We start from the raw sequence: 72,089 nt of genomic DNA, 5'->3' as shown, positions 1-72,089 counted from the left end.
GTTCTTCAGACTTTGAGGGATAGTCGGTTGTATGCTAAGTTTTTGAAGTGCGAGTTCTGGTTGAGTTCAGTTGCATTCCTGGGTCATGTTGTGTCAGCAGAGGGTATTCAAGTCGATCTGAAGAAGATTGATGCAGTCAAGAACTGGCCCAGACCAGCAGCAGCTACAGAGACCCGGAGTTTCTTGGGATTGACAGGATATTATCGTTGGTTTGTGGAGGGGTTTTCATCTTTTGTAGCCCCGATGACCAGATTGACCCAGAAGGGTGCCCAGTTCAGATGGTCAGACGAGTGTGAGGCGAGCTTTCAGAAGCTCAAGAGAGCTCTGACTATGACACCGGTGTTGGTTTTGCCCATAGGTTTAGGGCCTTATACAGTTTATTGTGATGCATCTTGTATTGGTCTATGCTTCACGACAGTTGAAGATTTATGAGAAGAACTATCCGGTTCATGATTTGGAGTTGGCAGCCATTGTTCACGCGTTGAAGATTTGGAGGCATTATCTGTATGGTGTGGCATGTGAGGTGTTCACGGATCACAAGAGTCTACAGTATTTGTTCAAGCAGAAGGAGCTAAATTTGAGGCAGAGAAGGTAGTTGGATCTATTAAAGGACTATGATATCACCATCATATATCATACGGGAAAGGCCAATGTGGTGGCCGATGCTTTGAGTAGGAAGTCAGCCAGTATGGGTAGTCTTGCTTATATTCTGGTCGGTGAGAGACCGCTTACTTTGGATGTTCAGGCTTTGGCCAATCAGTTCGTGAGGTTGGATGTTTCTGAGCCCAACCGTGTGTTAGCTTGCACAATCGCTCATTCTTCTTTATTGGAGTGTATCCGAGATCAGTAGTATGATGATTACTCATTTGTGTGTCCTTAGATACGTAGTGCAGCACAGAGGTGCCAAGCAGGTTACCTTAGGAGATGATGGAGTTTTGAGATTGTAGGGTTGAGTTTGTGTGCCTAATGTGGATGGACTTCGAGAGTTGATTTTAGAGGAGGCCCATAGTTCCCGGTACTCTATTCATCCGGGCGCCACGAAGATGTATCAGGATTTGTAGCAGCATTATTGGTGGAGGAGAATGAAGAAGGATATCGTTGCATATGTGGCTTGGTGTTTGAATTGTCACCAGGTTAAGTACGAGCATCAGAGACTTGGTGGTTTGTTCTAGAAGATTGAGATTCCTGAGTGGAAGTGGGAGCGTATCACTATGGACTTCATTGTTGGACTCCCACAGACTCAGATGAAGTTCGATGCAGTGTGGGTTATTGTTGACAGGCTAACCAAGTCAGCACATTTCATTCTTGTGGCAGTCTCCTACTCTTCCGAGAGGTTAGCTGAGATCTATATCCGGGAGATTGTTTGTCTTTATAGTGTGCCCAAGTGTATCTTTTTGGATCGAGGTACATAGTTTACCTCCCATTTTTGGAGAGCAGTTCAGCGAGAGTTCGACACACGAGTTGAGTTGAGCATAGCATATCATCCTCAGATGGACGGGAAGTCCGAGCGAACTATTCAGATTTTGGAGGATATGCTCCGAGCATGTGTCATTTACTTTGGAGGCTTGTGAGATCAGTTTTTGCCTTTAGTAGAGTTTTCTTATTACAACAACTACCAGTCGAGTATCTAGATGGCTCCGTATGAGGCTTTGTATGGTAGGCGGTGTCGGTCACCGGTTTGATGGTTTGAGCTGGGGGGGCTCGGTTGTTGGGTACGAATTTGGTTCAGGATGCCTTAGACAAGGTCAGGATCATCCACGATAGGCTTGGTACATCTCAGTCCAGGCAAAAAAGTTATGTCGACCGTAAGGTTCGTGATTTGGCATTCATGGTCAGTGAGCAGGTATTGCATCGAGTGTCGCCTATGAAGGGCGTGAAGAGATTTTGGAAGAAGGGCAAGCTTAGCCCTAGGTTCATTGGCCCGTTTGAGATTCTTGATCGAGTGGGAGAGGTGGATTACAGACTTGTGTTGCCGCCGAGCTTATCAGCCGTGCATCCAGTGTTTCATGTGTCCATGCTTCAAAAATATGACGGCGATCCATCCCACGTGTTAGATTTCAGCACTGTCCAGTTGGACAAGGACTTGCCTTATGAGGAGGAACCGGTAGCTATTCTAGACCGGTAGGTTCGTCAGTTGACATCGAAGAGCTTTCCTTCTGTTCGTATTAAGTGGAGAGGTCAGCCCGTTGAGGCATCGGTCTGGGAGTCCATGTCCGATATGCGGAGCCGTTATCCCCATCTTTTCCCCGACTCAGGTACTTCCTTCTTCTGTCTGTTCGAGGACGAACGGTTATTTTAGAGGTAGAGGATGTGATGACCCAAAAGGTCATCACTTGTTTTAAAAGTAAATTCTGTATTTAGAGGCCTTAAAATCCTCTTTCAGCATCACCTCAATTTGCGTGCGCAGTCCGGGCGCTTAGCCAGAGAGCCATTTTGTGAAAATATGTGAAAAATGATGAATTTTGCATTTAAAATGAGTTTGAGTTGATTTTGGTCAACATTTTGGGTAAACGGACCAGGAACCGTGATTTGACGATCCCGGAGGGTCCGTAGGAAAATATGGGACTTCGGCATATGCCTAGAATCGAATTCCAAGGTCCCAAGCCCGAGAAATGAATTTTTAAAGAAAATTATTTTCTGGAATATTTATGAATTTTTGAAAATAAAATGTGTGTAAAACTCGATGGTATCGGGCCCATATTTTGATTCCGGAGCCCAGTACAGGTCTTAAGATAAGTCTGTAAAATTTGGTAAGAAACGGACTTGAAACGACGTGAATCTGATCGTTTTTGAGAAAATTGGAAAAATTTGAAGTTCTTAAGAAATTTTATGCTAAATTCATAGTTATTGATGTTATTTTAGTGATTTGAATGCACGGGCAAGTCCGTATGATGTTTTCAGGTTGGTTTGCATATTTTGTTTGGAGCCCCGAGGGCTCGGGTGAGTTTTGGATAGGCCACATGGTGGATTTTGGACTTGAGGAATTGCAGATTTCAGCTGTTGCATGGTAGACCTACATTCGCAAAGCCTGGCTCGCAAATGCGAAGGCTATGTCGAACATAGCCCAGACCAGCTTGCCTCGCAAATGCGAGGGGTTGATCGCAAATTTGACCCCCCCCCCCGTTTTAGCCAGACGTCGCAAATGCCATACATTGTTCGCAATTCCCATTTCGCAAATGCAAAAACTGCTTCACAAATGTGAACTTAGCAGAATTCTAGGTTCGCAATTGCGACATCTACAAGCTGCAATTTTACAACTTAGCCGAAAATCTTTCATTTTTCACACTCTTTCAAAACCAAAACACTCTTGGGCGATTTTTCAAAGGCAACTCTTCTTCCAAATCAATTGTAAGCCAATTTTAACTCGTTTCCTTCAATCATTAACATCTTTTCACATGATTTCAACTCAAAATTAATGATTTTCATGGAGGAAATTCGGTGTTTTGAGTAGAACCTAGGTTTTTTAAAAATTGGGGATTTGGACCTCGATTTGGGGTCCGATTTCAAAACAAATTATATATTTGAGTTCATGGGGGAATGTGTGATCGGGTTTTGGTTCGAACCTCGGGTTTTGACCATGTGGGCCCGGGAGAGATTTTTGACTTTTTGGGTAAAACTTTAGAAAACTCATTTTCATGCATTAGAATTGATTCATTTAGCATTTATTGATGTAATTAAGTAACTTGTGGCTAGATACGAGCGAATTAGTGGTGGAATCAAGAGTTAAAGCGATAGTAGAGGCTTGAATTGTGTTCGTGGCATCGAGGTAAGTGTTTGGTCTAACTTTATCTTGAGGGATTAGGAGTCGAGTCCTATTTTCTATGTGATAATTGTTGAGTACGACTTATAGGCATTGTGACGTGTATCTATACGTTTGTGCCAAGCATGCCCGTGAGTCTTATATTGTGATTATTATGACTTCGTTGTATTATTCATGCCTTGAGGATGATTTCTATTGTTGGGAAAGTTTGTGATAATAATTGTGATATTTGAACATTGAGGAGCGTTGGCTCAAATTGTACAATGAAATGTGAAAGTATACATGGTAATTAAATCTTCTGATGCATTGGATCAAGTTGTGAAGTGATTTGTGAAGTAAAAGTGAGAAAAATAAGAGATTTATTACGTGGCCTCCCTTGCCGAGATATTGTTGCTTTTGATGTTATCTCCCTTGCCGGGATGTTGATGTTTCTTTTGATGTTGTTCCCTTGCCGGGACTTGATTGTTGAACTATTGTTCCCTTGCTGGGATTCTTATTGTAATTTCATTTATTTCCTTGCCCTATTGTTTGTGATTGTTGTTTGGGCAAGGAAGAGTGTTAAAGCACGAAGGGTGATGCCGTGTATTGTTTTGGTGAGAGAGTGTTAAAGCACGAAAGGTAATGCCGTGTATGATTTGTGAGGAAAGAGTGTAAAGCTCGAAGGGTGATGTTGTACCGCATGATGTACCATTCCGTGCCAATTATATTGATTATATGGTGAGGACGAGAGTAAAAGCACGAAGGGTGATGTCGTGCACATTTTCATTACTTGATTGCTTTGGTGAGGACGAGAGTAAAAGCATGAAGGGTGATGTCGTGCACTGGTTGATTTCTAATTCCTTGTTGATATCTGAGAAATGTTGTTTCTTTCAGTTACCTGTTGTCTTTCTATTCTAAATTGATAGTTCTCCCACAGCATGTTACCCATCCCATACTTAACTGTATATTATTATTCTTCTTTTCCGTTGTATATAGTTAAATTGCACAGGTTTATTTGGTAGTCTGGTCCTAGCCTCGTCACTAATTCACCAAGGTTAGGCTAGGCACTTACCATCACATGGGGTCGGTTGTGCTGATACTACACTCTGTACTATGTGCAGATCCTAGAGCAGCAGCTTTTGGACTGTAGATTGGGAGGCTACCTTCAGGCGTCCGGAGGCCCTGGCTTCTCTCTCTATCCCTTTACTCCTGTTTCATTTACTTAGTTCAGAAACAGTGTATCTTGTATTTTTCAGACTTTGTATGTAGTATTCTTAGATCGTCTGTGAAGCTGTGACTCCAGTTCTGGGTAGTCTTATTTAAATAGTTGTATTGGTTATACTCAGTAATTTTATTATTTTTCTTCCGCTTGATATAAATTCCATTGTCTTTAAGTTATTGCTCATAATTTCTTGTAAAGGATTAAAATGGGAAAAAGGTAATTTGTTCAAATAGTCGGCTTGCCTAGCTCACACTAGTAGGTGCCATCATAACTCCCGAGGGTGGGAAATCCGGGCCGTTACACTTTTTCTCTGGGTGTGGTTATCCTGCCACTGATCCCATACGCTACTTTGCCACACTCCCACTTTGGTCAAACTCACTCCTCTATGCAACAGCTCGGCTCTTGTCGTCCACACTAGGCTTTCTAGGAGTTTAATCACCACAAGACACTTCCCACATGTCTTTCCTCGTCCTCTATCGCCCAGTTGTTCCCTTAAATCAACATTTATCTCGGTAGCACTTGCACGAACATATCACTTCTACTCTAAACCTTTCCGAAGATCATCTTTCTTAAGCCGTCAACATTAGAAATACCGATTAGATCCTGAACCTCCGCACACCGCGATCTTTGACAGCTGTTCCATGACACCATCTCACAATACACGACCTAAAGGCGAATTGAAGAATATCATAGCACTGGCAAACTTAACACATTCAATCAAGGACGACGACACTGTGTCGTAGATGAAAATTCTACCACACTTGATAACACCAAGGCTCGTTATTCTATCAACCCAAACCTGATCAGTTTTAGTCCGATTTCCTTTCCTCCGTTGGAAATAAATACCGAATCTTTGAATCATGCACTGAGTAGACCTCCTTTCAAGTCGTTCCCTGCCCTAACACATAGGCAAGTGTAACGACCCGACCGGTCATTTTGAGCTTCTGAACCTTGCTTGCCAGTTCTCAGGCATTACTAGCCCCGTGTGACGTGTTATGACTTATGTAAATCGTCGGTTTTGGTTTTCAGGGTAATCGGAATGAATTTTGAAGAACAATTCTCATTTTGAAGCTCAAAATTTGAAAGGTTTGACCAAATTTTAACTTGTTAGTATATGATCCTGTATTGGAATTTTTATAATTTTGTTAGTTTTGTTGAGTGAATTGGGACTTAGGAGAGTGATCGTAATGTATTTTAAAGGTTCGGAGTAGATTTAGGCTTGAATTGGCGAAATTGGAATTTTTGGCATTTTTCTTTTGATAGGCGAGATTTTATTATGGTGGACGGAATGGAATTTCAGAAATTGGAGTAGGTCCATTGTGACATTTGTGACATGTGTTGAAAATTTCAAGTTATTCGGATGAGGTTTGATAGTCTTTTTGAACGAAAGAGGAATTTGGAAGTCTTTGAATCCTTAGGCTTGAATTTAATGTGATTTTGGTGGTTTGATGTTGTTTTGAGTGTTCCGAAGATTGGAACAAGTTTGAATGATGTTATGAGGTATGTTGGCATATTTGGTTGAGTCCCGAGGGCCTTGAGTGAGTTTCGGGTGGTTAAACGGATCAAATTGCATGTTAAAAAGTTGCAGGTTTTAGCTCCAGTTCTGTTGCAGGGTTTTTCTTCATTGCGATCGCGTGAGGAGGCTCGCGATCGTGTATACCTATCTCACGGGAATCATTTGGAGGTAAAATTATTGACTTCATAACTCGTTTATATGTGATTAAAGGTCTAATTAGTGGTGAGAATTTGGAGAAATCAGTGCAATAATGGGTAATTACGGCTTGAGATTAAGAGACCTTAAAATGGTAATTTGAGGGGTCATTTGGACTCCGATTTCAGTATTCTTTGTATGTATTGACTCGTGGGAGGATTAGGATCCTTATGGTGTAAATTTTATCGGATCCCGAGACATGGGCCCGGGGGCGGGTTTGGCCAATTTCGGGATTTTTGAGTTAATTCGATTATTTTCGCTTGGGCTTTGTTCCTTTAGCGTGTATTAATGATGTGGAACTAATTTTGGTTAGATTTGGAGCAATTGGAGACTGATTCGAGAGGCAAAGGAACCACAGGCTAGAGTTGGGACCGGATAGAGACAAGTAATGATTGTAAATGTTGTCCTGAGGGTTTGAAACCCCAGATTTCACATCGTTGTGCTATTTTGAGGTGACGCACATGCTAGATGACGAGCGTGGGGTCGTACAACATTGGGGATTGTGACTTAGTCCGTCCTGTATGACTGTTTAACTGCGTATTTGAATGAAAACTATTTGTTATCATCATGTTTTGGGCTAAATACTATGTTTGGGCCTCGTGCCAACCGCCTTGGACTCTTATGGAACTTTTATTACTTTTCCTTACTGTTTTGACTTAATAATTGTACTCAGTCATGCTGCATTTTTAAAATTTTCTGACTCAGCCTTATTTACTAAATTTTGGCAGTATAAATGATATTTGAGCTGAACGCCCTATTTTACTGATAGTCCAAGTGAATTGTGAGGTTGATGGCTGAGAGAGGCCGAAGGCCTGATTGTGAGATTGATGACTGAGAAAGACCGAGGGTCTAATTGTGAGGTTAATGACTGAGAGAGATGAGAGATCGAGGGCCTGGTTGTAAGGAATATATATTTATGGATCGAGCTGCACGTCGCAGCAATATGTGTGTGTGTGTGTGTATATATATATATTTATATGTATGTATGTATGTATGTATGTATGTATGTATGTATATGGATCGGGTTGCACGCCGCAACGATATATGGATCGGACTGCACGCCGTGAGCGTAGTCGACTATATATATGGATCGGGCTGCACGCCACAAAGGTTATTATATGGTACCTATTGAGTGTTAGTGCTAAGTGTGAGCGCTGATTGATAAGAGTTGAGTCATGAGTGACTGAGAGGCTTGTCCGAGGGGCTATATATACATGTATACGAGTGATGCTTTGCCTGAGGGGCCTGTTTATGAACATACTGGTTCCACTCCTCCTTAAAGTGAGTTTCTATTGAATGTGTTGATTTAATTACTACTTTCACTCATCTTTAGATCGAGCCTCTATTGAAAATTTTAAACAAAATGTTTTTAAGCAACCTTCCTTTAAACTGAAGTTTTTACAAGGCATTCGGAATTTAGTCACTGATTTTGCTTTTTTACTTCCACTGAGATTTTTAAGTTACGAAAAGGTTATGAATTTCTGTTTGCCCAAGGGTTGTATGCAAATTATGTTATGGCTGAGGGGGCGATTAAGATTTTCATCACTTTCACTATAAATTTCACTGAACTTCTACTGAAAACTGTTAGAAAGGCACTTTTAAAGGATTATTCCGAAATGGGAGTTGAACGAGATGATTTGATTTGTATCTTGTTTTGGAAACGTCCGGTATCCTCTGTGGTGCCATGATGTGGTTTACGTGATTTCTTGCTGCTCAAACCTTATTTATTTTTATTACTTATTGAGTTGGAGTACTCACATTACTCCTACACCTCATGTGCAAATTCAGGTATTTCTGAACCCGATAGCGAGTATTGATCGCTCAGAGGCAGAGTCATCGGAGTTTAGCAAGGTAGCTGTCCGGCGTTCGCAGCACAGCTTTTCTCCCCCTTGTTTTTATTAGATTGTATTTAGTACATTTTTTAACTTTTCATTGTATTCGGATTTTTTGTAGATGCTCATGACAAGTGATACCCCGATGTCTGGCTTGTGTAATTATTTCACGCTATTCGTTTAAATTTACATCATGAGATTACTAATAAATAAATGGTATAAAAATGACTTTTATTGAATAATGGTTGATTCGGGAGTTGTGTCGGCTGGCCTAGTTTCACGATAGGCGCCATCAGTACCGGGTCAGTTATTGGGTCGTGACAAGTTAGTATCAGAGCCTAGGTTATATAGGTGTCACGAGTCATGAGCAGGTTTAGTAGAGTCTCGCGGATCGGTACGAAGATGTTTGTACTTATCCTCGGGAGGTTACAGAACCTTTAGGAAAAACTTTAGATTCTTGAACTCTTATCGTGCATCCGTGATTCATCTTGAAATGTAACACTTTGAATTCCTTTCACGCATTTGTATGCGCACATGAGTGCTTAGTATCAGATGTGCATTAACGGTTTGTGACTCCCTGATCGAGGGGCGATATGTGATCTCTGTGTGTTGATGTTGGGTCGGTCTAGAAGACTTGAGGCCGGATTTTTGCCTATAGCTTAAGCACTGAGGGGGTGATTGTGTGAGCACATGCTTTTGAATTTGTATGTCCGATAGTGTCCCTATTAGTGGGAGTGATGACTGGATAGCTATGTGATGAGAATGATGTGACTACGAGAAGTGTGCGTATGATTTGAATGAGACAAGAAGGGTCTACTTGGGGGTAGGAAGAACTATCTGGTGCTTGATTTCCATCATGATTTGATGTATTGCCCGAGTCGTAGGCGGGTTGAAGGACCTTCTCATGTTGCCTAGGTGGGAAGTGAAGTAAATTTCACGTTGTGATATGAGTTCAGACTCAGGAAGATTAAGTGTCTGTGTAATGTTTCTGTCGGTGGAAAGGTATGAAGAGATGATAGTTTTAGGCGAAGCAGGTGGATTATCTCCTGCGGATTATTCTGAAGTTTGCGTGATCCTTATGTCGTTTATTGGAAAATCTCTGTTACTAGTAAAAGATATATGTTACAATTTGAATTTGAGTTGTTTAAGAGAGTGGGCTTGACTGTTATGAGGGTGAATGCGAGTTTTGCAGAAGATTTAAAGTACTAAATGGTCTGTATTTCACGAGCTTATGAAGGATTGAGTTTAATCTTACTATGGTATTTGGTAGTAATAGAGTATATGCGTTAGGAGTTATTATGTGTTTTGATTTATGGATTTAAGCCAAGTGGGGGAGTCTACTATTGATTAATTAGTTGCACGGTTATGTGCTATGCTAGTTCCAGTTTGAGGCGTATGGGTGAACCAGTTATGACTTACGGAGGTTGAGGCCGAGGATGGTTCGAGTGAAGAAAATTTCAATAAATGTTATGTTATGCTTTATGGGTGTATGAGAATCATGGAATGACTTGAATTGTTATTGGCAATGATGTATGCTGCCTAGAGCCGAAAGTTGCTTGGTTGTATTAAGGTGAGGTTACATTCTGCTGTGTTAGAGTGCTAAAGGAGCACAAGTCATCTGGTTCATTCAATCGGTCTAATTGCAGTTTGGGTAGAGTGGATGACTCTCTAGAATGGTCCTAATGGGTTGTAGATGTTACATGTAACAATTGGAGACTTTCAAGTTATATATTTAGCTAGATCTGAGGTTCGCATTGGAGGGTGTCAAGACTCGTGGTATTTCTATATTATTATGGATTCTATACATTAGTATCAGGAAGGTGAAGGTAATTCGGAAGGAACTCAGAGAATTAGGACAGACTGGTAGTAGGTTGGATCGGCAAGGTAACGAATATGATCGGTTTTTGGGTGCTTATGATGACCGGATTTCTACAGGTGTTTTGTGTCAATGCTCTTTGGTTTTTATGGCATGCGTAACTGGGTTAAGTTAGAGGAATTTAGTTCTGATAGTTTGGTCTTATGCGAATAGAATTCGGAGAGTTCTTAATGGTTTCTACCATGATTATAGATGTGTATTTTCTACTGGCGTGAGGAGCATGGGATGTATAATGATTTTCCCCTAGATGGGATCAAATGGAAAATTTCTTGGCTGGCTGAGTACGTAGTTTCTTGTAGCTTGGAGTGGATTATAAAGTTTTTATATTTATCGTAGGATGATATGGTATATGCGGTATGTTGTGTGGGGTTGAGATTTGCATGTGTAAGGTCACAGTTCAGTTTTGAAAGGAAGTCAAAAATTCTTAGGCAGCATGGACAGCTTAAGATGACTAGATAAATGAAATCACTGATTGGTATGGCTTGATGAAGGTATACATTTCAGAAAGGGCGATGTGTTTGAGTTATGGATGCTTTATTGGTATTGTGACACTATCTTGTCTAATCAACTATTGATATTCAAGGTTTGCTTGGTGGCACAGGAGAATTTTTAGAAGTACCCCTTGTGGGTGATCGAGTAGTAGGGATGTGTCAGATATTCGGGCGGTGGAGTTGGGATCAGATATGGTGATTCGTGTGCTTTATGGATTTGGAGACTGGGAGTTCTTATGAACAGGTTATTTCGTGGTTGTGGACTGTGAAGGATGTGGGTAAGATAGTCAGATGATAGTATGTGCTATGATTCAGTCATTGTGAACCTTCAGGGGGTTATTTATCTATTGTGGGTGACCAGAGTTGATGTATGGTTCATTGGTATGCCCAATAGGGATGTGTGTTCTGCACCGGGTCGAAATTGTTGACTCCGAACTGTTATTGTTGAGAGATGTGTCATTCCATTATTGTTGAGCTTATTTGTGTTCTAGAACAATCTATGAGTTACTCTTCTGTGTTACGAGGAGTTGTGATTTGTTGGTTATATGCGCATATGGTGCGATTCAATTTGAGCTTTATAGCAGAATTTGAGCGAGACGGGTAATTGGGCATTGCATGATTTGTCACGCATTGGGTATGTTCTTTCGGACTGATATGGCATTACATCATTTGCTTCTCCATGGTTATGGTGATTTACTTTTGGGTGCTAGGCACCAAATTGCACGTGGTTGTTGATTTTGAGCATAGTGACTTGAGGCTTAAAAATTTACTATGGTTCTTGCCAAAGGAGAGGGAGCTTCATGAATGGTTGATCTAAGAAATGGTTATGAATCTGTGTGTTTCTTTTATCATTGGCAGTATACAGAAGTGTTGGAATGAGGCTTTGTTTGATCAGAGGCTTATTATCGAAATTCGCATGTTCTGAGCAACAGTTGTGATCAAAAGTTATCACTACGAGAGTTTGAGCTATGTGGTATATCATGTAATTGCATCTGAGGTTGGCAGGCATGGCTTGTCATAGCTTGTTTGGTCTTGTTCAAAGTATAGATGTGAGATTCTTATCTTGTGGATGATTTCAGAAGTGAAAATATGGTTCTAAGGTTTATGGGCTAGGTTGGATTGTGAAATTTCAGTTACATTGTTTTATCAAACCTATATGAGATAGGGTGACATGGGATCACCCCCGGGTATGTGCATGTAAGGTTACACAACGATTTTATGATTTTCAGAACAACTCTGGACACGTTCGAGGACAAACGTATGTTTAAGTGGCGGAGGATGTAACGACCCGACCGGTCGTTTTGAGCTATTACTCTTCGCTCGCCAGTTCTCGGGCATGACTAGCCCCGTGTGATGTTGTATGACTTATTTAAATCGCCGGTTTTGTTTTTTAGGGTAATTGGAATGAATTTTGAAGAACAGTTCTCAGTTTGAAGCTTAAAATTTACAAGGTTTGACCAAGGTTTTACTTGTTAGTATATGATCCCGTATTGGAATTTTTCTGATTTGGTTAGCTCCGTTAGGTGATTTGGGACTTAGGAGCATGATCAAAATGTGTTTTGGATGTCTGGAGTAGATTTAGGCTTGAATTGGCGAAATTGGAAATTTTGGCATTTTCTGCTTGATAGGCGAGATATTGATATGGGGATCGGAATGGAATTCTGGAAGTTGGATTAGGTCCGTTGTGTCATTTTTGACGTGTGTGCAAAATTTCAGGTTATTCGGACGAGGTTTGATAGACTTTTTGATCGAAAGTGGAATTTGGAAGTCTTTGGAATCATTAGGCTTGAATCCGATGTGATTTTGGTGTTTTGATATTGTTTTGAGCATTTTGAAGGTTGGAACAAGTTTGAATGATGTTATGGGGTATATTGGCATATTTGGTTGAGGTCTCGAGGGCCTCGGGTGAGTTTTGGGTGGTTAAACCAATCAAATTGCATGTTAAAAAGTTGCAGGTTTTAGCTTATGTTTTGTTGCAGGTATTTTCTTCATCGCGATCCCGTGAGGAGGCTCGGATCGCACAGAGCTGTCTCAGGGGAATCATTTGGAGGTAATATTCTTGACTTCATACCTCGTTTATATGTAATTAAAGGTCTAATTAGTGGTAAGAATTTGGAGAAATCAGTGCAATAATGGGTAGTTAGGGCTTGAGATTAAGAGACCTTAAAATTAGAATTTGAGGGGTCATTTGAACTACAATATCAGTATTCTTGGTATGTACAGACTCGTGGGAGGATGAGTATCCTTATGGTGTAAATTTTATCAGATTTCGAGATGTGGGCTCGGGGGCCGGGTTTTGCTAATTTCGGGATTTTTAAGTTAATTCGATTATTTTCGCTTGGGCTTTGTTCCTTTAGCGTGTATTAATCATGTGGAACTGATTTTGGTTAGATTTGGAGCAATTGGAGAGTGATTCGAGAGGCAAAGGCACCGCAGGCTAGAGTTGGGACCAGATAGAGGTAAGTAATGATTGGGACCGGATTTCACATTGTTGTGTTATTTTGAGGTGATGCACACGCCAGATGACAAGCCTGTGGTCGTACACCATTGGTGATTATGACTTAGTCCGTACCGTATGACTGTTTAACTGCGTATTTGAATGAAAATATTTTGTATCATCATGTTTTGGGCTAAATGCTATGTGTGGGCCTATGCCAACTGTTTTTGATCCTTATGGGACTTTTACTACTTTTCCTCACTATTTTGACTTAATAATTATACTCAGTCATGCTGCATTTTTTAAATTTCCTAACTCAGCCTTATTTACTAAATCTTGGCACTATAAATGATATTTGAGCTTAACGCCCTATTTTACTGATAGTCCGAGTGACTTGTGAGGTTTATGGCTGAGAGAGGCCGAAGGCCTGATTGTGAGATTGATGACTGAGACAGACCGAGGGACTGGTTGTGAGGTTAATGACTAAGAGAGGCCGAGGGCCTGGTTATGAGGATTATATATTTATGGATCGGGCTGCACGCCGAAGCAATATATATATATATATGGATCGGGTTGCACGCCACAGCAATATAGCGCTTGGGATGTAGAAGCCCCTCCGGAGTATGCACACCCCTAGTGAGCGCAGTCGACTATATATATGGATCGGGCTGCACACCGCAGCGATATATGGATAAGCTGCACGCTGCATCGATATATGGATAAAGTTGCATGCCGCAGCGGTTATTATATGGTACCTATTGAGCATCATTGCTGAGTGTGAGAGCTGATTGATATGAGTTGTGTCATGAGTGACTGAGAGGCTTTCCCGAGGGGCTATATATACATGTATACGAGTGATGCTTTGCCTAAGGGGCATGTTTATGAACTTAATGGTTCCACTCCTCCTTAAAGTGAGTTTCTATTGAATGTGTTGATTTAATTACTGCTTTCACTCATCTTTAGACCGAGCCTCTATTGAAAATGTTCAACAAAATAATTTTAAGCAACCTTCCTTTAAACTGAAGTTTTTACAAAGAATTCGGAATTTAGTCACTGATTTGGCTTTGTTACTTCCACTAAGATTTTTAAGTTACGAAACGGTTATGAATTTCTGTTTTCCCTGAGGGGCTGTATACAAATTATGTTATGGCCGAGGGGCAGATTATGATTTTCATCACTTTCACTATAAATTTCACTAAACTTCTACTGAAAACTATTAGAAAGTCATTTTTAAAGGATTTTTCCGAAATGGAGTTGAACGAGATGATTTGTTTTGTATCTTGTTTTGAAAACGTGCGATATTCTCAGCGGTGCCATGATGTGGTTTGTGTGATTTCCTGCTGCTCAGACCTTATTTACTTTTATTACTAACTGAGTTGGAGTACTCACATTACTCCCTACACCTTAATAAATCGTATAAAAATCACTTTTATTAAATAATGGTTGATTCGGGATTTGTGTCGGCTGGCCTAGTTTCACGATAGGCGCCATCACGACCAAGTTGGTTTTTGGGTCGTGACAACAAATATCCTACCATCACGTCAATAATGCGCGATAACCGTTCATGAGCATCATAGCAACATGTGCATAGCCTCAAAGCTCTCAGAAGTGCAGCTACCGAGCTATAGTGACCAAATATCCTTCCACAAGGCGACGACAATAGCTCAAACAACCAATTAGGGAGAAACATCCCGCACCACATTCGTAGTACAATAACAATTACTCATCGCTGATTCACGACCACGCTTCGCGTCGCATAAGATCAAATGGAAGGGAAATGAAGGCATATGACTCAAAGGGAATCAAATCGCACGATGAGGAAATCAAGAAGGGAAGTGCTTCTAATAGCCATGTAGCCTCTCGAAGATAAGTACAGACGTCTCCATACTAATTCGCGAGACTCTACCAGACTTGCTCATGACTCATGAGACCTAAGGGAACCTAGTGCTCTGATACCACATTGCCACGACCCAAAATTCATCAAAAGTCGTGCTGGCGCCGGATACCTCGGTCAGGCAAGCCAACATTGAGTAATTAATTAAACTCTCATTTTAATATTTTAGGAACCATAATTTTCTTTAATTTAACTAGTAAAAATGTATTCATCATCGAATAAATAAAAATGTTTATAACTTTTAATACTAAATATCCCATAATCATCCCAGAACCCTGTGTCACAAGTGCATGAGCAATCCCTAGGAAATCAAATGAAGTACAATAATTGTCCGGAATACAGATTTGGATAGAAAGTAAATACAATACACTGAAAGAGACTATGCTGGCTGCGGGTTGCCTCGAGAGATGCAGCTCGCCTAAGTATCTGTATCATCCATGCTACTACGCCCATTAGGCCGTTAGAGGTACATGTGCCCGACCAATAAAATGCACAGCAAGTGTAGCATGAGTACAAAAATAACGTGTACTCAGTAAGTATCCCGTCTAATCTCGAAGAAGAAGAGACGAGAGGTCGACATTGACACTTACTATTGGTCCAATGATAGTATACAAAATATTTAATAAATCGAGGATTTTCATAAAAATGACGGTAACTCAATTAGCATGAGGCAAGTAAAAAAATTCTTTCGTTTATAGGAAATTCCCAAATCCATTTTCATCATTTATACATTTATCTCAGGCTAGGGAGAAACAAATATCAACATCTATGAATTTTAAGGCAAGCACTACAAACATGCGAAAATCATTTCGAGGTCGTACGACCCGATCCAATAAATATTTAAACTGTACACTGCCAGAGGGTCGAATGATGCGAACCATAGATGCATCTATTTAATCTATTAAGGCGTTCGGCCCGTTTCACAATAGATAAACACATTTAAACAGTCAAATCAAGAATTCATCAAGGAGAAATTATCCTAAAAAAGGCAAGTTTCTCTTTTAAAAGTCAAGAAATGATGTCTAGCCTTTTAGAAATTTATTTATACGTTCGATATGTTTTAAGCATTTTTAAGTTGACAACAAGATTTCAAATATTACAAGTAAAGCATGCTTTTAGGCCCTAAACTAGCCGGACTTAAGCATAATAGTAGCTATGCACGGACTCTCGTCACCTCGTGCGTACGTAACCCCCACAAATAGGAGCACATATCTAATTAATTCACCTATGGGGACAATTCCCTCTTACAAGGTTAGAAAGGAGACTCACCTTGCTCCAAAGTTCTATAACCGGCATTCCACGCCATTCTGAAGACTCAAATTGATGCACAACGTTCCAAAGCTAGCCAATAATTATGTAAACACATCAATACATGTTCAATTACTCATAATAATCTGATTTATAACAATCCCTACCCCGATTGAAAAGTTGACGAAAATGCCCTCAGGCCCACGTGCCCGAATTCAGAATTTTTTTGAAGATAAAGTTTACCCATAACCTCACGAACTCAAATATATAATTTAATCTTAAATTGATGTCCAAAATCGTGGTCAATATCCGAAAATACCAACCTTCTAGGTTTTCCCCTCAACCCCAAGTTTGTACCAATTTTCATGCTAAAATCTATACAAAATCAATGTATTTAACACAAAACTAACATAAACCACTTACCTCATGCTTGATGGTGAAAATGGCACCTCAAAGTTGCTCTAAAATCGTCTCTAATGGAAGAAATAGAGTTGAAATGAACCCAACCCTCGATTTAAGAGAACCTCATTGCCTCCAGCATTTCCGCACCTGCGGTCACTTGACCGCTTATGTGGTTCCGCAGGTGCTACCCACAATCCACTTGGTCCTCCTCCAGGCCCTTAACTTCCACATCAGCGGCAAGATGACTGCATTTGTAGTCCCATCCTATTCCAGCCACTCCCGCTTCTGCGGCTCCGCACCTGCGGCCAAGACCTTGCAGGTGTAGTTACATAGATGACATCAGGTTTCAGCGCTTCCTTCCAACTCCAATTCGATCTGTTAACCATCGGAATCCACCCAAGTCCCCCAAGACCCCGTCCAATCACACCAACCAGTCCTATGACATAATGAGGACCTGCTCGAGGCCTCAAATCACATTAAACAACGCCGAAATCATGAATCACACCCCAATTCGAGCTTTGTGAACTATAGAACTTATAACTTCTACATCCACCGTCGGATCCTATCAAATCACGTCCGATTGACCTCAAATTTTGCACACAAGTCATATTTGACATTACGGACCTACTCCAACTTCCGAAATCGGAATCTGACCCTGATTCAAAAAGTCCACTTCCGGTTAAATTTCCCAAAACCTTCAAATTTCTAACTTTGGCCAAATGACCTACGGACCTCCAAATCCACTTCCGATTGCGCTTCCAATACTTGATTCACCATACAGAGCTATTCCCAGACTTGAAATCCCAAACGGACATAGATAACACTGAAATGCACTTCAACCCAAACTTATGAAATTCTTCCAAAATGTTAACTTCCACATTAGGTGCCAAAATGCTCCCGGGCCGTCCAACTCCCGATCTGGACATACGCCCAAGTCCAAAATCACCATACAAATCTGCGGGAATGTGCAAATCCCGATTCCGAGGTCGTTTACTCAAAAATCAAATCTTAGTCTATTCTTACAACATAAAGCTTCCGAAATGAGAATTCTCTTTCCAAATCAACTCCGAACGTCCCATAATTCAATTCCGACCATGCGTACAATTCATACTACATAAAGTGAAGCTTCTCATGGCCTCAAACTACCGAACGACACACTAGAGCTCAAAACTATCGGTCGGGTCATTAAATTTTAATATATCAACGGTAGATATAATAATTCATCAATGAGTTTTAAGTAATATAAACAATGTTTTTTTACATGAAATAGTAATTTTTTTAAAAGAAACTAATTAGGGAAAAAATGAGGAAAATATTTAAAGGTAGATATTGTAGATCACGACCTTACGGGCTTAACATCGTTGCACTTGACATATCACTACGCCTTGGCCTCGAAGGCAGCATTCATATGACGTCTAGTTGCGATGTCATCATTCCATGCGGCCTAGTGTGATAGGCATGTTGGACCCTCTAATTGTGATATTATCATCGAGCGCGGCTTGTTGTTATTTGTCAGCGCTTTTGTCCGCAAAAAATACGTAAGTTTGAAAGAGGAATCGCGCAAAACGGATAAATGAGCGTAAATGTACGACGTTTTAAGGTTTTACACTATGTGACCTAAAGCTGGAGGAGGAAAGGTAATAAAGGAATTTAGAGTGCAAGGAATGTTGGATGCGATCATATCAACACTAACGCACCGGATCCCATCAGAACTCCGAAGTGAATGGTGCTTGGGCGAGAGTAGTACTAGGATGGGTGACCCTCTAGGAATTCCTCGTGTTGCATCCCTCTTTTTGGCAAAATTTATATCTTTCATCTTTTAATATATCGGCGGTAGATATAATAAATTCATAAATGAGTTTTAAGCAATGTAAACGATGTTTTTTTTACATGAAATAATAATTTTTTAAAAAGAAAATAATTAGGGGAAAAAAATAAGGAAAATACTTAAAAGTTAGGTATTGTAAATCATGACCTTACGGGCTTAACAATGTTGCACTTGACATGTCACTACGCCTTGGCCTTGAAGGCGGCATCCGTAAGATGTCTAGTTGCGATATCGTCATTCCATGCGGCCTAGTGTGATTGGCATGCCAGGCCCTCTAATTGTGATCTTATTGTCGAGCGCGGCTTGTTGTTATTCGTCAACGCTTTTGCCCGCAAAAACTACATAAGATCAAAAGAGGAATCTCGTAAAACAGATAAATGAGCGTAAATGTACGTCGTTTTAAGGTTTTATACTTTGGGACCTAAAACGGAAGGAGGAAAGGTAATAAGGAAATTTTGAGTGCAACGAATGTCGGATGCGATCATACCAATAAAACTCACCGGATCCCATCAGAACTCTGAAGTTAAACGCGCTTGGATGAGAGTAGTACTAGTACGGGTGACACCCTGGGAAGTCCTCGTGTTGCATCCCTCTTTTGGCAAAATTTATATCTTACTTCTTTTATATATCAACGGTAGATATAATAAATTCATAAATGAGTTTTAAGATATGTAAACGATGTCTTTTTTTTAAATCAAATAATATGTTTTTTAAAAGAGAATAATTACGGAAAAATAAAAATAAGGAAAACATTTAAAAGGTAGATATTGTAAATTACGACCTTACATGCTTAACAACGTTGCACTTTACATGTAATTATGCCTTGGCCTCGAAGTCCGCATCCGTAAGACGTCTAGTTGCGATGTCGTCGTTCCATGCGGCCTAGTGTGATAGGCATACCGGGCCCTCTAATTATGATATTATCGTCGAGCACAGTTTTTGTTATTGGTCAATGCTTTTGCCCATGAAAAATACATAAGATCAAAAGAGGAATCGCGTAAAACAGATAAATGAGCGTAAACGTACGCTGTTTTAAGGTTTTAAACTTTGGGACCTAAAGCGGAAGGAGGAAAGATAATAAGGGAATTTAGAGTGCAAGGAATGTAGGATGCGATCATACTAGCACTAACGCACCGGATCCCATCAGAACTCTGAAGTGAAGCGTGCTTGGATGAGAGTAGTACTAGGATGGGTGACCCCCTGGGAAGTCCTCGTGTTGCATCCCTCTCTTTGGAAAAATTTATATATTACTTCTTTTAATATATCGATGGTAGATATAATAAATTTATAAATGAGTTTTAAGCAATGTAAACAATGTCTTCTTTTACATGAAATAATAATTTTTTTTAAAAGAAAATAATTAGGGAGAAATAAAGATAAGGAAAATATTCAAAAAGTAGATATTGTAATTCACGAAATTACGGGCTTAACACCATTGCACTTGACATGTCACTACGCCTTGGCCTCGAAGGCAGCATCCATAAGACGTCTAGTTGTGATGTCTTCGTTCCATGCGTCCCAGTGTGATAGGCATGCCGTGCCCTCTAATTTTGATATTATCATCGGGTAATACATAAGATCAAAAGAGGGATCGCGTAAAATTGATAAATGAGTGCAAATGTACGTCATTTAAGGTTTTACACTTTGGGACCTAAAACGAAAGGAGGAAAGGTAATAAGGGAATTTAGAGTGCAAGGAATGTCGGATGTGATCATACCAACACTAACGCACTGAATCACATCAGAACTCCAAAGGTAAGAGTTCTTGGTCGAGAGTAGTACTAGGATGGGTGACCCCATGAGAAGTCCCCGTGTTGCATCCCTCTTTTGGCAAAATTTATTTTACTTATTTTAATATATTAACGATAGATATAATAAATTCATAAATGAGTATAAGCAATGAAAATGATATTTTTTTAAATGAAATAATAATTATTTTAAAATAAAATAATTATGTTAAAATAAAAATAAGGTAAATATTTAAAAATAGATATTGTAAATCATGACCTTACGGGCTTAGCACCGTTTCACTCGATATGTCACTATGCCTTGTCCTCGAAGGCGGCATCCGTAAGACATCTAGTTGCGATGTCGTCATTCCATGCGGCCTAGTGTGATAGGCATGACAGGCCCTCTTATTGTGATATTATCGTCAAGTGCGGTTTGTTGTTATTGGTCAGTGCTTTTGTCCGTAAAAAAACGTAAGTTTAAAAGAGGAATCGCGTAAAACGGATAAATGAGCGTAAATGTACGTTGTTTTAAGGTTTTATACTTTGGGACCTAAAACGGAAGGAGGAAAGGTAATAAGGGAATTTAGAGTGCAAGGAATATCAAATGCGATCATACAAGCACTAATGCACCGGATCCCATCAGAACTCCGAAGTTAAGCGTGCTTGGTCGAGAGTAGTACTAAGATGGTGAACCTTGGAAAGTCCTCGTGTTGCATCCCTCTTTTTGGCAAAATTTATAACTTACTTCTTTTAATATATCGACGATAGATATAATAAATTCATAAATGAGTTTTTTGCAATGTAAACGATGTTTTTTTACATGAAATAATAAATTTTTTTAAAAGAAAATAATTAGGGAAAAATAAAAATTAGGAAACTATTTAAAAGGTAGATATTGTAAATCACGACCATACGGGCTTAACTCTGTTGCACTTGAGATGTCACTACGCCTTGGCCTCGAACACGGCATCTGTAAGATGTCTAGTTGCGATGATGTCGTTCCATGCGGCCTAGTGTGATAGGCATGCCGGCTCTCTAATTATGATATTATCATCGGACGCGGTTTGTTGTTATTGGTCAACACTATTGCCCGAAAAAACTACATAAGATTAAAAGAGGAATCGTGTAAAACGGATAAATGAGCGTAAATGTACGTCGTTTTAAGGTTTTACACATTGGGACATAATGCAGGAGGAGGAAAGGTAATAAGGGAATTAAAAGTGCAAGGAATGTCGGATGTGACCATACTGACACTAACGCACCGAATCCTATTATAACTCCAAAGTTAAGCGTGTTTGGGCGAGAATAGTACTAGGATGGGTGACCCCCTGGGAAGTCCTCGTGTTGCATCCCTCTTTTTGGAAAAATTTATATCTTACTTATTTTAATATATCGACGGTATATATAATAAATTCATAAATGAGTTTTAAGCAATGTAAACGTGTGATGACCAAAAAGGTCATCTCTTATTTTAGAAATCAAATCTGTGTTCCGAGGCCTTAAAAATCTCGTTTTGTCTCACCTCAATTTACGTGCGGAGTCCAGGCGCATTTCCGGAAAACTTTTATGTGAAATTTAAAAGAAATATTGAATTTACCCTTTAAAATTGATTAAAGTTGACTTCGGTCAATATTTTTGGTAAACGGACCCGGACCCGGACCCGGACCCCTGATGTAACGGTCCCGTAGGGTCCGTAGGAAATATGGAACTTGGGCGTATGCCCGAAATCAAATTCCGAGGTCCCTAACCCGAGAAATTTTTTTTTAAAGAAAATTAGTTGCTTGAAAATATAAAGACTTTTGGAAGTGAAATGGTGTGTTATCTTGATGGTACCAGGATGGTATTTTGGTTCCGAGGCCCGGTACGAGTTTTAAATAATATTTATGTTGAATCTGTGAAATTTGGTAAGACTCAGAGTTGATTTGATATAAATCGGACCTTAGGTTGAGAAAATGGAAAATTTGAACTATCTTATGAATTTGAGGTCAAATTCGTCGTTGTTGATGTTATTTTGATGATTGATTGCACGAGCAAGTTCGTATGATAATTTTAGACTTGCGTGCATGTTTGGTTTAGAGCTCTGTAGGCTCGAGTGAGTTTTGGATAGGCCACAAAGTGATTAGTACTTAGGAAACTCAGTTGTGCATAAGGTATTTTTGCATAGGCGTCTGACCTCGCAATTGCGAGATCAGGCTTCGCAATTGCGATGTGAGCAGGCCTGGGAAATGCGACAATTATGTCGAAAATGCGAACCAGGCCTGGGCAGGCCACCATCGTAATTACGAACATCTGGCCGGAAGGCCCTTCTGTCACAAATGCGAAATTTTCATAGCAAAGGCTAAGACAACAATATTTTAAAGAGTTCGCAATTGTAGACCCCTGATCGCAATTGCGATAACTGCGACCTATTAAGTGGGATTTCAGATGGGATTTTCATCATTTTGCAATTTTCTCAAACCCTAAACATCCCTAGGGGATTTTTCAAAGATCCAAACTTCTCCAAATCATAGGTAAGTGATTTCTAACTCATCTTCTTCAATCTAATTCATCTTTTTACATTATTTCACTTCAAAATCAAGGATATTTTATGGAAAATTGGGTGTTTTTGGGTAGGAATTAGGATTTTCAATTTTTGGGGATTTGGACCTTTAATTTGAGGTCAGATTTCTAAACCAATTGAATATTTGAGTTTGTGGGTGATTGGGCAATCGGGTTTTGGTTCGAACTTCGAGTTTTGACCAAGCGGGCCCAGGGTCGATTTTTGACTTTTGGGAAAAACATAGAGAAATCTATATTCATGCATTAGAATTGGTTTATTTTGCATTTATTGATGTTATTAAGTAAATTATGACTAGATACAAGCAGATTGGAAGTGGAACTGAGAGGTAAAGCGGTAATTGAGGCTTGATTTTGTCCTTGGAATTGAGGTAAGTGTTTGGTCTAACCTTAGCTTGAGGGAATAGGAGTTGTGGTCTTATTTGCTACGTGTTAGTGTTGAGTACGACATATAGGTGTGGTGACGAGTATCTATACATTGGTGTCAAGCCTGCCCGTGAGTCTTATACCATGATTGTTGTGACTCTAATATGTACCGTCCATGCTTAAATTGATGATTATCAATGTTGAACAAGACTTATAAAAGTTTCTTGGTAATCGATCATTGTTGAGTATTGGCTCAAGTTGAGATTTATTTTGTGAAATAACTGTTGAAACCAGATTGGTTATAGCTTATTCCCTTGCCGGGATTGTGAGCACGTGATTTTTGCCTCACATGAATTACTCCTACATAATTTCAAAATTTAGGTTTTCCTTTTAATTATTTGTTATTTTAGGAATTATTGTAGAATTTTTCTAATTATTTTGCATTCTTTGCGTGCATGTTTAATTTTGTTTAATTCATAAAAAATACAAAAAATATAATACATTGCATTTGCATCTAGGATTTAATTTTACATTTTTATATCAATTAGTAAGTTACTGTTTTACAAAAAGGGAAAAATCACAAAAAATAACTTATTTTGGCATTTTGAATTTTTGAGCTTAGAATTTTGTTAGTTTTTCTTTTAATTTGGTTTTAAATAGTTGTGGTAATTACTATTTAGGGTTAACTAATTTAATTTGGCAGGTTATTTTGGTATAGGGATTAATTTAGGCTTTATTTTTAATTTTCAAAAAGAAAAAGAGGTTTGAAATTGGAAGAAAATGAAAGAAATGGAAAAGACTCAAATTTTTGGGCCAAATTCATAATTTTTCCCAAGCCCAATTGTTTCTATACCAATACCCGTCCAAAAACTAGCCCAGATCCACCCCCAGCCTGGTCCAGTCCCCATACAATCCCAAACGACACCGTTTTGATCCCCAAATCCCACCCTTTGATCTCCCCTAATTCATCCTTAACTTGAATTAGAGATAATAATATCTCCATTCCTTACATCACCAACCTGAATCGCACTCACCTTGAGTGACCCCATTCCACGAGACCACCCTGTCTCCAAACCTATGAATCATTTCACACACCCCTTGCACGCACATTTGCATCTTAAACTGATACACCCGTTCTGATAACTACCTTACAAATCCAAAGTTTTTTTCTCTTTTTCCTCCCAATACTACACTGCAAGTCAAAAACATCATAGAACATTCTGAGTCTCTTAAGCTGCTACAAAAGCTTGATTCTTAACCATACTTATAGGCTCGAAATCATTAGTGGCACAACCCTAAACCCGGAACCGATCGTGATGGCACCTCTCGTGAAGACAAGGCCAACCGACACATCCCATATGTAATGATTAATAGTTAAACCATAAGAAATAAATCTAAAGCATGATAAGATAATCCAAAGTTAACAGATAATAGCATAATTCACGGAAAATAACCCAACAAAACCCTATAACGGGGTGTCACTAGTCATGAGCATCTAAACAATCTGAAATATTCCAACTTAGTCTATAGAGTTTAATACAGAAGACCAAGAACATGAAGAAGTAAGATAGGGAAGAGCTATTAGCTGCGAACGCCAACATCTACCTAGAGACTCCTCGGATCCGCCTGAGCCAGATTGATCAGCACTCGGGAGCGGGACCAGATACTCCTGAATCTGCACACAGGGTGCAAAGAGTAAAGTGAGTACTCCAACTCAGTGAGTAATAATCATAAATAAATACTGAAAGTAGGAAGCCACGTAAGGCACAAAAGCATGCTCTAATGAAGCAGTAAAACCATTAAAATAATAAACTAGTGAAAGATAGGTAAAAGTCGTTTAACTCAAATTTAACTTTATGAAAAGCCTTTTTCAACAATTAAGCATGGTAATTGACAGAAAATTAAGAAAAAGATAAACACATAAAGGTTCGCCCCTCGGGCACCGTGTCAATAAATAAGCCCCTCGGGCAACATCTCAGAACAGTACTAGCCCCTCGGGCAACATCTCAGAACAATACCAGCCCCTTGGGATCAATCACACATCACAATGGGTACCCGCGCTCACTGGGGGTGTACAGACTTATGGAGGGGGGCCTTATAGCCCAAGCGTAATATCAAGCCATCTCGTGGCATCATCACTAGGCCCTCGGCCTCATATCAATCAAGCCACATCGTGGCGTACATATCTCAGGCCCGCAACCTCATAATCAGTATCAAATGTTTCCTCAAAACATAGGCCCTCGGCCTTACTCAGTCAAAATCCTCACAAGCCCCTCGGGCAACAGTAAAACAGTGATTCTCACCCCAATTATCATTTAAAAGATCATTTAAGTATTTAAAACATAGTAAACATGGTTGAGTACGAAAATAGTGAAATATATGGCATTCAACCCAAATCATGATGATAGCAAACAGATTTCAGTCAAATACGCGGTAAAATAGTGATCCGGGACAGACTAACTCACAATCCCCAACAGTGGACGACCTCACGCTCGTCATCAAGCATATGCATCACCTCAATATAGAACTACGATGTGCAGTCCGGGGTTTCAAACCCTCAAAGCATTATTTACAATCATTACTCACCTCGAACCGGTCAAATCTCTAGCTCGCGATGCCTTTGCCCCTCGAATCAGCCTCCATTCGCGTCGAATCTATCTAAAATCAGAACGAGGACGTCAAAATATGCTAAGGGAATGATGCCCAAGCGAAAATAATCAAAATATGACACAAATCCCGAAATTACCAAAACCCGACCCCGGGCCCATGTCTCGAAATTTGATAATTTTTACATCAATAAATTCCTTATCTTCCCACAAGTTCATACATATCAAAAGTTCTAAAATCCGACCTCAAATGGTCCTTCAAATCCTCAATCAAAGGTCTAAATTTCCAAGCCCTAGTTCTTCAATTTTTGGCTTAATTTCCGTGATTATTTAGGTGGAATTCACATTAGAATCGAGTTTTAAGTCCAAGAATATTACCTCCAAGTGATTCCCCTTGAATCCCTATTCAATCCTCTTCAAAAAGCTCCTAAACGACCAACAATGGAAGAAATAATCCCCAAAATAGAGGACAAGATGACCTTTTAAACCTTTTGCCCAGGCCAGAAATCCTTCTTCGCGAACGCGGTCAACGCCTCGCGTTCGCGAAGCATAATAATGACTTTAACCAAAATCCTCTATGCGAACGCGACATGCCCATCGCGAATGCGATGGTTCATCATACTTACTCTTCGCAAATGCACTCCCTCTCTTGCGAACGCGATGAACAACTCGACCTCAAACCCAGCTGGCCTTTACGCGAACACGCTCCCCTTCTCGCGAACACAAAGCACAAACATCCAGCCCTTCGCAAATGCGTAGCCTTCCTCGCGAACGCGAAGGCTTAAATCCCAGCCTTCATCAATTGACACTTCTCGAACGTGAGGACCCACTCGCGAACGCGAAGGTCTAAATCTTCTGCAACACACAATAGTTTTCTGCAAATTTTAAACATCATGAAATGGTCAGATTGAACACCCGAAACTCACCCGAGGCCTTCGGGACCTCAACAAAACATGCTAACATATCCAATAACCTCATTCAAACTTGTTACAACCTTTGGAACGCTAAAAACAACACCGAAGCACCAAATTCGCATCGAATTCAAGCCTAAGAATTCCAAAATCTTCTAAATTATGCTTTTGAAAAAAACCCAACCAAACCACGTCCGAATGACCTAAAATTTTGCACACACATCCCAAATAACACAATGGAACTACTGCAACTCTCAGAATTCTATTCTGACCCCTATATCAGCCTACCAACCAGAAATTTCCAAAATATCAACTTCGCCAGTTCAAGCCTAAATCTACTCCGAACCTCCAAAACTCATTCCGATCGCTCTCCTAAGTCCCAAATCAACTCCCAAAGCTATCCGAATCATCGAAATTCACATCCGACCCCTCTAAAACATAAGTCAACATCCGGTTGACTTTTCCAACTTAAGCTTCCTTAAAAGAGACTAAGTGTCTCAAACCCTCTCAAAACCTTTCCAAACCCGAGCCAACCAACCCGATCACTCATAGAACCGATACACAAAGCAATAAGTAGCAGAAATGGGGGCAATGGAGCGGTAACTCATGAGATGACTGGCCGGGTCGTCACATCCTCCCCAACTTAAACAAACGTTCATCCTCGAACGAGTCAAGAAATATACCCGAAGCCTCAAACAGGTGAGGATATCTGCTTCGCATCTCCAGCTCGGCCTCCTACATGGGCTGACCTCTCCACTGCACTTTAACTAAAGCTATATCCTTTGACCTTAACTTTTGAACCTGACGACCCAAAATAGCTACTCGCTCCACGTCATAAGTCAAATCATCATCCAACTGAACCATGCTGAAATCCAATATACTTCCGGAGCATAGAAGCATGAAATACTCGATGCACACTCGATAAGATGGGTAGCAAAGCAAGCTCATAAGCCACCTCCCCAATCCTCCAAAGCACCTCAAAAGGCCTAATGAATCGAGGACTCAATTTCCCTTTCTTCCCAAATCTCATAAAACCCTTCATGGGAGAAACCTTCAACAAAACCTTCTCACCAACTATGTAGGACACATCCCGAACCTTCCTATCGGCATAACTCTTTTACCTCGACTGCGCGGTACGAAGCCTCTCCTGAATCACCTTCACCATTTCTAAAGCATCATGCACCAAGTCTGTCCCCAATAGCATAGCCTCACCGGGCTCGAATCAACCAACTGGAGACCTATAACGCCTCCCATACAAAGCCTTATATAGAGCCATCTGAATACTCGACTGGTAGTTGTTGTTATAAGCAAACTCTGCAAGCAGTAGAAATAGATCCCATGACCTTCCAAAATTAATGACACAAGCACGCAACATGTCCTCCAATATCTAAATAGTGCGCTCGGGCTGCCCGTCCGTCTGAGGGTGAAAAGTTGTGCTCAACTCAATCTGAGTACCCAACTCTCGCTGCACAGACCTCCAAAACTGCAATGTAAACTGAGTTCCCCTATCTGAAATTATAGAAACTTGGACACCATGCAAACGAACAATCTTCCAGATATAGATCTCTGCCAACCGCTCTGGAAAATAGGTAGTAGACACAGGAATGAAGTGCGCGGACTTGGTCAGCCAATCCATAATCACCCAAATAGCATCGAACTTCCTCAAAGCCCGTGGAAGTCCAAATACAAAAACCATAGTGATCCTCTCCCACTTCCACTCTGGAATATGTATTCGCTAAAGCAAGACACCTGGTCTCTGATGCTCATATTTCACCTGCTGACAATTGAGATACCGAGCTACAAATCCCACAATGTCTTTACTCATTCTCCTCCAATAATATTGTTGTCTGGAATCCTGATACATCTTCGCAGAACCCAGATGAATGGAATATCGTGAGCTATAGGCCTCTACCAGAATCAACTCCCGAAGCCCATCCACATTGGGCACACAAATCCGGCCCAACATCCACAACACCCCATCATCACCAATGGTCACATCTCTGGCATCATCGTGCTGAACTCTATACTTAAGGACAAGCAAATGCGGATCATCATACTGGCGCTCTCTGATGCGATCATATAAAGAAGACCGAGAAACCACACAAGCCAATAACCGACTGGGCTCCGAAATGTCTAACCTCACGAACCGATTGGCCAAGGCCTGAACATCAACTGTAAGAGGTCTCTCCCCAACTGGAATATATGCCAAACTCCCCATACTCTCCGCCTTTCGGCTAAATGCATCGGCCACCACATTGGCCTTCCCCAGATGGTACAATATAGTAATATCATAATCCTTTAGGAACTCCAACCATCTCCATTTCCTTAAATTAAGATCTTTCTTCTTGAACAAGTGCTGGAGGCTACGATGATCAGTAAACACCTCACAAGACACACCATACAAGTAATGCCTCCAAATCTTCAACGCGTGAATTATGGCAGCCAACTCCAAATCATGAACGGGGTAGTTCTTCTCATGGGGCTTCAGTTGACGAGAATCATAAGCAATAACTCTACCCTCTTACATCAATACACAACCAATACCAACTCTCGAAGCATCACAATACACGGTATATGAACCTGAAGCTGATGGTAAAACTAATACTAGAGCTGTGATCAAAGCTATCTTGAGCTTCTAAAAGATCTTCTCACACTCGTCCGACCACACAAATGAAGCAACCTTCTGAGTTAACTTGGTCAAGGGCGATGAGATAGATGAGAATCCCTGAACAAACCGGTGATAATAACCCGCCAAACCAATAAAACTACAAATCTCTATGGCTGAAGACGGTCTGGGCCAACTCTAAACTGCCTTTATCTTCTTCGGATAAACCTGTATATTCTCGTTGGACACCACATGCCCCAAGAAAGCCACTAAACTGAGCCAAAATTCACATTTGGAGAATTTTGTATAAAGCTTCTCTTTCTCAATCTCTGCAACACAACTCTCAAATGCTCTGCATGCTTTTCCTGACTACACGAATATACCAAAATATTATCAATGAAGACTATGACAAACGAGTCAAGATAAGGCCGGAACACACTGTTCATCAAATACATAAACGCTGATGGGGCATTGGCTAACCCAAAAGACATTACCAAGAACTCATAATGACCATACCGGGTCCTGAAAGCTCTCTTAAGAATATTCGAGTCCCTGATCTTTAACTTGTGATAACCTGAACGGAGATCAATCTTGGAGAACACTCTCGCTCCCTGAAGCTGGTCCAATAAATCATCAATGCGAGGCAAAGGATACTTGTTCTTAATTGTTACATTGTTCAATTGCCTATAATAAATGCACATCCTCATAGTTCCATTATTATTCTTCACAAATAGAACCGGTGTACCCCAAGGTGACACACTAGGCTGAATGAACCCTTTATCAAGGAGTTCCTAAAGCTGATCCTTTAATTCCTTCAACTTTACTGGTGCCATACGATATAGCTAAATAGAAATGGACTGAGTGCCCGACACCAGGTCAATACCAAAATCAATATCCCTATCTAGTGGCATGCCCGACAGGTCTGCAGGAAACATATTAGGAAAATTGCTCATAACTGAAACAGAATCAATACTGGGAGTCTTAGCACCGACATCTCTCACAAAGGATAGATACGAAGGAAAACCCTTACCAACCATATGTTGGGCTTTCAAGAATAAGATCACTCTACTAGGAACATAATCAGTCACACCTCGCCACTCGATCCGTGGAACACCCGCTATAGCCAATGTAACTGTCTTAGCATGGCAGTCCAGAATAGCACGACACAGAGATAGCCAATCCATGCCCAAAATGACATCGAAATCCACCATACGCAATAATAAAAGATCCACATGGGTCTCCAAACCCCCCCAATAGTCACCACACACGCCGGTACACATGGTCTACAATAATAGTATCGCCCACCGGGGTAGATTCATGAACACGTAAAGCAAAAATCTCACGGGCCGTACCCAAATAACGAGCAAAGTATGATGACACATACGAAAAGGTGGAACTGGGATCAAATAATACAGAGGCATCTCTGTGGCAGACTAAAACAATACCTATAATAACAGCATCTAAAGCAATGGCATCAGGTCTGCCTGGAAGTGCATAGAAACGGGCCTGATCGCCACCTGATCGACCTCCCCCTCTGGGGCGACCACTAGTTGACTAACCTCCACCTCTAGCTGGCTAGGCAGGTAGTGGTGAAGTAACTGGTGTTGAAGTAGATGACTGACCCCTCTGTTGAGATGAGCTCACAAGACGACGAGGGCACTACCTCCACATATAACCTATCTCACCATACTCATAACAAATCCCATGTGCTGGAGAAGGGGACTAAAGGGAACCTCTCGCACTGGAGTGGCTAGCAGATGCACTCGGCATAGAAGAGCCCTGAACTGATGGAACACGGGACAAACTCTGAGCTGGAAGGGCACTAAGTGATGATTGGCCCTGATGAGAACTGTGAGAATCATGACCCGATGACGCCCCACAATAACCTGGGCGAGCTGGCTGAGCATGCCTGAATGGATAACCTGTGCCGTGCTGAAACTAACCTTTCAAAGTAGTACCACTGTAACTATTAGATCCTCGAGGCCTCTTGGTCTCCCTCTACTCGCGCTCCTAGCGACGAATAGACTCAATCTCTCGAGCAATGTCTACAACCTCCTCAAAGGTAGCACCAATCACCCTATCCCTGGTCATGAGAATACGAGGCTGATAAGTGAGGCCATCAACAAACCTCCTAATCCTCTATCTATCTATCGGAACCATCCAAATAGCATAACGAGCTAACTCGGAGAACCTCATCTCATATTGCATCAAGTCATCTCTCCTTGACGCAACCACTCAAACTTCTTATGCAGCCCGTCTCTGTGGGACTGTGGCACATACTTCTCCAAAAAAGAGAACGGAGAACTGCTGCCATATAAGGGGTGCTACACTAACAAACCTAGGCAGCTACAAAAAATTGATAAGTAGTGAAAGCGACCTCGCTGGTCTCTAGAATACCCGTTGTATGAAGCATCCTTTGACACTTATCTAAGAAACCCTAGGCATCCTCGCCCTCTGCACCACTGAAGGTCGGAGGCTGCAGTCTACCAAACCTCTCCAACCTACGCTAGTCATCCTCCGGCATAGCGGGAACTACATAGTCCTAAGCAACTGCAATTGGCTGGGCTGGATGTGCCCCCGGTGTCTGAAGTCCTTGCACGACCTGCTCAGGTGTGTGAGCAATGGGAGTTTGATTGCCTCCCCCAGCCTGAGAAGTAGTTGCGGCTGTAGTGGCTGAAACTGCTTGAGCTAGGCCAGTGCAAACTTATAAGATCTGAGCCAAGGCCTTTTGAAGACCCGAAATCACAATGGGCACAATTGGTGCCTGAGCTAGTGCTGCTGGAGCGTTCATATTGGGACCTGATCCTGAACTGGGGCAGCTGGTGGATCTGCAGGTGCCGCCCTAGCTTCTCTGCCCCTACCACGACCACGACCGCGTCCTCGGCTTCTGGTGGCCATAGTAGGTGCTTCTGGTGGTCGTCCATCCTAACCGGTAGTGCGTGTCCTCACCATCTGTGAGAGAATAGAACAACAAAGGTTTAGTACTCGGATAAACAAATTCGCACGGAAAGAATTTCAAGAATATAAAGTTGTTCCTAAAGGTTCTGCATCTTCTTGAGGATAAATACAGACATCTCAGTACCGATCCGTAAGAGTCGACTAAACCTGCTCATGACTCATGAGACCTATGTAACCTAGGATCTGATACCAACTTGTCACGACCCTAAACCCAGACCCGGTCGTGATGGCGTCTCTCATGAAGACAATGCCAGCTGACACTTCCCATATCCAATTATTAACAATTAAACCATAAGAAATAAATCTAAAGCATGATAAGGTAATCCAAAGTTAACAAATAATAGCATAATTCGTGAAAAATAACCCAACACAGCCCGATATCGGGGTGTCACTAGTCATGAGCATCTAAACAATCCGGAATACTCCAAATCAGACTACAGAGTTTAATATATAAAACCAAGAAAATGAAGAAGTAAGATAGGGAAGAGCACTGAGCTACAAACGCCAACAGCTACTAGAGACTCCTCGGATCCACCTGAGCCGAATGATCAGCACTCAAGAGCGGGACCAAATACGCCTGAATCTGCACACAGGGTGCAGAGTGTAAAGTGAGTACTCCAACTCATTGAGTAATAATCATAAATAAAGACTGAAAGCAGGAAGCCACGTAAGACACAAAAGCATGCTATAATGAAGCAGTAAAACCATTAAAATAGTAAACCAGTTAAAGATAGGTAAAAATACTTTAGCTCAAATTTAACTTTATGAAAAGCCTTTTTCAGCAATTAAGCATGGTAGTTGACAGGAAATTAAGAAAACGATAAGCACATAAAGGTTCACCCCTCGGGCACCGTGTCAACTAATCCGCCCCTCGGGCAATATCTCAGAACAGTACCAACCACTCGGGCAACATCTCAGAACAATACCCGCCCCTCAGGCTCAATCTCACATCATAATGGGTACCCGTGCTCACTGGGGGTGTACAGACTCCTGGAGGGGCCCCTTACGGCCCAAGCATAATATCAAGCCATCTCGTGGCATCATCACTAGGCCCTTGGCCTCATATCAATCAAGCCACCTCGTGGCTTACATATCTCAGGCCCTCAGCCTCATAATCAGTATCAAATGTTTCCTCATAACATAGGCCCTCGGCCTTACTCAATGAAAATCCTCATAAGCCCCTCGAGCAACAGTAAAACGGTGATTCTTAGCCCAATTATCATTTAAAAGATCATTTAAGTATTTAAAACATAGTAAACATGGCTGAGTACGAAAATAGTGAAATATATCATGACTGAGTTCAAGTATAAAGTTAAAACAGTGAGGTAATATCAATAAAATGCCAGAAGAGTTCAAATACTTGGCATAAGGCCCAAATATGGCATTAAACCCAAATCATGATGATAGCAAACAGATTTCAGTCAAATACGTGGTAAAATAGTCATTCGAGATGGACTAACTCACAATCCCCAACAGTGCACGACCTCACGCTCGTCATCAAGCGTGTGCATCACCTCAATATAGCACTACGATGTACAGTCCGGGGTTTCAAACCCTCAGAGCATCATTTATAATCATTACTCACCTCGAACCGGTACAATCTCTAGCTCGCAATGCCTTTGCCCCTCGAATCGGCCTCCCCTCGCGTCGAATATATCCAAAATAAGAACGAGGATGTCAAAATCTGCTATGGGATTGAAGCCTAAGCGAAAAAAATCAAAATACGACATAAATCCCGAAATTACCAAAACCCAACCCTCGGGCCCATGTCTCGAAATTTGATAATTTTTACATCAATAAATTCCTTATCTCCCCACGAGTTCATACATATCAAATGTTCTTAAATCCGACCTTAAATAGTCCTTCAAATCCTCAATCAAAGGTCTAAATTTCCAAGCCCTAGTTCTTCAATTTTTGGCTTAATTTCCGTGATTAGTTAGGTGGAATTCACATTAGAATCGAGTTTTAAGTCCAATAATCTTACCTCCAAGTGATTCCCCTTGAATCCCTCTTCAATCCCTTTTATAAAGATCCAAAAACAACCAACAATGGAAGAAAAAAACCCCCAAAAATCGCGGACAAGATGACCTTTTAAACATTCTGCCCAAGCCTGAAATCCTTCTTCGCGAACGCGGTCAAGACTCGCGTTAGCGAAGCATAATAATGACTTTGATCAAAAATCCTCTACGCGAACACACTCCCTCTCTCACGAATGCAATGAACAACTAGTTCTCAAACCTAGCTGACCAATTTCCTCTACGCGAACGCGCTCCCCTTCTCGCGAACGCGAAGCAAAAACATCTAGCCCTTCGCGAATGCTTAGCCTTCCTCACGAACGCGAAGGTTTAAATCCCAGCCTTCATTAACTGACCCTTCGCGAAAGCGAGGACCCACTCGCGAACGTAAAGGTCTAAATCATCTGCAACACACAGTTGCTTTCTGCAAATTTTAAACATCATGAAATGGTATGATTGACCACCCGAAACTCACCCGAGGCCCCTGGTACCTAAACCAAACATTCAAACATATCGCATAACCTCATTCAAACTTGTTCCAGCCTTCTAAACGCTCAAAACAATATCAAAACACTAAATTCGCATCAGATTCAAGCCTAAGAATTCCAAAATTTTCTGAATTACACTTTTGATAAAAAACCCAACCAAACCACATCCGAATGACCTGAAATTTTGGACACACATCACAAATGATACAAAGGAACTACTGCAACTCTCAGAATTCCATTCTGACCCCTATATCAAAATCTCACATACCAACCGGAAATCACCAAAATATCAACTTCGCCAATTCCAGCCTAAATCTACTCCAAACCTTCAAAACTCATTACGATCGCGCTCCTAAGTACCAAATCACCTCCCGAAGCTAATCGAATCATCATAACTCACATCCGATCCCTCTAACACAAACGTCAACATCCGGTTGACTTTTCCAACTTAAACTTCCTCAAAAGAGACTAAGTGTCTCAAACCCTCTCAAAACCTTTCCAAACCCTAGCCAACCAACCCGATTACTCGTAGAACTGATAGACAAAGTAATAAGAAGCAGAAATGGGGGAAATAGAGTGGTAACTCATGAGACGACGCTACGTGTCGTCACAATTAGACACCATACTTTAATCTTTGGATCCATTAGGACCGTTGTTGAGAGCCACCCACTCTGATTTGGTCCAGAATATAGTCGACTCCAAGAATCTTCTACCACATGAACACCCTCTCGTCGAAGCTCCCAACCGAATCACCTTCCTTGAAACCCGCATCTATACAAAGCATTAATCCTGAACCTTCCCCTAAGTCTGAACATGGGTCAATAAGGCCAACCACAACACACCTTTAACAATTCCTTTGCTCAAATTACCACTTATACTCTCTTCTCTTAGCTGAAATAGCCTACCAATATGCTAAAATTAAGAAATCTCGCCAATAGATGACTATGCAATCCAATCATAGGCAGTGGGACCCTCCCACTTAGCTTGAAGCAACTATTACACAAATCTAGAACCCACCAAGATTCTTTATCTCTTAATGACATGACCTTGTGCAATCAAACTGCCAGATTCCTTGAAATCCTCCCGTTAGCACTTCATGAACACTCTGAATCTCCATCAATATTCACATATTCGACCTCTTACCGGATGGCCACTAAACTCCTTCGCAGAAGTTTTTCCAACCACGCGACCGCTAACCTGCTCACAGGGGATAACCCACATGTGGAAATTACCAACCGACATCTTCCAACATAGCCGCACGAGGTACAATCTCTATGACATCAATAACCCATCATGAGCCCGTGCGCATTCACCAGCTGCACATGTCCATTCACTCCTCGTGGACATCAATTAAATATGTGTCAATATCCTTCCATCCCAAGTCATATTTTATCATTCTTCATATCAAGCAACTCTCTTCTGTCATATCCAATCTCCCACCACATAATAGCCAATACTTCAAATTAAATCCGTAGACCTAGCCACTGTCTACTATCATTTCCAAATCATTCCAAACTTTCCTCAAGGGTGTGTAGTCATCCTACCACAAAACCCATATGCAACTCCGCCACTCTTCCACTTTGGCGAGACTCACTCCTTTAATCAGCTACTCGGCTATCACTTCTTATACCTGGCCTTCTAGAAATTTAACCACCACCTGACACTTCCCACATGTCATTCCTCATCCTTTGCTGCTCAGTTGTTACTCTAATTCCATCTCTATCTCCGAAACATTTTGAACCAACAGATTGTCACTAACTTTAACTTTCCGAAGATCGACTTCCTCTAGCCGTCAGCATTAGAAATACCGATTCAATCCTGCACCACCGCACCCTGCGATCTCTTACAGTCGCTTCTCTAATACAATTTCACAATATCCTGCCCCAAAGGCGAATCGTAGAATATCATAACACCGACAACCTTAACATATTCCATCGAGGATGACGACACCGCATCGAAGATAAAAATTTCACCACACATGAAAACACCAAGTCTCGTTACACCATCGATCCAAATCCGGAGATACATAGGCCAATTGCTTTTCTCTGCCGAAAATGAAATACTGAATCTCAGAATCATGAACTGAGTAGACCTCCTTTCAAGTCGTACACTGCTTCCACGCATGGACAAACATCCCACTATCATATTAAATACCGCGCGATAACCATTCATGAGCATCATAGCAACCTATGCATAGCCTTAACACTCTTAGAAGTCCAGCTACGGAGCTGAAATGACAGAATATCCTTCTGCAAGGCGATGATAATAGCCCAAACAACCACGCGGGGAGAAACATCCCGCACCACATATGTAGTACCATTAAAATTCCTCAATTCATGATTTATAATAAGCCCTCCGCGTCGCATAAGATCGAGTAGAAAGGAATCAAAGGCATAAGCCTCAAAGGAATCAAATCGCACGATGAGGAAATCAAAAAGGGAAGTACTCCTAACAGCCCTATAGCCTCTCGAAGATAAGTACAGACTTCTTCGTACCGATCCGCAAGACTATACTAGACTCACTCATGACTGGTAAGACCTAAGGGAACCTAGTTCTCTGATACCATGTTGTCACGACCCAAAATCCACTAAGGGTTGTGACGGTGTCGGACACCGCTGTCAGGCAAGCCAATCATAAATACTTAATTTAGGCCTTGTTTAAAAATGTTGAAAACTACGATTTTTCCTTCAATTGTACTAGTAAAAGAAAACCGTTTTAAATTAAATAAAAATGTTTGGAATTAATACAAATACCCCATAATCATCCCAAAACCTGGTGTCACAAGTGCATGAGCATTTACTAGGGAATGAAATAAATACAACAATTGTCCGGAATACAATTGGACAGGAATGAAATAATATAGTATAGAACTCCGAGGGAGACTCTGCTGGTTGCGGATCATCTCAAAAGATGCAGCTCACCTAAGTCCCTGTATCAACCATGTCGCTATGCCACTACACCACTAGCCACACATGAACCTGTCAAACAAAAATTCACTGTGAGTGTAGTATGAGTATGAAAATAACGTGTACCCAGCAAGTATCCCGTCTAATCTCAAAGAAGTAGAGACGAGAGGTCGACTTCAATACTTACTAGTGGTCCAATAATAATATACCAATAATATAGTAAATCGTGAATTTTCATAAAGATGGATGTAACTCAATAGCATGAAGCAAGTAAGCAATTCTTTCATTAATAGGAGATTTCCAAATTCATTTTTCATCATTTATACATTTATCTCAAGTCAGGGAGAGCAAATATCAACATCCATAAAAGTCAAGGCAGCAATACAAGCATGCGCAAATCAGGTCGAGGACGTACGACCTGATCCAACAATATTTAAACTATGCACTTCCAAAGGGTCGAATGGCGCGAACCATAGATACATCTACTTAATCTACCAAGACGTCCGACCTATTTGGAAATTAAACACACACAGACAGTCAATCATGAAGTCAACAGGGAACAATAATCCAAAGAAAAGCCAATTCTCTTTTAACAATTTATGAAAATGAAGTTTAATCTTTTTAGAAATTCATTTACTGATTCGATGTGATTTAAGAAATTCAAACTGTCAATAAGATTACAAATATTCCAAGTATAGCATGCTTTTGGGTCCTAGACTACCCGGACATAAACATAATAGTAGCTACGCACGGACTCTCATCACCTTGTACATACGTAGCCCCCACAAATAGGAGCACAAATCCAATTAATTCACCTATGGGGACAATTCTCTCTTACAAGGTTAAAAAGGAGACTCACCTCGCTTCGAAGCCTATTTCCCAATTCAAAGAACGTGCTCAAACCTCCACATCGGAGCCGAACGATCCAAAGCTATTCAAATGTTGTAAGAACTAATCAATACGTGCTCAAAAGTTCATATTCTAATTATTAAACCAATTTCCCATCCCTAAATGCAAGGATTCATAAAATTCATCCCCTAGCCCACGTGCCTGGATTCCGAAAATTCTTGAAGAAAGTTGTTACCCATAACCTAAAGATTAAGAATATATGATTTCTACTAAAATCTGTAACAAATATCGTGGTTAAATCTTGTTTTCAAAACCCTTGATTTTCCCTAATTTTAACATGTTAATCTACCCATAATCTATGTATTTAACTCATGTTGTGTAGGAATTACTTACCTCACAGTGCTAGTGAGAGCCCTCTTCCAAAAGCTCCAAAATTGCCCAAGAGATGAAAGGAAATGAGCTAAATGGACTAAGTCTCGGAATTAATAGTTGTGCACAGGCCTCAAATGTCGCATTTGCGACACCTGGTTCGCAAATGCGACAAAACTATTGCAACTACGAACATGGGCCTCCCCTGCCAAGGTTGTAAATGCGGCCAATGAGTCGCAAATGTGACCAAAACATCGCAAATGCGAACTCTGTCTCAGGCCAGGCTCCATTGCAAATGCGAAGCCTCACTCGCAAATGCAAGTTTCCAAATGCAAACAATTTCTTGAATTATGAGACCATCAACTACTGCTAAGAACACCAGAAAATCTTGTGTGTTTTCAACCCCTCCCGCACGTCCGAAACTCACCCGAGGCCCTTGGGACCTTAACCAATTATACCAACATGTCCCAAAACATGATAAGAACTCGCTCGAGACCTCAAATCACATCAAACAATGTCAAAATCATGAATCGCACTCCAATTCAAGCTTAATAAACTTTAAAATATCAAAATTCTACTTTCGTTGCTTAGACCTATCAAATCACGTCCGATTGACCTCAAATTTTGTGCACAAGTCATATTTGACATTACAGAACTACTTCAACTTTCGGAATCGAAATCCGATCCCGATATCAAAAAGTCTACTTCCGGTCAAACTTCTAAAAAGCGTTCAAATTTCTATCTTTAGCCAAATGACTCAAAAATGACCCACGGACCTTTTAATTCACTTCTGATCGCTCTCCCAACACTAGAATCACCATACGGAGCTATCCCCAAACTCGGAATCCCAAATGAACATTGATAACACTGAAATGCACTTCATCCCAAACTTATGAAAATCTTCCAAAAATGCTAACTTCCACAATAGGTACTGAAACGCTCCCGGGCCATCCAAAACCCGATCCGAGCATACATCCAAATCCAAAATCATCATACGAACCTGTTGAACCTTCAAATCTCGATTCTGAGGTCATTTACTCGAAAATTGAATCTTAGTAAGATCTTCCAACTTAAAGCATTAGAAATGAAAATTCTCTTTCCAAATCAACTCCGAACTTCCCAAAATTCAATTCTGACCATGCGTACAGGTCATAATATTGGTCAGGTGATTACAAAGACCTAAAGAGGAAGGAGGAATGGTAATAAGGGAATTTAGAGAGCACGGAATGTCGGATGCGATCATACCTACACTAACACACTGAATCCCATCAGAACTCCAAAATTAAGCGTGCTTAGGCTAGAGTAGTACTAGGAGGGGTGACCCCCTTGGAAGTCCTCGAGTTGCATCCCTCTTTTTAGAAATATTTATATCTTACTTCTTTTAATATATCAAGGGTAGATATAATAAATTCATAAATTAGTTTTAAGTAATGTAAACGATGTTTTTTCACATGAACTCACAATTTTTTTAAAAGAAAATAATTAGGGAAACATAAAATAAGGAAAATATTTAAAAGGTAGATATTGTAAATCACGGCCTTATGGGCTTAACACTGTTGCACTTGACATGTCACTACACCTTGGCCTCGAAGGCGGCATCCGTAAGACGTTTAATTGCGACGTCGTCGTTCCATGCAACCTAGTGTGATAGCCATGCTAGGCCCTCTAATTGTGATATTATCGTCGAGCGCAACTTGTTTTTATTGGTCAACGCTTTTTCCCATGAAAAATACATAAGATCAAAAGAGGAATCGCATAAAATAGATAAATGAGCATAAATGTACGTCTTTTTAAGGTTTTACACTTTGGGACCTAAAGCGGAAGGAGGAAAGGTAACAAGGGAATTTAGAGTGCAAGGAATGTCAGATGCGATCATACCAGCTCTAACGCAACGGATCCCATCAAAACTCCGAAGTTAAGCGTGCTTGGGCGAGAGTAGTAGTAGGATGAGTGACCTCCTGGGAAGTCCTTGTGTTGCGTCCCTCTTTTTGGCAAAATTTATATCTTACTTCTTTTAATATATCGACGGTAGATATAATAAATTCATAAATTACTTTTAAGCAATGCAAACGATGTTTTTTTTTACATGAAATAATAATTTTTTTAAAAGAAAATAATTAGGGAGAAATAAAAATAAGGAAATTTTTTAAAAGGTAGATATTGTATATCACGGTTGTCGCGCCCTCTTTTTTCCCTCCGCGGGGAGAGAAGTCCAAGTTCCGACATTCATGGGGGTAATACCTCATTTTCTTTTGGGATTTGGGTATTTTGAAGAGTCGCCACCTAACGGATTATGGTGTGTTGGGGAACCTAGATCGATTAACTCTTAGACTACTTTGCATTACCAAATATTTATGGTAAGGGCTCGAAATAACCTTGAGGGGAAGTTGTTAGGCACCCCTTGCGGTCTACAACGGTGGGTCCTAGCCGGACTTATACTTATGAATTAGTTCTTATCACAAATAAATAGTTTAAACACATACTTGCAAATAAAGGCATTTTTTTGGACATTGTATGAATCAAGAAATGAGAGAAAAGGAAAAGACTTTGAACAAGTTTCACATATATAGAGAAAAGAAAAGTTTAAACATCGTGAATTGGGAAAAAAGGGGTCCTAGGTTGGTTAGCCTACAGGATCATCCCACACAATTCCCGATAAATACTCCTCAACGAGGGGCTACATGTGACATTAGTGCGTAGTCATCATATCCTTAATACATCAATTCCCTCCCCTTGGTCATAGCTTAAAGCGTTCTAACAACCTTGAAAATGTATTATGCGTGCACTACCCGTTCCTTCCTTATGGCCCTAGAGGTATTTATGACCTCTAATTTAGGTAGTTCTAGAACTTCCCAAGGTTTTAAAAGATGAAAGTCTAGGAGTCAATTTAAAACAATTAGGACTGCATTTAAAGAAAAAAAATTATAGGCTCACAGTCACCTCCACAAATATCACAAGTAAGTGCACGTCTTCAAACAACAGTCAAGTATTTAAGAGAAAATCCTACATAGGTGATAAGGGATTATACATCATTAAGTGTTAAAGACCTATTAATTTGCCTACTGATTTTAGACTTGAGAATGTGAACAATTTGAAATAACAAAGTGCAGTTTTATAGTTGCAGAATTCTAATCACCCTATAGGCTTGTCCAAACGCATAATAGTGACTTATGAAAAGCATGATATCTATTAGGAATGCAGTAAAATAATGATCAATTTTAAACGGACAACTTGAGATCCTATAGACATGCTTTCTAGCAGTACTAATTTAAGGCATTATTTGGAAACTTATTCAAAGAAGCAGACAGATTAATTAAATCAATTCAGAATGAACAAACATGAATTAAACTGATTTATTTAACTAAACTGGTTTTGAGTTCTATAGGAATGATTTTTACTAGAGCTAATTGTAATTCCTATAGGCATAACATCTAATTATTAAAGCTGACTTTGGAACTTATAGGCATGATTTCTAAGAAGACGAATGTGAATACATGCTATAACGAAAAACTGAACTTTAATTACTTTACACTCTATAAGCATGATATCTAATTATAAGGCTGATTTTAACCCTATAGGCATGATCTCTATTAAAGCCATTTAGATCTTATAGGCATGGTTTCTAATATTGTGGAAGTAAAGTAAACATAGCAAATATATTTGAATTAACACAACCCTATAGGCATGGTATCTACCCAATTTACCCAACATACATATAACTACCCACCCCTTTTTCACTAATTACACCAATGTAGTTTACAATAATTATTACGGACAAATGAATTAAATAAAAATACATAAATAAATAGGAGTTAATCTATAGGGAGCCTGCAGTAAGACCAAATGATTTTCCAAGCCTCCAATAGCCTCAAATGCCAAAGTTCCATAGCCAATTTCATGTCTAGGTGTGTTAGAGTTCCCTAAAGACCTCAAATAATAACTGATTTAGGTGCAGTGTGGAAAGGCCAGCTTTGACATGCCAGAATTTAGTGAGATCTCAAGGTAGTACACATGTCAGAGGTGGCAGAACCTAATATTCTAAGAGTAATGTGAGAGTGCATGATGACTTTGAAAGAGTTTAGTAAGCAGTAGAAAGAAGGTCTTAGCAATAAAAAGAATTTTATGAAAATCATAACATAGTTAGAGTAGGAATAGTTTGAGAAAACATGAAGAATATTTTTAAAAAAAATCAGAAAGCAAGTCAAAGAACACACAGTTTCAGAACAGACCTCACACAAAGGAAAGGGGTAGGGGGAAACCTAGAATGCACCTTAGTGATGGCAATCAAATACACAAATTGTAGTTGCAAAGTTAAGTTGAGAACACATAGATTTTAGACACAAGTAGGATCTCATTAGTGAAATAGAACAAACTGGACTTAGATGAAAAAACTAGACAAACACTTCATGAAACATTCAAGGTTTTAGAAATACTGGTCATATACAGAACATACAGAATTTGATCGTGCTGGGTGAAATCATAAACACACAATGCACTTGGGACATATTAGTAAACCAATTATTTAAAGTAGGATTGACAATGCTAAACAGTATAATAGCTATAAGCTTAAACATGCTATTGTGATATAGAAATCTAGGCATGTTGATTGCATATTAAGTAGAATAGCACATAGAACTGGAAATCACAAACTGATGAACTGCAGCAACAAAGAAAACACATAGTTTGGAATGTGAATTGAATCAGAACATACAGTTAAGGAGAGAATATAGAGTATAGAGCAGAGATGGTGCAAGTGGCCAGCCTTGGCTTACAGCCGGCTGGACTAATAAGAATTGCAAGGAACAGAAGAGAATATAGGACTTTTGAGAGTGTAAGAGTGTAGATGAACTAGTGTTCGTTGTTTAGAACTAAAAATAAGAGGGGGTTTATATAGTAATAAAAAGCATAACAAATAAGGTAAGAGATCAACTAAGTAGCAAATCAGGGAAGTCACATATAAATTAGCAAGTCCTTCCCTTAATAAAGGAACAATCAAATCAACAGTAAAAGCATGTTAGGTATTTAAGGAAAAGGATCAAGTAAGGTTTGGGTATTGTGATGACCCGGTCGGTCGTCTTAAGAATTAACACCCCAGTCCCCTATTAACTGCTTTCCCCAAATTTATCTCATCTAATTTGTTTTGCCGGGATGTTCGGTTTTGAGTTTCGGAGAGTTTTGGGACACTTGGTTCCCAAATGAGAGCTTAAGTGTTGAAAAGTTGTCCGTAGTCAGAACAGTGTAAAGACGGCCTCAGAATGGAAATTTGATGGTTCCTCTAGCTCCGTTAGGTGATTTCAGGGTTCAGAGCGTGATCGAAATGTGTTTTGGAGGTCCGTAGCTAATTTAGGCTTGAAATGCCGAAAGTTGAATTTTGGGGTTTTCGGTCCGATAGTGAGATTTTTATCCGAGGGTCGGAATGGAATTTCGAGAGTTGTAGTAGTTCTATCATGTCATTTGGGATGTGTGTGCAAAATTTCAGGTTATTCAGAGATGGTTTGGTTGGGTTTTTGATCGAAAGCGTATTTTGAGAAAATTTGGAGTTCTTAGGCTTAAATCCTTGATTAATCCATGGTTTCGATGTCGTTTTAGGTTTTTTAAGGATTGGTACAAGTTTGAATAAGGTTTTAGGATATTTTGATGCTTTTGGTTGAGGTCCCAGGGACCTCGGGATGAATTCGGATGGTTAACGGAGAAAATTTTGGAGTTGAAATTGTGCAGCAGTTGGTCTTCTGGTATTTTTGCATCTGCAGTTTGGGGACCGTAGATGCGGAGCCGCAGAAGTGGCAAGGCATGCACAAATGCAGTTTTGGAAAGAAATAGCAGGTTTCGCAGATGCAGGAATTTTACCGCAGAAGCGGTACCGCACCTACGGAAGAGTAATCGCAGATGCAAAAATTGGACTTTTAAGTGAGAGTCGCAGATGCGGCATTTGGTCTGTAGAAGCGGGACTGCAGATGCGGTCCCATGACCGTAGATGCGGAAGTCGCTGGGCAGAACATATAAATAGTTGCCTTTGCGAAATTGAGCCATCCTTCCACCATTTTCATCCGGGTTTGAAGCTTCTAAGAGGCGTTTTTGAGGAAAACAAAGGGAAATCACTTGGAGGTAACGTTCTTGACTTCATAACTCGTTTCTATGTGATTAAAGACCTAATTAATGGGTAAGAAATTTGGGAAAAATGGGTAATTAGGGCTTGCGTTTAAGAAACCTTTAAATGAATATTTGAGGGGTCATTTGAACTCCGATTTTAGTGTTCTTGTTATGTATAGACGCATGAGAGTACAAGGTTTTTGAAAATATAAATTTCACCCGATTCCGAGATGTTTTCCTGAGGGGCATTTTGGTCATTTTACATCATTTCATGTATTAGCTTAGAATTTAATTGTAGAATCAGTTACTTGAATTGTTATTTACAATATGCAATTGAATCAAATAGATTTGGGCCATTTAGAGTCGGATACTCGTGGCAAAAGTGTGGTTTCGAGTTGATTTTGAGCCGGTTTGAGGTAAGTTGCTTGTCTAACCTTGTGTGGGGACCTTCCCCTTAGGATTTGTATATTTGGTAACTAAATTTCCTTGTGTGTGAGGTGACGAGCGCGTACTTGTGCAAATTGTTAAAAATCCGGTCTTTCTTAAAGTATTCATTTGCATGTTTCTTTTAATCTTTTATTACTTGTACTATTTAAGCCTGTGTTAGCTTAGGAAAGCATGCCTAAGTGATTTATTTGCTTTAATTGTTAAATCTGTTTACCTGAACTCTGTGCAGCATGGTAGGCTAGAATCATTTGTTGCCTTAATATGAAATTTCCCCTCTGTGAATGTTTTCTTGCTTCTGCTGTGTATTTACATTGGGACTACAGATGTGGGATTCTGGTAGCTCCCCCCTTGCCTGTTCACTTTGGGACTGCAGGTTAGATTTCTGATAGACCCCCCTGCACATTTAATATGGGACTGCGGGTTAGATTCCCGATAGATCCCCCTGCACATTTATTTTTGGATTGCAGGTTAGATTCCCGATAGATCCCCCTGCATATTTATATTTGGGATTACGGATCGGGATTCCGGTAGATCCCCTCGCATTGATAGTTGGACTATTGGACGGGATCCTTGGAGATCCTTTGGACATATGTATGATGGACTATGGGATGGTATCCCGGGATATCCACTGGACAGTTGTAATTAGGACTACAGGATGGTATCCTGGAAGGTGCTCAGTTGTTATCTCTGTGTTGGGCTGTATTTCTTTACGTTGTTTGTTTGTCTCTGTTCTAGCTGTTGTTCTTTCAATTCTATATTATTTCATATTGTTGCACTTATTTATACTATTTTAATTACACTACCCTTGTATCTTATTTGATCTCAGTAGGGCCCTGATCTTCCTCGTCACTACCCGACAGAGGTTAGGCTTGACACTTACTGAGTACCGCTGTGGTGTACTCATGCTGTTTCTGCGCATGTTTTTCATGTGCAGATCCAGGTGCCTCTGCATAGGCTTACCATCCTTGAGACATGGAGAGCTTTTGGAGACTTCGAGGTACATCTCCTGCGTCCGCAGATCGAAGAGTCTCCATTTTATTCTATCTTTTAGTATTTAGCCTTCTTTTGTACTGTTGTTGTGGACCTTCTGGAGTTAGAGCATTCTACTGTATTTCCTTTAGCTTGTGTTCCCGTGAGTTTCCGGGTTTTGGGATAGAGATGTAGAAATTTGAGATGTTGTGTTGTATATGCCGAGTGGCATCCTTTATACTGCTTTCACTTGGTTATTCCTAGCTTTAATTTACCTTTCCGCATGTTTTTATTTATTTTTCCGCACTGTTAGGCTTACCTAGGCGTAGAGACTAGGTGCCGTCATGACAGTTCACGGAGGGTGAAGTGGGGTTGTGACAAGTTAGTATCAGAGCTATAGCTTCATAGGAGTCACGGGACACAGACTGGTTTGTTAGAGTCTCGCTGATCGGTACAGAGACGTTTGTACTTATCTACGAGAGGCTATGTAACTGTTAGGAAAATTTCCACTTCTTTTGATTTCCTTGTTGTGCAATATTTTGGCACCACAATTCTAAACGTTTGTCTTCTATTCTCTCACAGATGGTGAGGACACCTGCCACTCGAGATGATCAGGCACCCATGCCCCCTACTGCAGCCATTAGAGGCCAGGGTCGGGGTAGAGGCCGAGGACGCGCATGTGGTGCAGCGAGATCACCTGCGCGAGCTTCCGCCGAGGTACCGCTAGCAGATCCAGTTGGAGTCCAGGCATCTGACACGCCTACTATCACTACTACTCCAGTCCTTCAGGAGACTTTGGCTCAGTTCATGAGTATGTACACCACCTTGGCTCAGGCAGGGTTGCTTCCCCTTGCTGCAGCCACATTCCAGGCCAGGGGATGAGTACAGACTCCCGCCGCCCGCACTTCGGAGCAGCAAGTGCATGTTGAGTAGGTCCCACAGATCATTCCAACACCGCCCACAGTGCCAGTTCAACCCGAGGACGAGGCAACTGCTTTAGAGGATGAGCAGCGGAGACTTGAGAGGTTCAAGAAGTATGATCCTCCGGTATTCAGTGGACTAGCATCAGATGATGCCTTGGGATTTCTGGAGGAGTGCCACCATATTCTTCGTACTATGGGCATATCAGGATCGAGTGGGGTTTGTTTTGCTGCTTGCCAGCTTCGGGGAGCCGCCTATGATTGGTGGCGCACCTATGAGTTAGACAGTTTAGATACGGCTGCTTCACTGGCTTGGACCTAGTTCTCAGATATGTTACTAAGAGAGTTTGTTCCTCAGAGCCTCAGGGACGTATGGAACGCAAAGTTTGAGCATTTGCGCCAGGGTGCTATGACTATTTTAGAGTATGTTATCCGTTACACCAGATTGGCTTGGCATGCACCGGCCTTGGTTGCTACTGTCCGCGAGAGGGTTCGCCGGTTCATTGAAGGCCTTATCCTACCCATCAGATCTAGCATGGCTCGAGTGTTGGAGATGGACATTTCTTACTAGAAGGTGGTGAGCATTGCTAGGAGGATTGAGGGTATGCATACTAGGGAGAGAGAGGAGAGGGAGGCCAAGAGGTCTCGAGAGTCGGGCCATTATTCTGGTGCCCGTACCCCAGCTACAAATCGTCATGGTATGGGTTATATGAGTCGCCCTGTTCATTCAGCTCTTCTAGTAGCCAGTAGTGCTCCAACTCCTCCTAGATCTCAGGAGCCTTATTATGCACCATCGGTATCTAGTGCACCTCCTACGCTGGGTGCTTTCAGAGGTCAGTCCAGCAGACATGGCCCTAGCCAGTCACAACCACCACATCCTCCCAAAGCTTGTTTTGAGTGTGGTGACACACGCCATATGGTTAAGGATTGCCCAAGACTTGGGAAGGGATCACCTCCGCAGACTTCTCAGCCACAGCGTGCCCCATAGAGTTCTCAGGCTATGGTTACAGCTCTAGTTGCTGCCCCACCTGCTCAGCCAGCTAGAAGTGGAGGTCTCCCTCGAGAGGGAGGCCAGTCCAGATACTATGCCCTTTCTGCTCGTACCGAGGCTGTTGCCTCCAATTCTGTCATCACAGATATTGTTATGGTTTGTCACAGAGATGCATCGGTTCTATTCGATCCAGGCTCCACTTATTCTTATATGTCTTCATATTTTGCTCCGCATTTGGGTGTACCCCGAGATTCTTTGAGTTCTCCTGTTTATGTTTCTACTCCTGTGGGAGATTCTCTTGTTTTGGACCACGTTTATCTGTCATGTTTGGTTAGTATTCGTGGTTTTGAGACCAGAGCCGATTTATTGCTACTCAGTATGGTTGATTTTGATGTTATTTGTTGCATGGACTGGTTGTTGCCCCATTTTGCTATTCTTGATTGTCACGCCAAGATCGTGACGTTGGCTATGCTAGGTATACTGCGTGTTGAGTAGAGTAGTACTTTAGATCACACTCCCAGTAGAGTTATCTCTTTCCTTAAAGCTCAGCGTATGGTTGAGAAGGGGTGTGACGCATATTTAGCTTATGTGACAGATGTCAGTATTGATACTCCTTCTGTTGATTCAGTCTCAGTGGTACGGGATAATCCCGATGTGTTTCCAGCTGATCTTCCAGGCATGCCGCCTGATAGAGATATTGATTTTGGCATTGATATGTTGCCAAGCACTCAGCCCATTTCTATTCCTCCGTATCGTATGGCTCCTCCTGAGTTGAAGGATTAGTTACAGGAATTGCTTGATAAAGGCTTTATTCGACCCAGTGTTTCACCTTGGGGTGCTCCTGTCTTGTTTGTGAAGAAAAATGATGGTTCTATGCGTATGTGCATTGATTATTGCCAGTTGAACAAGGTTACAGAGAAGAACCATTATCCTTTGCCTCGCATTGATGATCTGTTGACTAGCTTCAGGGCGCACGTGTGTTTTCTAAGATCGATTTGCGCTTAGGGTACCATCAGTTGAAGATTTGGGAGCCAGATGTCCCGAAGACTGCCTTCAAGACTCGGTATGGTCATTACGAGTTTCTTGTTATGTCATTTGGGCTGACCAATGCCCTAGTAGCTTTTATGCATTTGATGCATAGTGTGTTCTGGCTCTATCTTGACTCGTTTGTCATTGTTTTTATTGATGATATTCTGGTTTATTCTCGGAGTCGGGAAGATCATGAGCAACACCTGAGGACTGTGTTGCACACTTTGAGAGAGAAGAAGTTATATGCGAAGTTTTCGAAATGTGAGTTTTGGTTGGATTCAGAGGCATTCTTAGGCCACATGGTGTCGAGTGAGGGCATTCAGGTGGATCCGAAGAAGGTAGAGGTTGTGCAGAGTTGGCCCAGACCGTCCTTAGCTACAAAGATTTGTAGTTTCCTTGGCTTGGTGGGCTACTACCATCGTTTTGTGAAGGGATTTTCATCGATTGCAGCCCCTATGACTAGATTGACCGAGAAGGGTGCTCCATTTCAGTGGACAAAGGAGTGTGAGGCGAGCTTTCAGAAGCTCAAGACAGCTTTGACTACAGCCCCAGTTTTGATATTGCCTACTAGTTCGAGGTCTTATACAGTCTATTGTGATGCCTCGAGGGTTGATCTTGTAGCGGTATTGATGCAGGACGGTAGGGTGATTGCCTACACATCCAGGTAGTTGAAGATACATGAGAAGGACTACCCTGTTCACGACCTTGAGTTAGCTGCCATTGTTCACGCCCTGAATATTTGGCGCCATTATTTATATGGGTTTCCCTATGAGATTTATACCGACCATCAAAGCTTGCAACATTTGTTCAAGCAGAAGGATCTAAATTTGTGCCAGAAGAGGTGGTTAGAGTTGCTGAAGGATTATGACATCAATATTTTATATCACCCGGGCAAGGCCAATGTAGTGGCTGATGCCTTGAGTCGTCGGGTAGAGAGTTTGGCATATTTACTAGCATTAGAGAGGCCTATGGCAATGGATGTTCAGGCCTTAGCCAGTCAGTTTGTGAGATTGGATCTTTCGGAGCCCATTCGGGTTCTAGCTTGCGTGGTTTCTCGGTCTTCCTTATTTGATCATATCAGGGAGCGACAGTATGATAACCCTCATTTGCTTGTCCTCAAGGACAAGGTCCAGCACGGTGATACCAGAGATGTGACTAGTGGAGATGATGGGGTATTGAGGATGCATGGTCAGATTTGTGTGCCCAATGTTGATGGGCTTCAAGAGTTGATTTTAGGGGAGGCCCATATTTCGCGGTATTCCATACATCTTGGTTCCGCGAAGACGTATCAAGATTTGAGGCAGCACTATTGGTGGAGGAGGATGAAAAAAGACATAGTTGGGTTGTATCTAGGTGCCTGAACTATCAACAGGTGAAGTGTGAGCACCAGAGACCGGGGTGGAAGTGGGAGCGGATCAACATGGACTTTGTAGTTGAACTCCCACGGACCTTGAAGAAGTTTGATGCTATTTGGGTGATTATGGATCGGCTGACCAAGTCCTCTCATTTCATTCCTATGTGTACTACCTATTCATCAGAGCGGTTGATAGAGATTTATATATGGGAGATTGTTCGTCTGCATGGTATTCCAGTTTCCATTATTTCAGATAGAGGTACTCAGTTTACATCACGGTTTTGGAGGGCCGTTTAACATGAGTTGGGCACTCGAGTAGAGTTGAGTACAACATTTCATTTTCAGACAGACGGACAGTCCAAGCACACTATTCAGATTCTTGAGGATATGCTCTGTGCGTGTGTGATTGAGTTTGGAGGGTCTTGGGATCAGTTCTTTCCATTGGCGGAGTTTGCTTCCAACAACAGCTATCAGCCCAGCATTCAGGCCGTATGAGGCTTTATATGGTAGGCGGTGTAGATCTCCGGTGGGTTGGTTTGAGCCGGGTGAAGCTAGACTATTGGGCACAGATTTGATTTAGGATGCTTTGGAGAAGGTTAAGGTGATTCAGGATAGACTCCATACACCCCAATCCAGACAGAAGAGTTACGCGGACCAGAAGGTTCATGATGTTTCCTATATGGTTGGAGAGCGGGTTTTGCTTCGGGTTTCGCCTATGAACGACGTTATGAGATTTGGGAAGAAATGGAAGTTGAGTCCGAAGTTTATTGGCCCTTTTGAGATATTGAGGCATATTGGGAGATTGCTTATGAGCTCGCCTTACCTCCCAGCTTGGCAGGAGTTCATCCGGTATTTTATGTTTCGATGGTTCGGAGGTATCACGGTGATCCGTCACACGTGTTAGATTTCAGTTCAGTCCAGTTGGATAAGGATCTATCCTATGTTAAGGAGCTAGTGGCTATATTGGACAGGCAGGTAAAAAAGTCGAGGTCAAAGAACATTGCTTCAGTAAAGGTTCAGTGGCGGGGTCAGCTCGGTCGAGGAGGCAACCTGGGAGACCGAGCAGGATATGCGCAGCCGTTACCCTCATCTTTTCACTACTTCAAGTATGTCTCTATGCTCGTTCGAGGACGAACGAATGTTTAAGTGTAGAAGGATGTGACAAACCGGTCGGTTGTCTTAAGAATTAATGCTCGATCCCCTATTAACTGCTTTACCCAAATTTATCTCTTCTAATTTGTTTTTCTTGGATCTTTAGTTTTGAGTTTCGGAGAGTTTTAGGACACTTAGTCCCCAAATAAGAGCTTAAGTGTTGGAAAGTTATCCGTAGTCAGAACAGTGTGAAAATGGTCTCGGAATGGAAATCTGATGGTTTCGTTAGCTCCGTTGATTTCAGGGTTAGGTGCGTGACCGGAATGTGTTTTGGAGGTCCGTAGCTAATTTAGGCTTGAAATGCCGAAAATTGAAATTTGGGAGTTTCCGATCCGATAGTGAGATTTTGATACAAGGGTCGGAATGGAGTTCTGAGAGTTGCAGTAGTTCTCTCATGTCATTTGGGATGTGTGTGCAAAATTTTAGGTTATTCAGAGATGGTTTGGTTGGGTTTTTGATTGAAAGGGTATTTTGAGAAAATTTGGAGTTCTTAGGCTTAAATCCTTGATTAATCCGAGGTTTCGCTGTTTTTTTAGCTGTTTTAAGGATTGGTTGAAGTTTGAATAAGGTTTAGGATATGTTGATGCTTTTGGTTGAGGTCCCGGGGAACTCGGGATGAATTCGGATGGTTAACGGGGAAAATTTTGTAGTTGAAATTGTGCAACAGCTGGTCTTCTGGTATTTTTGCATCTACGATATGGGGACCGCAGATGTAGAGCCGCAGAAACGGCAAGGCATGTGTAGATGCGGTTTTGGAAAGGAATAGCAGGTTCCGCAGATGTGGGAATTTTACCGCAGAAGCGGTAGCGCACCTGCGGAAGAGTAACCGTAGATGCAGAAATTGGACTTTTAAGTGAGAGTCACAGATGCGACATTTGGTCTGCAGAAGCGGGACCGCAGATGCGGAAGTCACTGGGCAAAACATATAAATAGTTGCATTTGCGAAATTGAGCCATTCTTCCACCATTTTCATTCGGGTTTGAAGCTTCTAAGAGAGGTTTTTGAGGAAAACAAAGGGAAATCATTTGGAGGTAACGTTCTTGACTTCATAACTCGTTTCTATGTGATTAAAGATTTAATTAATGGTGAGAAATTTGGGAAAATGGGTAATTAGGCCTTTAGTTTAAGAAACTTTTAAATGAAGATTTGAGAGGTCATTTGAACTCCTATTTTAGTGTTCTTGTTATGTTTAGACTCGTGAGAGTACGAGGTTTTTGAAAATATAAAATTCACCCAATTCCGAGACATTCGCTTTAGGGGCGTTTTGGTCATTTTACATGATTTCGCGTATTAGCTTAGAATTTAATTGTAGAATCAGTTACTTGAAATGTTATTTACAATATGCAATTGAATTGAATAGATTTGGGCCATTTAGAGTCGGATACTCGTGGCAAAAGTGTGGTTTCGAGTTGATTTTGAGCCGGTTTGAGGTAAGTTGCTTGTCTAACCTTGTGTAGGGGACCTTCCCCTTAGGATTTGTATATATGGTAACTAAATTGCATTGTGCGTGAGGTGACGAGCGCATACTTGTTCAAATTTTTAAAAATACGGTCTTTCTTAAAGTATTCATTTGCCTGTTTCTTTTCTTGTTTTTATTACTTGTACTATTTAAGCCTGTGTTAGCTTAGGAAAGCATGCCTAAGTGATTTATTTGCTTTAATTGTTCAATCTGTTTACATGAACTCTGTGCAGCATGCTAGGATAGAATCATTTGTTGCCTTAATATGAAATTTCCCTTCTGTGAATGTTTTCCTGCTGCTGCTGTGTATTTACATTGGGACTACGGATATGGGATTTCGGTAGCTCCCCCCTTGCCTGTTTACTTTAGGACTGCGGGTTAGATTCCCGATAGATCCCCCTGCACATTTACTTTGGGACTGCGGGTTAGATTCCCGATTGATCCCCTGCACATTTACTTTGGGACTGCGGGTTAGATTCCCGATAGTCCCCCCTGTATATTTATATTTGGGACTACGGATCGAGATTCTGGTAGATCCCCGCGTATTGATAGTTGGACTACGGGAGGGGATTTCGGGAGATCCTTCAGACATATGTATGATGGACCACGGGACGGTATCCCGGGAGATCCACTGGACAATTGTAATTAGGAGTACATGACGGTAACCTGGAAGGTGCTCGGTTGTTATCTTTGTGTTGGGATGTATTTCTTTCCGTTGTTTGTTTGTCTCTGTTCTAGCTGTTTTTCTTTCAATTCTATGTTATTTCATACTGTTGCACTTATTTATACTATTTTAATTACACTGTTAACCTTTGTATCTTATTTGATCTCAGTAGGGCCCTGATCTTCCCCATCACTACCCGACAAAGGTTAGGCTTGGCACTTACTGAGTACCACTATGGTGTACTCATGCCCTTTCTGCACATATTTTTCATGTGCATATCTAGGTACCTCTGCATAGTCTTACCATCCTTGAGACAGGGAGAGATTTTGGAAACTTCAAGGTACATCTGCCGTATCCGTAGACCGAAGAGTCTCCTTCTTATTCTATATTTTAGTATTTAGCCTTCTATCGTACTGTTGTTGTATCCTTCTGGAGTTAGAGCATTCTACTGAATTTCCTTTAGCTTATGTTCCCGTGAGTTTCCGGGTTTTGGGATAGAGATGTAGAAGTTTGAGATGTTGTGTTGTATATGCCGAGTGGCATCCTATATTCTTCTTTCACTTGGTTATTCCTAGCTTTTAATTTACATTTCCGCAAGTTTATATTTATTTTTCTGCATTGTTAGGCTTACCTAGTCGTAGAGACTAGGTGTCGTCACGACAGTTCACGGAGGGCGAACTGGGGTCGTGACAGGTATAGAGTAGGTAATTAGGGGTAAATGAACAGAAGTTTCAATTAAGGAAAAAAATCAGTAAGAATCAGCAAAATACAAACAAGGCAAGGTAAAATTAATTAAGGCAGGCAATTCAATCAAATCGAGTAAAGAGGTGAGAATCGAAAGTTTAAGGGAAAGTGTTCAAATTAAACAAGGAAATAAGGAATTCAGAATAATCAAGGGCTCAATCAAAGAGAAAGTCATGAAAGATTCAGTAATTTTAGCATATAAAATAAGGCGAGACATGAATAGTCAAAAATTGACACATAACTTTAACAAAACAAAAAGTTAAATGACACTGACTCAAGGAGAAAGATACAGGTCTGAACATGAATGGACAGTCGTGGACGAGGGTTGAGATTTAATTAGGGTTAGGTATGAGAGCGTTTGAGAGCAGAGAGGGGTTTCTGGGCGGCGGGTTGTGTAGAATGGTAGGGTTTGGGGGGGGGGGTCTTTTGGGTTTATTTTAGGAAGGGTCGTTTATGGTTGTTGATCTTTATGATCAACGGCCGACAATAAAGGGTATTGGGGGCCGGATCGGGTCTTCAGGGTTTGGGCTGGGTAATTTGATTGGGGATTGGGCTGGTAATTGGGTTGAATTGGGGCTGAAATTGAAAATAAAATAGGCTAGATTTTAAATAGCCACTTTTAATAGTTATATAATTTATAAGAATAATAAATGATTTCCAAAATTATTTTTGTATACTAAAATAATTTAAAATAGTTGTTTAACATTTTTTAAAAATATAAAAGATCATTTTATGCATCAATAATGTAATTATGCATCAGTAGGGCTATTATTGCAAAGATATGCAATTTAGCGTAAAAATATAAATGCAATTATAAAAAATGAACTAAAAATGTTTAAACGCTATTTTTACATAAATAAAGAATTTAGATGACTAAATCACCACAAAAATAATTTTAAAGATAATTATTTGAAATTTTATAAATAAGAAAGAGAAGAAATAAATCAATTTGGAGCTTTTTAAAAATTATTGAAAAATTATAAAAAAATTTATGCATGCTTATAACTATATATGTGCTATTTTGAAAGTATATATATGTGTGTGCGTGTGTGTGTGTGTTAAAAACATATGAGGAAAAATTTGGGTAACAACAGCTGCCCCTCTTTACCCGGGAAGGATTAAAGAGTTTTCGGGTAAAGAAATGATGGCCAATTTTGACCGGACGGGATATTTTGAATGACAGAGGCCGGACTCTGGTCTTGAGTTTCCTACATATCCCTGGTTTTACAGGAATCAGGCCATGTGTAGTTCTGGATTAATTGGCGGAATATACCGATGAAGTCATTGCAATAACGGACACGAGTTGCAAGAGCGGTTGTGGTAAAAGGTTAAAGTTTGAGATAGTTGAAGGAACTGGAGCGAGGTCACTCCTGCTAGGATAGCGGTTGCTTGCTGGTCACCTACAGATGAAAAGATGATGCCGACATGTATTTGTGCGAAAATTTAAACATGATGCAGTTCCCTTTGGACCATGAAGATTGTCTTTGGACGGTTAAAGATGACGTCCTTGGACCATGACGTCCTGGGCCATGAATTGTTTAGTGAGGGATTCGCAGGCCATAAAATGTTGTTCTCGGGCCATGCAGATGGTACCTCCAAACCATGACGCCTATGAATGATGATATGAATATTTGAGGGGTCCTCGGGCCATCGCATGGTGTCTTTCGGCTATGAGGATGATGCCTTTTAGACTATGACATTTTTGGATAGATTTGGCGATATTTCATCACATTATATGTAATAATATGATGTTAACTAGACAGGGCTTAATCTTGTGAAATGGAGGGCAGAGCTTAGCTCGATAGAAAAGCAAATAGATAGTACTAGAAAAGAGCAATATTTATGTAAGGATGGACAATGCTTAGTCCCATGCCAATGTGGAGGCAAGTATTAGCCTCATTCAGATACGGAGGCAGGGATTAGCCTCATGCAAATATGGAGGCAAGGATTAGCCTCATGCAAATATGAAGGTAATGATTACCCTCATGCAAATGTGGAGGAAGGGATTAGCCTCTTGCAGATGTGGAGGCAGGGATTAGCCTCATTTGAATGTGGAGGCAGGGATTAGCCTCATTCAAATATGGAGGAAGGGATTATCCTCACGCAAATAGGGAGGCAGGGATTAGCCTCATGCAAACAGGGAGGCAGGGATTAGCCTTATGCAAATGTGGAGGTAGTGATTAGCCTCATGTAGAGAGCAAGTAGCAAATAAGGGTAGTATATGTCTTAGCTGGAGATATTTCGGTGTCTGATGTCCTGTTTGATAGCGAATTTGCTTTGTGTATACATATCTGCAAATGCTATCGTTACGTCAAACGTGCCTGCGTTGAGAGAAAAATTGTTAGTTTCGTGAGGGGAGGTTAGTTCGTGCTTCCGTCTGCTGGCCTTGCTTTGCTCCGTTCTGGAGGCCTTTTCGAGTTCCTCTAGGTAACAAATGATTGTTACGGAAATAAAATTTTCCAAAATTATGCAATTATTGATAAAATAGAGTCATTTTAGAAATATATTGATATAATAAGTAATTTCAGATGAACTAGTGACTGTAACACATTTCAGAGATACTGCAGCTTTATTATGTAAGAATTTTGAGGGTCCTCCTCAAAATTCTGCCCTAGTTTGGTAGGTGATCTTTTGACTGTTTGCGGATAATAGGCCTTGCTTAACCTTCTTTGAAATTTTGAGAATCCTTCTCAAAATTCTGCCCCAGTTTCTTAACTGATTTCTGACCGTCTGACTCAGGTTGGCATTGGCTGGACTTGCTCCGGAATTTTGAGGGTCCTCCTCAAAATTCTGCCCTAGTTTCTAATCTTGGGGGAAATGGAAATTTTATTATGATATGACTTAACCCATAAGGCTGCCTACATATTCCCTCTTAAACGGGAATCTAGTCAAGCGTAGTTCAATTACATCAGATGATAAAATGTAAATAATCTAAGCATAGTATCTCTTGACTGTGTCTGAATTGATTGGTTTTGGCCAAATTTCTCCATCCATTTCTGCAAGTATGAGTGCTTCTCCTATTAGTACCCTGTGAACTATGTACGAACCTTGCCAGTTGGGAGAGAATTTCTCTTTGGCTTCATCTTGATGTGAGAAGATCTTTTTCAGCACCAGCTGTCCTGGTGCAAATTGCCTTGGTTTGACCCTTTTGTTGAAAGATTTGGACATTCTATTATGATAAAGTTGACCGTGACACACTGCGTTCATCCTATTTCCATCGATAAGGGCTAATTGTTCATAGCGATCCCTTATCCACTCTACATCGCTGAGTTCAACTTCCTGTATGATTCTTAAAAAAGGAATCTCTACCTTAGCTGGGATGACAGCCTCAGTACCATAAACCAACATGTAGGGAGTTGCCCCGGTTGATGTGCGAACCGTAGTGGGGTATCCCAATAAAGAAAAAAGTAGCTTCTCGTTCCATTGTTTGTGGTTCTTTACCATCTTCCTTAGTATCTTCTTGATGCTTTTCTTGGCGGCTTCTATGACTCCATTCATCTGAGGTCTTTAGGCTGTGGAATTCTTGTGATCGATTTTGAAAGTTTCACACATAGCTTTCATCAGATCATTGTTGAGATTTGTGGCATTATCAGTCATAGGAACTCCGAATCGACAAACAATACAATCTTTGACAAAATCTGCGATGACTTTCTTGGTCACAGCTTTGTAAGATGCAGCCTCTACCCATTTTATGATATAATCAATGGCTACCAGAATAAAGCTATGTTCGTTTGAAGCAGTGGTCTCAATCAGACCAATAACATCCATTCCCCAGGCAGTGAATGGCGAAGGTGAGCTTGTTGCAATGAGCTCGTTTGGAAGTATTTTATCATATCGGCATGCATACAGCATTAAAAACATTTGCGGACATACTGGATGCAATCTGTCTCTATGGTCATCCAAAAGTATCTGGCCCTAAGTATTTTCTTAGCCAATATGAAACCATTCATGTGCGGGCCATAGGTCCTAGTATGTACGTCCTCAAGTAGTTTGGAAGCTTCTTTTGCATCGATACATCTTAACAATCCCAAATCGAGAGTTCTTCTATACAGATATCCTCGACTGTGGAAGAAGTGATTGGACAATTTTCGGAGTGTGCGTTTCTAAGTTTGGTTTGCATGCTCTAAATATTCTCCCTTTGACAAATACTCCTTGATGTCATGGAACCAAGGCTTTCCATCTGTTTCTTCTTCAACATGAGCACAATATGTCGGCTGATTATGGATCTTCACCAGAATGGGATCAATATAATTCTTATCTGGATGTTGTATCATAGACGTCAGGGTGTCCAATGCATCAACGAACTCATTTTGAATTCTTGGCACATGTCAGAATTCTATCTTTGTGAACCTCTTTCTCAATTCCTGCATATGGTGCAGATATGGCAGTATCTTGGAATTCTTGGTGGCCCAATCTCCTTGTACCTGGTGCACAAGCAAATCTGAATCACCGATCACCAAAAGCTCCTGAATGTTCATGTCGATTGCCATGTTGAGCCCTAGTATGCAGGCTTCATATTCTGCTATGTTGTTGGTGCAGGGAAACCTGAGTTTAGCAGATACCAGATAATGTTGACCCGTTTCTAATACCAAAGCTGCTCCAATACCTACTCCTCTAAAATTTGCAGCTCCATCAAAGAACATCCTCCAACTGTCGTATGCTTCGATAATGTCTTCTCCTACGAATGAATATTTCTTCATCAGGAAAATACGTTTTCAAGGGTTCATATTCTCCTCCCACTGGATTTTCGGCAAGATGATCTGCCAATGCTTGTCCTTTGTTACATAAACGATGTCGAACTCACTCAACATTATCTGTCACTTGGCTAACTTCCCAGTTGTCATGGTCTTTTTGAATATGTACTAGGGTCCATCCTGGATATAAGGTATGTAGTATAGGCACAAAAGTATTGCCTCAATTTCTGAGTTGTCCGGGTCAAAGCACAGCAAATGCGTTCCAGCAGAGAGTACCATACTTCATAAGGTGTAAACTTTTTACACAAGTAATATATGGCTTGCTCCTTTCTTCCTGTCTCGCCATGTTGTCTCAAAACACATCCAAAGGCTCCATCCAATACGGATAGATAAAATGGCAAAGGTCATACTGGTTCTGGCAGGACTAGAACTAGGGGTGTGGACAGTTACTCCTTGATCTTATCAAAAGCTTTCTGACAATCCTCAGTACAACTTGTCTCGGCATCTTTCCTCAGCATCTTAAAGATGGGTTCACATATGATTATGGACTGTGCTATGAAGCGACTGATATAATTGAGACATCTTAGGAAGCTCATCACGTCTTTTTTGCTCCTAGGCGGTGATAACTCCTGAATAGCTTTGACTTTAGATGGATCGAGCTTGATCCCTCGACGACTGACAATGAATCCCAACAACTTTCCTGCGGGAACCCCGAAGGCACATTTTGCGAGGTTCAGCTTTAAGTTGTACCTCCGCTATGTGATTTGCGTCCCTCTTATATTTGATAATGACGTTGTCCACATATAACTCTATCTCATTTTGTATCATATTATGAAAGATGGTTGTCATGGCTCCCATGTCAGTAGCCCCAGCGTTCTTCAGACCGAATGGCATCATCTTGTAATAGTATACCCCCAAGGTGTAATAAAGGCTCTTTTATTCGCGTCTTATTCATCCATCCAAATTTGGTGACAACCTGCGAAGCAATCTACAAAGGATTGGAGTTCATGTTTGGCATATTTGTCGATCAAAATGTGTATGTTTGGCAGTGGAAAGTCATCCTTGGGGCTTGCTCTATTTAAATCTCGATAGTCAACACCTACTCTGACTTTACCATCCTTCGTCGGAACTGGCACTATGTTAGCTAACTAGGTTGGGTACTCGACCACCCTGAGAACTTTGGATTTGATCTGCTTGGTAACTTCCTCCTTGATTTTCAAGCTCATGTTTGGTTTGAATTTTCTGAGTTTCTGCTTCACTGGCGGACACATAGGATTAGTAGGCAATTTGTGAGCCATTATGGACATGCTCAAACCGGTCATGTCATCATATGACCATGCAAAAATGTCCTCATATTCTTTTAGGAAACGAATGTACTCTTCCTTTTCTGTTGATGACAAATGAATGCTGATGTGAGTCTCCTTGACGGTCTCGGCGTCCCCCAAGTTTACTGCTTCGGTTTCGTCCAGATTGGACTTAGGCTTATTCTCAAAATTTTCAACATCCCTAACAACTTCCTCGGGTACCTCATCTTCTTCATCTGAATCACTGTCCTAATGTTGCATTGCCTCATTACATGTCACAGTCACCGGTTTATTAGGAAAAGTAATAATAATGTTGTAGAAAGAAAAAGTTTAGAAAGTAGTAATGAATAATAAATAGCAAATGCATTTGATTAAAATTAAACAACATCCAAACAAGTGAAGCTCGATGAATCGAGCATTTATTTTGAAACAAGTAAGTCTTTAAATCAAAATAACTGGAAATCTTAAATGCCTAGAATGGTTATAGAAATAAAATTCTGCCAAGCTACCTATGGACTCGGTAGGCCCAGATGGTGTGGCGGTCCAGTTCCTAGGAACAACTCCCTTCTTCACGGTCTGAATAGTGAGTCCTTCTTTCTCCTCCTCCTCAATTATGGCACTGTAGTCCATGTATTCATCCTCCAAGAACAGATTCTTCAGCCCAGCTAATGCTTCTTCTTCTGCAGTTCCCCATATCGTATCAGCTTGGCAAAAAGCTTGATCCAGATATTGAACTGGTTGCTCGAGAAGGTAATACGGTCTACACCATAGAGACGACCAATCATTGTATTCTTGCCATGTGTACTAATATCCGAGCCCAAAGGTAGTACCATGACCCTTCAGCCGTATTGGTTTAGTGATACCCTGGAGATTCTTCTCCAGCCCTTTACCGGGCTCATACCCAGACCATGCTAATATGCTTTCTATTTTACTGCTCCACCATTTATCTTTCTCGACGGCATTGACAAGTTCATTGTGATGATAGGTTTCCCCTCATAGCCTTCTTCTATGCCTAATAGCCGGGATGGTTTGACTGGTGTAAATGGGGTTACTACCATCTCCGTGAATGATCACCTTCTAACGATTCCATTCAAATTTCACAGCCTGATGTAGTGTGGAAAGCACGGCTCCAGTGGTATGGATCCATGATCAGCCCAACAGAAGATTATATGAGGTTGGTATGTCGAGCACCTGAAACTCGACATCGAACCATGTTGTCCCCATCTTCAAGCAAAGGTTGATTTCCCTGATTGTGGCCCTTTGAGACCCATCGAAAGCTTTCATGTTCATGCTTCCTACCCGTATTTCATGAAAACCCTTGTCCAACCTTTTTATAGTGTCCAACGGACAAATGTTGAGGCTTGAACCTCCGTCAACCAAAACCCTGGAAATGAATTTGTCTTCAAATTGCACTGTGATATACAATTCTCGATTGTGATTCAACCCCTCAGGCGGTAGCTCATATCCGTGGAAGATAATCTTTTGACTTTCTGGTACTTGCCCTACCATATTGGCCATTTCTCCGCCAGTGATGTTATTGGGTACATAAGCCACGCTCAACACTTCCATTAAAGCATTTTTATGTGCCTCTGAATTTTGCAGTAGTGACATGATAGATATCTGAGCAGGGGTTTTGTTCAAATGGTCAAGGACATAATACTCCTTTTCTTGTACTTTCCTCCACAGGTCATCTGGCCCTGTTTTAATGACAGGCTGCCTTGAAGTGGCATCCTTACTTGGTCCTCCCAAATGTTCAGGTGTATAAACTCTTCCAGTACTAGTCATTCCTTGTGCAACATTGGATTCTTCTATTTTTGCCTTTCCTTTTCACCGAGCTTCGACAACTTAATCCCATGGTATTGCTTTTGAGTCGAAAGGAGGTGTGGTTGATATTGTCACTGTGAAAGGTGTGACCACGTCTAATTCAAATGGAGCGGGGGTGGCCGCAGGTATAGCTACCTCTACCTCAAATAAAACCAGTGCAGCTACCTCAACCTCGATTGGTGACTGAGTTTGTACCACAATAGGTGTAAGTGTGACTGTAACTTTAAAGTCGTCACCTTCTCGAATAAGCCTAATCGACCCCTAAGGGTCCCACTCTTCGTTTATTTCTATCTCATGTACCCCACTGTCTCTATGATCAGGGAGGGGGTTATTGCAAACATTAGGTGCGACTTCCTTTGCCTATATGACCTTGTTGTCAATTAGCGTCTAGATCTTATCCTTCAATGTTTGGAACTCTTTAATGATGTGCCCCTTCATACTGGAGTGGTACGCACAAGTTTTGTTCGGAGTGACCCATTGGGATGGATTCTCTAATGCCACAATAGGAATGATGGTGACATAACCAACGACTTTCATCCTTTAATACATTTGGTCGATGAGTTCAATAGTGGGTATGGGTGGCTTGGGGTCGAAATCTGGTCTTGGTATTGGAAAGTTTTTGCGAGTTGGAGGTGATTGAAAATGGGATGGTTGGGAGTTATAGGTGTGATGGACAATGGCCGGTTGAGAATATCTGGGAGATGAGGGTTGATATATGGGCGGTGGTGCTTGGTATGTAGGTGGAGGTTGTTTGATATATGGGTGGAGGTGTTTGGTATATGGGCGGAGGTTTTTGGTATGTGTATGGAGATTTCGGGCCTTGAGCCACAATTACTGTCCCAACATCTTTCTTCTTTGATATGTCGCTTGATTGTAATGCCTTATTTGTGGCCTGTAGTGCCTCAAAGTTTGTTACCATCCCTATTTTGATTCCTTCTTTGATTCTTTCCCCGAGTTTGATGATATCAGAGAACTTATGATTTTCAATAATCATCAATCTTTCATAGTACTGCGGATCCTGTGCTCTGACAAAGAAATTGTTCATTTGTTCCTCATCCAAAGAGGGTCTGACTTTGGTTGCTTCCGACCTCCAATGGGTAGCGTATTCGCGGAAGGTCTCGGTGGGTTTCTCTTTGAGATTCTGGATGTAGAAAACATCTGGTGCATTTTTTGTGTTGAACCTAAACCGGTCCATGAAATCAGATGCCATACTTACCTAATTGTACCATTTCTTGAGATCCTGACTGATGTACCAGGACAAAGCATCTCTAGTAAGACTCCTCAGAAAGAGTTTCATCCAGAGCTTTTCATCCTTTCTGACCCTAACAAGCTTGTTACAATAAGTCTTCAAATGAACCCTGGGATCACCCGCGCGGTCAAACATCTCAAACTTGGGGAGTTTGTACCCCTCTGGCAGTTCTACATCTAGCTATATGCATAAGTCCTCATAGTTCAAGCCTTCTATTCCTTTGTCGCCTTCAACACCCTGAACTCGGCTCGTCAACTTCTTGAGTTCTTCAGCCATGTTTTTAATGAGAATGTCCTTCTCGGAAGATTTCGGTGTATAGGAGATTGGTTGGATAGAGTGAGGAACAGTTTCCACATATATAGGGTTGCTTTGATAGGTGCCAGGGACTTGGGCGTAATGATGGTCATTGGTTGAGTTTTGAGGATCGGGAATGGGTTGTGGTGTATTTTGGGGAGTGTGGTAAGTGGTGGTTGGTGGGTACTAAATTGGTTGGTGGTAATGTTGTGGCGGAGTTGGTCTTAGTAATGGATTGAGATTTTGGGGTGGAGTTGCGTGTTGATTTGGTGCGGGAGTGTTTTGTGGATGTTGATTTTGTGTGTTTTGGGGAGGTGTTGGGTTCTTTGTGCTTTGTTAGTTGTTGTCAGGGACATTCAGGGTGAGTGACAAGTTTTCCAAGTTGTAAACCTGCTCAAGTTCTCCTTGTAATTCCAATATCTTTTGTTACAATCTCAAGACTAGATCAATCGGTGCCTGAGTACTTCGTCCATCTGAAGTTTATACGTTCTCAACATTCTTCTTTTTGATACCACTTAGGTCATCCATTTTTGCTTTTCCTTTACTTTTGTATTGCTTGGAGGAGGAGGAGGTAGAGGGCCTCTAGATCTGATGTGATATGTTGATGAGGCCAGTATAAGTGAACCAACCTTAGGGGATGGGAATAAGAAATAAAGAAAAATGAAAAGGTAAACAAGTCAGTAAGGTTTCTGAAATGTTTGCAGTATTTAAACACATATTGCGGAAATGTAAATTCATGTCCTAATTTGGGAGCCTCGTTGTGCTCGAGATAGGCCTAGCGAAAAATAAATTTGGAGAAATTTAGATACCAATAAATGCTTCATTTCATAACATGAAAAATAGACGAATCCCAAATGACACTAAGATAATAGAAAAATAAGTCACTACTGGCACCTGGCCTTATTATATTTCAGGAAAGCAAATAAATCTAGCCTATTTGGTCCCAAAAAGACGTTCCCCAGATTCGATCTTCCTAACTCCATCATACAGGTCCCCCAGCTTGCACAGACCCAGCATAAAGTAGGCTCTGGCTAGATGTCCTCCTTCAGTTCCTTCAGCGTTCTGGCAATCCTCGATCCTCTTTGTGACTTTACCTTCTAGCTCCACTATTCCTTGCTCCAGATATTCCAACTTCCTATTGGAAGTGACTGTCATTTCTTTCCATTTTTTGATCAACCTCACATTCCTCTCATGTATTTCCCGATGCTCATTCTCAGAGTCGTGGACCCTCTTGTACAGCCTGTTGTATTTGACTTGAGCTTCAACTTCTTCATCTATCATTCTATTCCCTCGACTGGCTCCTGGAATCACCATTCCTTTTAGATTGTCTTCTAACCACTCCAGGTAGAGAGGTTCGCACCATGCATGATACTTGTCGGGCTCGATGGTGTTCTTTACAACAATGATCTTGCAGTGCCACATGTGCTGAGCTTGGCACTTGTAAGGGACGTCGTCGTCTTCAAAGTCTGCTCTAAAATGACTCATCTTGGAAACCCTTGGTAAAACCTGTTTCCTACCTACTTGCCTCACAACTCGGATAGGGACATAAGGGTTTATCACTCTCAACCCAATCAGCACCAGGTGTGGGGCGTCCTTGGATTTGATGATGAATTTATCTGTTGGGAACCATTCAAACATCCATTGCACTTGATCTTCGGTCAGATTGTTGAAGAACTCCACCCACTCTTTGGCACTTTCTGACTGAGAAAACCTATTCGGAATGTAGGTCATCCGCTTGGGATGATGGAAGGCAATATGGTCATTCCAAGCCCCTCGCGTAAATTCTTGGTTATACTGGCCCTTGTGAAAATGTTCTAATAACCACAACTGCAGCAACATGTTACAACCCTCGAAATGCTGGACCCCTCTTTGACAGCACTCCAGAGCCCTATAGATGTCAGCTATGATCATGGGGACTATGGTGTATGTCTGTCCATTGATCCCTTCCATTAAAGTCTTGGCGACCATGACCATCCTAGTGTGGATTCTTTCCCTTTTCATTGGGAATACTATCAGGCCTAAGAAGCATACAATGAACACGAACACTCTGCGGTAGATGTGGCCCAGAGAAGCGAGAGAGAGCTTATCATGGTAGGTACATTAGGACTTGCTATGGCCATAACTCTCATATAGATATTCGAAGGGTATGTAAGATTCCTTCTGGCATACCAGGTCAGCATTCTTTTCAGCCCCATCATCTTTAAAAACCCTTTACTAGTACGATTCTCCGACACCAATAACCCTGGGCTATCCAAAGTCAATCCCGCAAGACCTCCAATTTCTTCTAGAAGTGGTGTCATTTCTATGTCGCCAAAACGGAACACATCCCTTTCACTATCCCAGAATTAATTGGCAGCCTCGATCAACCTTTTGTTTGGCTCAATGTCTAGTAGGGAAGGTAAGTTACCCAGGTACTTTCTTACATGTTTCTTGTCACTTGAAGAAAGTTCCTTCCGCCAATCTAGCAACAATGGTGGAATGTTCCTAACTATACCAAATCTGGGGACCTCATGCCTCATTTTCTACAAAAAAAGGGTTAGGTTTTTCTCCCCCACCAGACTCGACTATTTATACATTCATGATTAGCATATTAGCATTTAGTTCTTCAAATTAATGCACAGAACATGGTTGTATCTGTTAGGATTATGGAAACCCCGGTGGACTTTCGGATAAGGCTCATCTTAAAGGATCATTATGTGGACAACATATTGATCCGACTAGGTTTGACCATGATGCATGCACAATTTCGATCAGAGTAAGGTTACTATGGGAGTTTAGACTAGTACCCTCAAGTGGACATCTCGAGGGGAAAAATCACGGAACCATCGACTGCACTACTGATCGACTAGTTTCACCGCAAATAAGCCTTTTCAAATATAAGGGTAATAAATAGGAAGAACGCACCACTCATCAAGTGTTGCTATAATACACACGAGTGGAATATGATGTGGAGCATAATTTATGCAGCAATAAAATGTAGTCAAGTGTTTGCACGTAGGAAAAAATAAATACAGTATTTAAATCATTGAAAGACAGTTACGGAAAAGAAAACAAAGTGACAAGTCAGTTTCGGGAGTAAGAATCATGAATGCTTGAAAATAGATAGTTAAATTCAAATAAGGGGAAAGGGTACGTGGGATAGATCATACTTGGACTAATTCACAAAGGATAAGTTCATCATGGTAAGAGCCTAAAAAATATCCCCAGCAGAGTCGTCATGCTGTCGCGCCCCTTTTTCCCTCTACGAGGAGAGAAGTTCGGGATCTGACAATCATGGGGATAATAACTCATTTCCTTTTGGGATTTGGGTATTTTGAAGAGTCGTCACCTAACGGATTATGGTGCATTAGGGCATATAGAGCGATTAACTTTTAGACTAGCTTGCATTACCATTGATTTAGGGTAGGGGCTCGAAATAACCATGAGGGAAAGGTGTTAGGCACCCCTCGCGGTCCACAACGGTGGGTCCCGGCCGAACTTATACTTATGAATTAGTCCTTTTAACAAATAAATAGTTTAAACACATACTTTCAAATAAAGGCATGTCTTTTTGACATTGTATGAATCAAGAAATTAGACAAAAGGAAAAGACTTTGAAGAAGTTGCACATATATAGAGAAAAGTAAAGTTAAACATCGGGAATTGGGAAAGAGGGGTCCCCGGTAAACACTCCTCAATGAGGTGCTACACGTGACATTAGCGCGTAGTCATCATATCCTTACTACCCCAATTCCGTCCCCTTGGTCATAGCCCAAAGCATTCTAACAACCTTGAAAATGTCCTATGTGTGCATTACCCGTTCCTTTTTTGTGGCCCTAGAGGTATTTAGGACCTCTAATTTAGGTAGTTCTAGAACTTTCTAAGGTTTTAAAAGATAAAAGTCTAGGCATCAAGCAAAAACAATTAGGACTGCATTTAAAGAAAACAAATTACAGGCTCACAGTCACCTCCAAAAATATAACAAGTAAGTGCACATCTTCAAACAACACTCAAGTATTTAAGAGAAAATCCTAAAACATGATATCTAGGTGAGTAGGGATTATGCAACATTAAGTGTCAGAGACCTATTAACTTGCCTACTGATTTTAGACATGAGAATGTTCTCAAGTTGAAATAACAATGTGTAGTTTTAGAGTTGCAGAATTTTAATCGGCCTAGAGACTTGCCTAAACGCATAACAATGACGTCCTAAAAGCATGATATCTATTAGGAATGCAGTAAAACAGTGATCAATTTTAAATGGATAACTTGAGATCCTATAGACATACTCTCTAGCGGTACTAATTTAAGGCATTATTTGGAAACTTATTTAGTGAAGCAGACTGATTAATTAAACCAATTCAGAATGAACAAACATGAATTAAACTGATTTATTTTACTAAACTGGTTTTGCGTTCTATAGGCATAATTTTTACTAGAGCTGATTTTAATTCCTATAGGCATGACATCTAATTATTAAAGCTGACCTTTGAACTTATAGGCATGATTTCTAAGAAGACGAATGTAAATACTTGTTGTAACGAAAAACTAAACTTTAATTACTTTACACTTTATAGGCAAGATATCTAATTATAAGGTTGATTTTAACCTTATAGGCATGATCTCTATTAAAGCCATGAAGATCCTATAGGTATGGTTTCTACTATTGTGGAAGTAAAGTAAACATAGCAAATACATTTGAATTAACACAACCCTATAGGCATGGTATCTGCCCGATTTACCCTGCATATATATAACTACCCACCCTTTTTTTACTAATCACATATTGTTTACAATAATTATTACAGACCAATGAATTAAATAAAAATACATAAATAACCAGGAGTTAATCTATAGGGAGCCTGCAGTAGGCCCAAATGACTATCCAAGCCTCCAATAGCCTCAAATGCCAAAGTTCTATAGCAAATTTCATGCCTAGGTGTGTCAAAGTTCCCTAAGTACCTCAAGGATCCCAGGCAGTGCTCACACCTAGACCTTTTCTCAAATGATAACTGATTTAGGTGCAGTGTGAAAAGGCCAGTTTTGACATGCCAAAGTTTAGAGAGATCTCAAGGATCTCAAGGCAATACACATGTTAGAGGGGTAGAACCTAATATTCTAAGAGTAATGTGAGAGTGCATGTTGACTTTGAAACAGTTTGGTAAACAGTAGAAAGAAGGTCTTAGTAATAGAAAGAATTTTATAAAAATCATAACATAGTTAGAGTAGGAATAGTTTGAGAAAACATGAAGAACATTTTTTTAAAAAAAAGCAGAAAGCAAGTCAAAGAACACACAGTTTCAGAACAGACCTAACACAAAGGAAAAGGGTAGGGGGACACCTAGAATGCACCTTAGTGATGGAAATAAGATACATAGATTGTAGTTGCAAAGTTAAGTTGAGAATACATAGATTTTAGACACAAGTAGGATCTCATTAGTGAAATAAAACAAACTGGACTTAGATGAACAAACTAGACAGACACTTTATGAAATATTCAAGGTTTTAGAAATACCGGTCATATACAGAACATGCGGAATTTTGTCATACTGGGTGAAATCATAAACACACAATGCAGCTTGGGACATTTTAGTTAACCAATTATTTAAAGCAGGATTGACAATGTTAAACAGTATAATAGTTATAAGCTTAAACATGCTTTTGTGATACAGTAATCTAGGCATGCTGATTGCATATCAAGTAGAATAGCACATAGAACTGGAAATCACAAACTGATGAACTGCAGCAACAAAGAAAACACATAGTTTGGAATGTGAATTGAATCAGAACATACCAGTTAAGGAGAGAATACATAGTATAGAGCAGAGATGGTGCAAATGGCTAGCCTTGGCTTACAGCCGGCCGGACTAATAAGAATTGCAAGGAACGGAAGAGAATAGAGGACTTTTGAGAGTGTGAGAGTGTATATGAACTAGTGTTAATTGTTCAGAACAAAAAAATAAGAGGGGTTTATATAGTAATCAAAAGCTTAACAAATAAGGTAAGATATCAATTATGTAGCAAATCAGAGAAGTCACATATAAATCAGGAAGTCCTTCCCTTAATCAAAGGACAATCAAGTCAACGGTAAAAGCATGCTAGGTATTTAAGAAAAAGGATCAAGTAAGGTTTGGATATAGAGTAGGTAATTAGGGGTAAATGAACAGAAGTTTTTATTAAGGAAACAAATCAGTAAGAATCAACAAAATACAAACAAGGCAAGGGAAAATTAATTAAGGCAGACAATTCAATCAAGTCGAGTGAAGAGGTAAGAATCGAAAGTTTAAGGGAAAGTGTTCAAATTAAACCAGAAAATAAGGAATTCAGAATAATCAAGGGTTCAATCAAAGATAAAGTCAATAAAGAGTCAGCAATTTTAGAATATAAAATAAGGCGAAACATGAATAGTTAGAAATCGACACATAACTTTAACAAAAAAAAAAGTTAAACGACACTGATTCAAGGAGAAAGATACATGTCTTAACATGAATGGTCAGGATGAACACAAGAATATGGAATCAGTGAAAGGGTTAAACTAAGAAATTCATTAGAAGCATATTAGGACAAGAAAATCACGTGAAATCACAAGAACCCAAACCAAGAACACAATCAGATGTACCAGTACCCAGAAACCAAATGAAGAACCTCAGAAAATTAGGGCTTTCAGTACGAGCGAGCTAGGGTTATAGAAGACTTACAAAATCAGTCAAAACACATGAGAAGCAGAAGATCCAACACTAAAAAAAAAATCATCAAACATTTTGTAAAAAGAAATTCTGGAAACCCTAGTTTATAAAAAGATGAAAATCACTTAAAAATCATATGATTATTGTAAATAATCTCATGATTGTCGTAAAACTCACATGAAACAAGTCTACATCCTCTTAGATTTGTACAGATCTAAGAGGTTCAGAAAAATAAATTAGGTTTTCGAAAAGAACGGCACAGAGGTGAAGAAACATACTGAGAAACCCATAGATCGTAGTCAATATAGGACAATCTTACTCGGAATCACACTGGAATGGCTTGAAACAGGCAAGAGAGGAACCATAGATGCAAGTCAACTAGCCCTGGTCCCTTGAGGGCCCTGGAGATGGCAAGATTAACGTGAGGGAGGACATTGGAGGCTTGGGGGTAGTGAGAGATCATAGTAGACAACCATGGACGAGGGTCAGTGAGGTTTCATTAGGGTTAGGTTTGAGAGCGTTTGAGAGCAGAGAGGGGTTTCAGGGCGGCAGGTAGTGTAGAATGGTAGGGTTTTGGGGGGGGGGGTCTTTTGGGTTTAATTTAGGAAGGGTCGTTTGTGGCCGTTGTTCTTTATAATCAACGGCCGAGATTAAAGGGTATTGGGGGCCAGATCGGGTCTTCAGGATTTGGGCTGGATAAATTGATTGGGGATTGGGCTGGTAATTGGGATTAACTGGGGCTAAAATTGAAAATAAAATAGGCTATATTTTAAATAGCCACTTTTAATTGTTATATAATTTATAAGAATAATAAATAATTTACAAAAATATTTTTGTGTACTAAAATAATTTAAAATTGTTGGTTAATATTTTTTAAAAATATAAAAGATCATTTTATGCATCAATAATATAATTATGCATTAGTAGGGCTATTATTGCAAAGATATGCAATTTAGCCTAAAAATGTAAATGCTGTTATAAAAAATGTACTAAAAATGTTTAAACACTATTTTGGCATAAATAAAAAATTTAGATGACGAAATAACCACAAAAACAATTTGAAAGATAATTATTGTAAATTTTATAAATAAGAAAGAGAAGAAATAAATCAATTTGGAGCTTTTAGAAATTATAAAAAAATTATAAAAATGCTTATGCATGCTTATAACTGCATATGTGCTATTTTGAAAGAATATATATAT

At 40.6% G+C, this 72,089-nt stretch overlaps 1 protein-coding gene, 5 non-coding genes and 3 pseudogenes across 6 annotated transcripts; 8 read left to right on the top strand and 1 right to left on the bottom strand.

The window, feature by feature from the left end:
- The first annotated feature begins 18,521 nt into the window (after positions 1–18,521).
- Positions 18,522–18,640, top strand: LOC138890752 (5S ribosomal RNA). Its single transcript, XR_011407154.1, has one exon. It is a non-coding gene; the product is annotated as a 5S ribosomal RNA (ribosomal RNA).
- Positions 18,641–19,153: 513 nt separating this feature from the next.
- LOC138890875 (5S ribosomal RNA) lies at positions 19,154–19,271 on the top strand (annotated as a pseudogene).
- A 515-nt stretch (positions 19,272–19,786) lies between these two features.
- Positions 19,787–19,905, top strand: LOC138890727 (5S ribosomal RNA). Its single transcript, XR_011407129.1, has one exon. It is a non-coding gene; the product is annotated as a 5S ribosomal RNA (ribosomal RNA).
- A 478-nt stretch (positions 19,906–20,383) lies between these two features.
- LOC138890837 (5S ribosomal RNA) lies at positions 20,384–20,502 on the top strand. The gene has a single exon (XR_011407238.1). It is a non-coding gene; the product is annotated as a 5S ribosomal RNA (ribosomal RNA).
- Positions 20,503–21,011: 509 nt separating this feature from the next.
- Positions 21,012–21,128, top strand: LOC138890852 (5S ribosomal RNA; annotated as a pseudogene).
- A 515-nt stretch (positions 21,129–21,643) lies between these two features.
- Positions 21,644–21,762, top strand: LOC138890825 (5S ribosomal RNA). Its single transcript, XR_011407228.1, has one exon. It is a non-coding gene; the product is annotated as a 5S ribosomal RNA (ribosomal RNA).
- Positions 21,763–40,269: 18,507 nt separating this feature from the next.
- On the top strand, positions 40,270–40,388 carry LOC138890864 (5S ribosomal RNA; annotated as a pseudogene).
- Positions 40,389–40,902: 514 nt separating this feature from the next.
- LOC138890823 (5S ribosomal RNA) lies at positions 40,903–41,021 on the top strand. The gene has a single exon (XR_011407226.1). It is a non-coding gene; the product is annotated as a 5S ribosomal RNA (ribosomal RNA).
- A 17,343-nt stretch (positions 41,022–58,364) lies between these two features.
- On the bottom strand, positions 58,365–58,718 carry LOC138890018 (uncharacterized). Its single transcript, XM_070173369.1, has one exon. It carries the CDS (start codon positions 58,716–58,718, stop codon positions 58,365–58,367), a length of 354 nt encoding a protein of 117 aa, XP_070029470.1.
- Between the last annotated feature and the right edge of the window lie 13,371 nt (positions 58,719–72,089).

This window comes from Nicotiana sylvestris, chromosome 4 (genome assembly GCF_000393655.2).
Source record: "Nicotiana sylvestris chromosome 4, ASM39365v2, whole genome shotgun sequence".
Lineage (NCBI taxonomy): Eukaryota > Viridiplantae > Streptophyta > Magnoliopsida > Solanales > Solanaceae > Nicotiana > Nicotiana sylvestris.
Note: the sequence above shows the minus strand (reverse complement) of the source record. Positions and strands in the feature narration are given on the sequence as shown.

What these genes read in the sequence shown, in the direction of transcription:
- LOC138890018 (XM_070173369.1), bottom strand. Translation starts at nt 58,718, where the DNA reads ATGTTTTTAATGCTGTATGCATGCCGATATGATAAAATACTTCCAAAC.